We start from the raw sequence: 70,487 nt of genomic DNA, 5'->3' as shown, positions 1-70,487 counted from the left end.
TTCCTTTTGAGAAATAATTTTTTATCCTTATAATTTTATAAAATTTTATTTTTAGTTTATATAATTTTTTCAGTATTTTTAACCAGCGATTTAAAACATTAAAAAAAAACTAAAACTATAAGGACCTGAAAAATAAATGTCATCCAATTTTTCTTAAATTATAGGGATTAAAAACTTTATAAAAAAAACTACAAGGATTAAAAGCCAAACCCAATAAAATTATAGGGATCAATGATTATATTTTTCCTTTCCTTTTAAAAAAAAATAAAAAGTGGTTTATAGCCTCCATATATTAAATATTAATATTTAAATAAATACAATTATTAGAGAAAAGTGCCATAAAATATTTCACTATCAAAATAATTACTAAAAATAACTTAAGAGAGATTTAGCATTGAAAACCTTTGCTGTCACTAATTATTGAGGGTTAAATCACAAAAATGTCCTTGTTGATTAAAAAAAAAAGGTGGAACGAGGTCTTTTGCTTTTAATATTTCACACAAGGTCCTTTGCTGTCAATATGTTACAAAGTCTTTTGTTATCAATAATTTCATGTCGACACTTAATACAAGATCTTTTAGTGTCAATATGTCAATTTGGAATAGTAGAAGCAAGGGTCTTCAATCATATGTAATAATTCTTTTGCTATATGCATTTAAACTTCAATTATATGCAAGTAAACTTTCATTTATTTGAATAACAACTTTTGATATTATAAAAATTCTTAACTTAGAAGCATTCTTGAATACTAAAAACAGGAGTCTTTAGTCATATATAATTATTGTTTTATTATACGCATTTAAAATTTAATTGAATGTAAGAAAACTTTATTTATTCTAAAAAATTTTAGCTTAGAAGTATTCTATAATATTAGAAGCAAAGGTTTTTGGTCATACATAGCAATTCAATAATATGCAGTGATTCTTCCACTATGTATTTAAAATTCAATTATACATGAGAAAACGTCTTTTTATTTAAATAATAACTTTTGATATTCTAGAAATTCTTAACCTAGAAGCATTTTAAAATATTAAAAGCACAAATCTTTAGTCATATGCAGCAATTTTTCCACTATATGTATATGAATTTCAATTATATACAAGAAAACTTTCATTTATTTGAATAACATCTTTTGATATTTTAAAAATTGTTAACTTAGATGAATATCACATGTTGTTCTTCGAATATCACAAATGCATATTCTAAAAATTTTCTCTTTTTTTCCATAAAAACACGTAAGGATGTTTTGAAAATGCAAATAATTATTCTAAAAATTTATCTATTTTTCATGAAAACACATATGGATATTTTGAAAAGGTAAATGATGATTCTAAAAATTTACTTATTTTTCATAAAAATACCTATTGATATTCTAAAAATGCAAATGGTTATTCTAAAAATTTTTTCACTTTTTCATGAAAACACCTATGAATATTTTAAAAAACATACATCCTTAAAAGATTAAGCATTAGAAAAATGTTGGGGAGGAATACAAGTTTGAAATTGATGAATAAGTTTATTGAAATTGAGTTAATATTAGCTTTTACATCTCACATGGATTTTTTAGCAATTACAATTTATTAGTCTCAACTCTCAAAACATAAAAGCAAAACATAAGTTGCTATCTAGTATGTAAATGGATATTTTGAAAAAGTAAAATGAAAATGTTGAAAAATTTTCAAATCTTTTCAAGAAAATGTAACATTCGAGAAAATTAAACCTAATTTAGCTAAGTCAAAATAAGGTCAACTAAATATGTTAATGTAATGTGTAGTTAGAGGGTTTCAACGAGTGCTTTTAGCCATAGTTTTAGCCTTAGAATTGGGTCCGAAATAAAGTTGGGACGTCTAGGCCTCAAAATTAGAGAAAAACAAGAGAAAGCATCTCTGTGCCATATATCATGGCATACACATCATAGGCCACAACGTGCGAGTCACTAAAGAGTAAAGCAAGGCTCTCTATACTACATGCCGCACCACTTGTAGTATGCAGATGCCTTTTCTTTTTGCAAAAGGATTTATTGTAAGGTCATTCTTGCTAATTCACATTTTTATCACAAACTCCTGGGTAACCATAAGATTAACCCTAGATGAATTTCCCAATTATGGTTGACAATTTTCACAATACTTATGAAATTGAGTCTATTTTCACAAATTAAGATCCCAAGTTTTCAAACTTATAAGAATATTCAAATATTATTTGATAATAAAAATCAAAGTAAAATGTAATTATGAAGTCATAGGATTCTAAAAAGGGTTCAAAATATGTGCATTTATATTGAAAATAGTAATTCAACATAAGAATAAGGGAATGAGCCACAACATCCTCCTCACTATGTCATGTGCTGCGGCGCATTGCATGGTTTGACAATTTATTAGAGTGAAATTTTGTTGCATATTATTTCTCCATCCAACATTGAAGTGAAGTGATTTATGTATCTATAAAAAACTCTTTTCATAATATATTTAATGTCACGTGTCTTACTTTCAAATAATTTCACACAAAAAAGTCAGACTCCCAAATATATTTTCTCAATATTTCACACTTTGTGCAATACATAGGTGTCCAAACCCAATATTCAAGCACTAAAAGTTACCACTAACACTTAAACCTAGGACTGTATAAAAGACTAGACGTCATTGCACTTCAGCCTAACCAGAAGTCTGGTCCCTTTTATAAAAAGGATTGGGTTAGGCAATCCGTAGTCAAGTCTTGTCTAGTAATAACTCAAAATTAACAGAACCAAACTTGATCTATACGATTAGGAGACTAGTCCTGTTAGTCGAATACTCATTTAATTATTTTTTTTTTCTCTATGAGAGATAATAATCTATTTCAATCTAATAAACTCAATTAAGATAATAAAAACACTTATCATAATAAATTCATAATAATTTTTAATAATAACAAAAATATTTCAATTACAATTCAAATGATTTAAATTTACAAGTTCAATAAAAACAATACTCAATGAATTTCAACAACAATATATTACAACAATAATTTATAAACAAACTCAACAAATCTTCATACAATCATTTCCTTAGCATCAATTACACTTAAAGCATTTTTCAAAAATAAATGAATTATAATTATATTTAATAAATTAATAAGATTAGACTGGACTGAGTGGTTTAAATGCTTAGTCTTATGTCTAGTCTAATTCAAAAAAATAGTCTGATCTTTTTAATCTTTTTAGTTTTAAAGGACTAGTGTTTATACGGATTGGATAGGACAAAACTATTGCAAGTCAAACTGGGTTGGACCAGAATGAAGGACATCTGCATAGCCCTACCTAGAGCACATTTAATAGGCGTAAGACGACATATGCAACATATTATATTAGCACTGGGCAAATGGGTCATAGATTGGCCCACACAGGCTAGCATTTTGGCAGGTTGGGTTAAGGCTAACCTGCCAGATAAACGAGTTAGTAAACTTAACCCAACCCATTGATTAGCGGGTTGGCCAGCCTATAGGCTAGCTCACAAAATGCACCAGTTTCCTTTCTTTAGAATCATTTAAAATTTATATAAGATATATACACTAAAATCAGATCACTACTCCCAGAAATCTTATTAGAGCACATCTTAAAGGCCACATGAAAGGACTCTACTATAACAATGAGCAAATTAAAAATCAAGTGAATTAAAAATTTTAGTTTTAAGTTTTAACTTCTACTATAATAATCTTTCAGTTTTTTAAAGAAAAGCATTAGAATCAAGTGAACAAAAAAGACAAATGTACCCCCATGCTTCACAGTCCAAGCAAGGGCCTTAAATAAAAAGTGATAATTGCAAGGAAAGCAACTAATAGAATTGTTAGTTTAATGTAAAGGAACCTAAAAGAATAGAGATACAATCTAAACACAAGAAGTATGGTGATATGGAGTATAAGTGTAAGATAGAGAAAAGTAGATCTATGAATAGGAGATTAAGGAAGAAACCTTAATTTAATAGCCGACTGCATATTGGAAGGACTTTCTTAAAGGGTCCAAGCTTCTAATGCTCTACTAGAAGCTCCAAAAAATATTGGCTGCAGAATAAGAAGTATTTTCTTTTGAATTGAAGGCATAAATCAGACTCAAAACTTAAATCCATGGAAATTTCAAGGCAAGGACCAAGTCTATATCTTTTCCTTTTCTCCCCAAGAATGTATGGTCACAAAGAGGCTTAGGTGAGGCGAAGATAATTTGCAAGAGCACAAGATTTCAAGTCTTTTAAAGGCACAAGCAAGATTGAGAGCGGAAGCTTCAATGATCTACAGCAGCACCGGTGACAATCTAGAGGAGAAGAGAAGATGAAGGTAGAGTTCTTAAGTTTTTAAGGAGTAAAGTTATTTCTTAAACATTTTTAAGCTTAGGGATTTCAAAGAATAAAGAAATATCATTATATCAAATTATCAATAAGTATAAAAAAGAGAATGGATAAGCTAGGTATATGTGACTGTGCGTGCATTTGTGAGATCAAGACAAAATAGGAAAGTAACTTCCAATTGGATTTGGATTTAAAAAAAATAAACAAATTATGAGATGGCCTATGGGTTAAGCGAGCTAGCCTATTTAGCTTGCTATTTTTGCTATTTGTGCCAACCTAACTAGTTTTTGAAAATGTCTAGCAAAAAAAAAACTAGTTTTTGAAAATGGGCTCCTTTTCTTAGCCTAAACCATTAAAATTGGTGAGCTAATGGGAGCCCGTCGAGTTAAACCTGTTTACTCGGCTCTACACCACATGCACTAAGTAAAGCCTAAATTTTATTTTCAACTCCCAATCCCCATTAACATCAAAACAGAAGGAGGAGATCTAGCATTGCAATTTATGACTATAAAATCATTTGCATGCATTAACATACCCATCTATAATGCTCTATTTGTACTAGTATTTTGGCCTTGTCAAGGCTATCCTCAATTTACACCACACAACACACAAGGCCTAAAATATAAATTGAAATGATAGGTATATGGTGAAATCAAATACATTCTTTTAAAATCACAATTCTAGTTGACAATATCATCATGAATTACACATTATAATATAAAGTGATTTACAATAGGAACAGGATTCCTAAACCTCCAAAACCTTTTCCTTTTTAATATCCAAGCTAAAGCTTGTAAAATGTTTAGAGATGGGTGAGTACAATCACTTAGTAAATAAAGTTTCTCTATCATATGCAATTGCATATTACTTGACATTTTCAAAACTTAATTGATATTTTTAGAATAAATTATATACAAGGCATACAATCACATATCTTTACAATTTCATAAGTATCTCATGTCATTTCATATAAACAATCATATTCTCATCTTTTCATAAATCAAATCACAAGACACATTACTACAATATTAACAATTATATGACAATAGCCAAATTAAATATACAATGCACATTGCCACAATAATAACAACTATGCAACAATGGCCAACTTATATATCACGGCTTGCCACACACTTAATAATCATCTGACACCTCGGATAATATGCATGATCAAACTAACCTTATACTTTATGACTGAACCAATAGGCTTTAAATCAAATAGGGCTTCGTCTATGTGAATAAACTACCCAAGCTTACCAACTATGAGTAATAACTTGGGTGAGGTCATTACTCTTACTCTCGGACCATGGTTTTTTCCATTCTCGAATCTTTGAGGTGTTGTAAACCTTAAGCTCATCGTAAACAAGTGAAGATAACTAGGTTTGAGTTCTTCAAAATAATGAGACAATCCCTTGACAAATATTGAGACAATGGCTACCTTTTAATTTCAACAGTTATTAGCCATGCTAGCTTTCAATTCCAAAAATAAGTAGCCAATACCATGTGTATTTCATCTCTACTCCTCTCCTTAGATAAACTCCCTCTAATACGATCATGCAATTACTTATGCTTATATATAGCATATTATTAACCACAACAATGTGCTTAATTATTTATTAGTATGTGAATTGCAATAATCATATACTTATTTATTATACATTTCTCAGGGCACACAAGCACAATCACATATTCCATTTCCCATCATTTTATTACCTTATATTCACGTCACATTGCTCACCATATCATATCAAATTGTCTTAACAATACATATAACCATTCATTTTTGTGTTACGATATCATCATCACATATTCCATAGATATCACAAACATTATCATCACTAAACATGTAATTTTAATATTTCACTTATCCTGTTATGATCAAGAGCTCATCATAACTTGTTTATGCTTTTAAAAAACATGATGCATAATATTATATATAAAATATCAATCATTCTTGCTAATCACTTATCATTTGAAAAAATATAAATCAATTAACATACAGCTACACAAGATAAATTCTCCCAATTACATCAAACTTTTAATTGGCCAAAAGTTTACCCCTCTACTATTGCCTCCAAAACTTAATCTCAAGCTTAAAACAGTGCATAAATGATCAATTTACAATTAACCATATCCATACTCATCAATATCACCATTTACACAATTCTAACTTCTTATTTCAATACCAAAAATACCCAAAACTTTTATTTCTAGTTTTAAGCTTACATATTAGGTTTATTAACTCTCTTTGGCTCACATTAACTTAAATAATTCTCAATATTTCATCCAACAATCTAAAATTAAACTTAAAGAGTCTAATGTCCATCCATTAATGAGAGTTCAAGCCTAAAAACACTGAGAATCATCAAACCTAGATTTAGATATATTAAACAACAACCATTAGCCTTATTTAGATTAATGAGTTCGGACCCATCATCATATAGGTCTAAAAATCACTTCCTACAATTAAACCCTAACAAAAATCTGTCAAGGGAGGTAAATGGAGGAAAAAAGAGACATAGGGAGCTTACCTTAAGTGATCAAAGGCCTTAGAATGCTTTAAATTAGTCTACATTATGAGCCTTAGTAGAATAAAACTCATGCTCTTCATTCCCTCTCTCAAACCTCTTTGCCTCCCTCTATTTTTTGAGTTGATTTATTCCTTTTTTACTTTTAGTTTTGGTCCATATGTCGAAGTGAATGTCATGTGCCACGGCATGTGACACAAAGAGGGTTTCTTCGTGTTTCTATACCTTGTGCACTATAGCATCCCGTGTATGCATCACGGTATACGGCACAGAGCCACTTTCCCTAGTTTTTCTCCAATTTTGACTAGACCATCATGTACCAAGTTAAGCCTAGATATCATTTTCAACTTCCAATCCTCATTAACATCAAAACAGAAAGAGGAGATCTAGTATTGTAATTCATGACTATAAAATCATTTACATGCATTGACATACCCATCTATAATGCTCCAAGGCTGAAAACCTAACTCAAAATACTTATTAGTCTTATTTGTCCCTATACCATACTAATCTCACTTAATTATCTTTAACTATTCCAATTAATATTTATCCTTTTTACGCCTTTATTTATGAAAAATGACATTTCTTCTTTGCAATATTGATCATGGTTTTTATATTTAATCTTTCAGTATGCCTTTTTACATGTAAGTTGTAATCTTGGTTATCCCTTGAATATTGACTTGAAGAATTTCTACTGCTCACAAGGTTTATCTAGAGTGGAAAGAACTAGTTAATAGATTTCTCTGAAAGAGATCTAAGACATATTTCTTTGTAAAGTGTTAATGGCCATGCACAGCTCTAGCTGTAACTCATCTGGTAATGAAGCAACGAACGTATACCTGAGATTAACATCATTGGAACCATTTAACATATGTAGTATTTTTCAAACATTCATTAAAAATGCATCTATAAATCTTTTCAATCTAATGAGTAACACTTCATTTCAAAGAATTCCTTTCTGGCTATATAAGGAATTCTTTATGGATCATTTTTAAGAATGATATTGCATTAGAAAGTCAAGTTTTTTGTATTTTATGGTACTCATTAAGATGTTCGAACCATTCTCTCAAATTTTTAGTCATTCTCTCAAATTTTTAGTCATTCTCGAGAGGAATTCTGATAGTACCAATTGAAGGGTTACATCTTGCCTAGCCATCCATAAATCTATGCAAGCTCTAAACTCATGAAATTTGTCCTATCATTTATGAGAAGGTAGATAATCAAAAGTAAACTATGGTCTAGAGGATGGATTAGAACTATGAGCACTAGTTCTTGCATAATTGTCTTCCATGAATCTTGGATCATCTTCAGGACCCTCTACAACTAGTTTAAGAGGAGGATTTTATACTATGAAAATTTTGATAATATCAATTAAATGTTGATCATCCTTAGATTTTGAGCTTTCAGATGAGAGTTCAGTTAAAACAACTAAATATAAATCTTCCTTAGTGTAGGCCTATTCAAAAATAGTTTTTTTAATAGAAGCAATGGTTATTGGTAGGTCTACTATGGCTTTCTCAAAGGATAGAGGTTTTCTTTATTTTGGTGGTGAAGGAGGAGATGTTGATATTTTTAAGGGCTTGATAGGATAAAATTTTAGAGGATTTGAATAGGATAGAAAAGGTTAGTGTTTTGAGGTTTAGTATGGAGAGGCTATTGAACTAGCTATGATTGTACTAGTTGTGATGGTAGCCTTATTGGTTTCTTTTAGGCTTATCTAAGAATAAGGTAAGACATTTTAAAAATCTTACCATAATCACTCTCTGCAGGATAAGTAGGGTTTTATAAAAGTATATGAAGGAAATCGTCTTAGTGGAATCACAACAGGATAGATGGGATAGGATTTATAAATTTCCCTAGATTGGTTTTTGGCTAGGTCAGCTTCTGTTCTGTGCAATTCTTTTTGAATTTTGAAAATTGCTCCTTTTTGTAAAATCAATGCCAAAATACCTCTCATCGATATATCTTCTAAGATCTGCATCCAATTATTATTCTTGCCAAGAAAGCCTTGTGTATAAGCTTTGACTAGTTCATCCATTTGATTAACTTGTAAATATAAGGTATCAGTTCTATTTATGAGATAGTCAAGTTAGAGTCAATCATATGTAAGACTTTGCTTTGACTAACAGTGAACAATGTAGTGAGATTACCAGTAATTGAGAATTTCTTTTGTTAGTTGGATAGGCTTGAAAGTTCCTTGATGAGTGACTTCAATAGCCATAATGAATGGCCTACTAGTCACCTTAGTTCTATCATCAGATTTACATTCCGAAAGGAGAGAAATCTTTCTTGTGTTATCTCATCATTGCTATATATGGTAAAGCTTGTATTTCAGCAGGTTAGAATGTTAGGATCATAGGGTCAAGTCTTTCTAGTGGAAGAAGATCTTCATAACCTAATTCTTTTAAAAGCTCAAAGAGAGAACTTCTTTCAGTGGAGGGATTTGAGAGTCCTATCTATTTTCTTCTAATTTGTTTAGGTCCATGGTTGTCATTATCATCAAAAGGAGGACATTTATATCAACAAGGAAACCCACATTGCTTAGGCCTTTCTAGTATTCCTCCATCTACCAACTCATTTATCATCATTGTCAAAATTATCACAAAATTCACAATCATATTCAGGTCCACACATTTTCTTTGTTTTTTTAATTGATAATAAGCTGCTAGTTAAAAGCTAGAAAGATAAAACATAAAGAAAGTAATCAGTTCGAGTAGGGTATGTTCTTACTTCTGTCATACAAAAGAAAAAGTTCACAACTTTTAGGAGCTGTGTGGAGTATCTTTTGAGAGCTTAGGATGAGTGTGCTATCTTGGCCAGGTAATATGTAACATCCCAATTTAAATTTTAATAGTTAATTTGGATTAATAGAAATTTTAAAAAAAAAGAAAGGAAGAAGAAGAAGAAAACGAATTTGCTTCGTCCGCCGCCTCAACAGTAACAATAATAAAATAATAATAAAAAAGAAGAAGAAGAAGAAGAGAGAAAATAATTAAAAAAATGTGGGACCCACTGAATTTTTATAAAAACTCATATGTTCCTTCATTTCTTCATTCCTTCTTTCGTGCGTGAGCTTCAGCAGAGAGAGCATCTGTGAGCCAAATTCACCGGTGCAGGGTTTTAAGGTAAGAGTTTTTAATAGGATATTTAGGATGTGATTTTAAACTTTTCAAGACTAAGTGTTCTAAAATTTTTTCTTAGTCATCCTTTTTCTTTTGTTTCTGAGTTTGTAGTGGTAGAAAATTTAAGATCTGGAAGAGGGATGAATTTATGTTGAATAAATATGGTTTTTGAGGTTGTTAGTAGTATAATAAATATTCTAGAGTATAAATTTATTGGTGATCTTTGAATTTGTGGCTTATGGATCAAATTCTAGACTAGATCTGAAAATATATGTTGATTTATTGAGGTTTAGATGATTATTTGAGATGAGAAATGAATTATTATGGCTATAGGATTATGATTCTAAGCTAGAGACTTAATTTTTAATTTTTGAGTATTTTAGGTACGAATTTATGAAATAAAAAGAAAATTTTAATAATAGAAATTAGTTTAGAAGTTGATTTTTAGATTATTAATGTTTATTGATAATTAAAAGAGGAGTTAAAAATTATACTTAATAGTATTAACTATAGATTTGTATTAAGATTGAGATTAGGAATTATGTTATATTTTTAATTCTATTATTAGAATTATTTTATTAGTTTCAAAAATTGAAACTAATATTTATAAATAATATGTTATTTGTAGATTGTATTACTGGTGAAGATTGTGGTGAGAGAGAAATTTTAAGGAATAATTTATTGAAAAAGCCACAAGGTAACCATGCTTTTAATTTGTGATTTGTGTTACTTCATGTTAATTGGGTGATTATTAAGAAAATTATAAATTTTGTAATATTATATAATTGTGCAATATTATTATGAATTTATTTGATTATTGTGGGAGGTGTTGGGAGACTTGTTATTGTTGTTATATTTATGTGCCACGTGGTACGCTCCTATTGGAGCTCAATAGGTGGTTTGTAAGGACTCGGGCTAATCTACCTTTGGCCGGGTAATTTAGTACCGAGTGAGGGCTACGGCTCGAGGTTAATGGAGGGATATAAGGATGGTTGTTTGTGTGTATTGTAATATTTCTTATATTTGTTGGAATTATATTATTTTTAATTCTCACTTAGTAAGCACACACTTAACTGTTTGTATACACTATCATAAATTGGCTTTGGTTACTGGGACTTTTGAGTCTCATTATGTGGTTAACAATTTTCAGGAGAAGAGCCACGAGTGACACGTGGAGGAGTCCCAGAGGCTTAGTGGTATAGATCCACTGTCTCTTTTGGGTATTTAATTTATGATTTATAATGTATTATATTGCCAATATTAGGGCTTTTTGTTTATTGTCAATTATATGAATATATAAATGTAATCATGCCTTTCAAACTATTTCTATTTTTAGTACAATTTGGATGACTGTAATTTTAATATTTGGTTTACTTTGGATTGGTTAAAATGGCATGATTATAAGGTCAAATAACTGGCTTGTGTTGAAAATTTGTTAAATTGCTTATTTTACTTGTTGGGAGTATAAGGATGGACAAATGTGATTTAGTTTACTTGTTGGGAGTATAAGGATGGACAAATGTGATTTAGCCTAATGGCATGTGGGAGGTAAAAATTTATCTGAAATGTTAATTATAAAATATTTTATATTGAAATTATTGATATAAAAATGTGTTGGGTGGCTGTAACCCAACTATGGTTGAGTTAAATTATTTAAAAAAAAAATTTGGTGGTGTGTTACATAATATGCATAGCAATTTATCTCACAAGACATAAAGATGAGTTTGATATCTTGATAAGTCTATAAAAGGGCTTGTGACTAAAATCTCATCATAAAAAGGATGGTCAAGAGCAATTCCTCTATAGATGATATTTATGGCATTAATTCAAGTACATTTATACCGTTCCACTCAATTATTTCTATATAGGTCAATGCCACATTTTATGGCTTAAATTTTAGTAATAGTAATTGGGATATTGCCTAAATTCTTTTGAAAACCTCTAACCATTCACTTGTTGAATTTCTTGCTAGTCCCCCGTAAGCAGCATTATTGTGCATGTTCCTAAAAGCATCCACATCCACTCATATGACTCCTAGTAGTGGTACAGACTACTTAAGATCATGGGTGTGCTCCTTGACTTGTTGTGAGGAGTTAAGTTATAATAAATCACGTTCTTCCATCAAGTATCTTTTACACCTTAAAATAAGTCCATATCTAGAATATTAGGTACCTTCAAAAATTACTTTACATCTTGTCATTCATAGAAGCTAGCATATATTGGTGAACACCTTTATCTATTGCTAGTATTTAAAAGAGTTTTTAGCAGGTTTATGTGCTGAGTTTCATAAAATCCAATCCTATAAATCACAAGAAAAGAAAAAGTCATAATAAACAGGTTTAATCACTCTCTCCTAAAGCTATTTTGCTCTCACACATTCTCTCAAGATATGAAGGACACTTTCCTCACAGTCACACTCAAACGGGCAGTTAGGATCAGTTGTAAGTCCTTTCTAGGCACAGATAAGGTTACTAGGAAGTCTCTCATATAAGATTTTCCATAGGAAGTATTTTAATTTTTTGGTAACAACCACTTCTATAAACGCTTTCACATCTAATTGGAATCAACCAGCAGTCTATCTTCAAGAAAAAAATAAGCAGATCAGATTGAAAATTTGCCATTGTTAGATGATCTCCACTAAAAGATGTCATTTGATCCAGTAATTATAGGTTTACTAGTTGTAATCCTCTCAATGATGTTATTAAGGAAGTGACATTTTAACTTTTGCCATTTTTGAAGACTTGAATGAAGGAAGATATCACAAACTTTAGCTCCAGAATTAATGGGCTAATCGAACTTGGCCACATACTTAATGAGAGTTTGATCTAATGGAGCCCATTAGTCCTACCAAAAGCCAATAGTGTCATTATTTATGACTCTCTTGTTAATCCCTCAAGTGAACTTTTCCCAAATATTAGAGATACTATGCCAAATATGAGAGGCATTCCTCTTTCTAGTTATAATTGGCATTTCCTCTTGCCCACATTTGTATTTGGCTCTAAGGCATTTGACCTAAAGGGCATTCTAATTGTTCAGGAGGCCCTAACAAAATTTTAAGAGGAATGCCTTATTCTGGAGTTCAAGATCTTTTATCCCAAGTCTCCCGCATTGCTTCTGTCCTTTAATGATATCCTAAGAGATTAAATACATTTTCTTCTGATCTTGTCAATTAGTCTATAAAATTTTTTAACTAAGCTTCTCTATCTCCTTTAACACTTCAATTGGGATAAGCATTGTTTGCATGAAGTATGAAGGGAGGGAAGAGATTATTGATTTTATAAGGACAATCCTCCTTGCCATAATAAGGAAGCTACTTTTCCACAAGGATAACTTTAGCTTGAGTTTTTGAACAAGAGGTAGGAACATTCCCTTATTGATTTTCTGGTGAATGAAGGGAATGCTTAGATATTTCTTAAGGTTAGTGGTGAGTCCAACTCCCAAATTCTAATTCAATTGTAGGGCATGTTGAAAGCAAACACTTTTAGAACAAAGGAGCTTCATTTTGTTGAGATTCATTCTATGCCTTAAAGCTTTACAAAATTTTGACATAACCTTCTTAACTAATGCAACTTGCTCTAAAGAAGCTTCAAAGAACAAAATGAGATCACCAGCAAAAAAAAGATGAAAGATTAGTGGGCCTCTATTTAAGAGCTTCAAGGGCTTCCATTTCTTCTTCTCACAAAGGTTGTGTATCATCATTCCAAGTCTCTCTACACATAGGATAAAGATGTAAGGACTTAATGGGCTTCCTTGACAAATTCCTCGAGAGGGTTTGAATTCATGAGATTCCTCCCCATTCCAAAGTACCCTCATAAAAACTGTGTTGATACATGCCATAATGAGTCAAGCAAAAGGTCTTTCCAACCCAAGACCTTTTAGTGTGTTGTTGATGAACTCCCAATCAAGTCACACATTTTCAAAGCACAATTCTAGATAAAATGACTATTAACACATGATACATAAACCGGCTTAGCTTTCTCTATAAAAAAATTCAATAAGAAAATCACACTTGTACTAAGTATAGGCTAATATTATAGTCAGGATCCGGCTGAACGTTTGTTTCCGACTGAAAATCTGAAGGTCGTTTTTTTACTAAAAATGTGTTACCATACGAAACTAATTAAAAAGTTGTTTAACTTTTCTTTTTTGGTCAAAAAAGTTATTTAACTTTTCAGTAGGCCTTTTGTAAACAAAATGCAACTTCTCTTTAATACTTGATACACATAATATAAAAAACATTTTTTTAATATCAAATATTTTGTAAATAAAATGCAGGAGTTTTTGAAGCTTTGTTTTTATTTTAAAAATACTTGATTTTTGCGGTACACAAGTCCTCTACCGTCTGCATAATTAGAAATTTTTTTTAATTATTTTTTATAAAAAGCGGAACTCCACAAACCACATAAAAATCCGAACTCCGTCTTGCCTTTTCCCTCGCGCCGTCACCAATGGGTAGCTGTTGTGATGAAGGCAACGACGACGTTCTCAAACATCTGATGAATTTTCACTTGTCGCGCTCGTCTTCGTCGTCCGAAGAGAGCCTAAGCCGTTCTTCACCCTCCTTTGGCTGTTCTACTATAATTTCACCGGTGGATTCTGTTTTTCCAGCGCTTGCGTGCGGGGACATCCTCCGAACTATATTCGAGAAACTTCCAATTTCGGCGCTCTTCCGGGTGAGATGCGTCTGCCGAGTTTGGAACTCGGTGGCCTCCGAAAGGGATATTGTAATCAGAGCTTTCATGTCACCTTGGAAATTGAAGGGTGTGGTCGGAAATCCCTTGTCGGGAAGCTTTTGGAGAGACAATGGTTTGGCAAAGTTCGCGATTTCTCATCGGATTGTGCGTGGTGATACCGTTACCAGTCTTGCTGTCAGATACTCGGTTCAGGTATGTATGAATCGTGATTTTGCGGCATCTAGCTGTAAGCCCGTAATAGCTACTATATAATATCTATGGATGCAAATGAAGAAATGTATTTTGGTGCTTAATGAAATTCATATAAAGTGGTATTATGCTCTCTCCACAAACTTATCCCGGCTCACAATGCTTTCTTCTGTTTATTTTTGAGAACTTAGTCAACAATCGACGACAAATTTATTGAGTTCCAATCAGCGCTTTTATCAGTTTTCAAAGGCAGAATATATCAATGGTTAAATATGTAAAACATCAGCACTCGATGGGGTTTATCAGTTCATTAAGTTTTGATTTCAGGGAACTGAAATAAAAAATGGAGTATCTCGTTGTATTAATTGGTATGTTTGTTGCTATAGATTGGCCAAAGAAGCTCCGAAGTAGCTCGTAACTCTGACAGCCTCTTATAATGTAAATAGCTGTATTTGGTTATTTACTGTTGGTCTACTGCGGATTTAATAAATAGCTATTGTAATTCTACATAGTGTTGCTCTTCTTCCATCACCCCCTATTATGATTCTACATATTGAAGATTTTTGCATGATAGAGACAGAAAGCTCCCTGAATGCCAGCTTCCTTTCTGTTGGGTCCATCTCCGAGTGACAAATAATTTTAATGCAACTTTTAAATTGTATGAGTGATCGATTTCTAGAATGGGAAAGACAGCTGTTGTATATAGCCAAGAGGAAGTGAGCTATTAGGGTCAAATCATACTAAAATGCATTGAATGCTGTTGATGCCGTTTTTCTTGTACACTTCTTGATTAACTCAACGCCATCGTTCAGTTATGCCTTAGTGTACTGATACTTGCAGTATTATAATTTTCTTACTATTTTGCTGTAGCTTTCTTATCCGGGGTATGTGCTTTCCTGGTTGACGGCAATTTTGTTTTAATTGATGAACTGTATCGAAGTTTTCTTTTTTGGCAAGGCTAATTTTCATATTTTGATAGGTCATGGACATAAAACGTCTGAACAACATGATGAGTGATCATGGAGTATACTCGAGGGAGAGGCTATTAATTCCTATAAGTAACCCTGACATTCTTATTAACAGAACATGCTACATTGAGATGGATGACTGTGCAAAAAGAGAAGTAGCAGTAATATATCCAGAGGATGTACCAGACGATAGCTGCAGATATCTATCGGATAGAATGCCCTTGGAAGAAGGAAACAGAATATCCATGGTCAAAGGCAAGAGAAGGGTAATTGATTCCTTGAGGAGAAGCATGCAAGTTGACGGTGAAACTGCTCGATATTACTGGTCTATTTCAAATGGTGATCCTCGAGCTGCGCTTTCTGAGTTTTCTGCGGACCTACAGTGGGAGAGGCAAGCTGGACTTTCCTAATCCTTCCTTGGAATATAAATTGACATTATTCTGCCCGAGTTTGGAGTGCTTAATATGTAATTAATAATAAATTAATTAGTATATCATGCTGGATGGGCAAATGTTTGCTTTAATAGCTTTCCTTCTCTTCAGCGTATCTCTTTCTGATTATTGAGGAGAGCTCACATTGTTGATTAACATCGACCATATTTGTTCTTTAATTTAATGAAGATCTGAGTGACTCATTTCCAGTTCTTGTAACATTTTAAGTGTGTGTATATTTTGAGGACAATCACGAAGAGAACTGGTTGAAAGTCTTGGCTTTCACCAATGGCGATGGTGTGGATCAATATTAACCATCAATATGAAAATAAAATTTATAATAAAGTATACCTTTTTTGCAGGTCATGAATGGGGTTCAAACTTCATATGATAAATCGGTGGGTTGCATAATTTCCTCTGTAAGAAAGTATATTAGTAACCACATTAGCATACGAGTGAAATTATTATGTTAGTGATCACGTTAGCATATGAGTGAAATTTTATACCATTTGGGTATATTCGTGTCATGTAGGGTGCAAAAGTTAGGGGCGAGCAAAGCCAATCTAAAACTAAAAATCAAATTGAATTTTTGTTATTTGATTTAGTCTATCTAATTTTCTAGTTTGATTTATTTATTTTTAAATATTTTGATTGATGAGTTTGATTTATTTAGTAAGATTTAAAATTAAATGGATTGAACCAGCCAAGTTATCATGCATATATAATTTATAAATTATATTTAATTTATTAATTATTTTATTTTATTTTATTTTTTTAATTTTATAATTAAATAAAAGTAAATATATAATTTGATAAGTTGAAACCCTAACTCCTCATTAAAATTGATTACTATCACTTTACCACCCCAATTTTATATATAAGTCTCATTTATTTTAATAAAAAAAATTGGCTCAAGTCGAAATAGTAAGATATGAAGCTGTTTGATTAAACTGGAATGTCAAATTTTAATTTGGTCCTCATTGAGTTCGATTACTTTGTCTAGTTCGATTTGGTTCATATTTTTAATGTTGTTCGATCAATTAATTTTACACATTTTGGTATCAAACCAATTGATACTCACCTCTAGCAAAAGCTCTTCTCCAAGTAAACAGTAATCGTAGATCTTATCGTTCTACTTGTTAAAATCATGTCAGAAATGATGGTTTGTATTTTCAACTTGAAACAGTCCATATCTAATCTCGTAGTTTATAGTTTATGCCATCAATCAAAGATGATCTCGCAGCTAAGGAATGCATTGGTTGTCTTAGTACACTAGATCTATTCTAGTGTTCACAATGTTTTTTTTTTTTTGGTTACGTAATACACAGAATGATACTCTTGGAAGGTAATGTTAGGCCTCATTTGGCATGCAAAAATTCTACACATGCTAACAGAATTTGATATAAAATTTGGATTTCAGCGGGTTAAGTACAGTAGCATTTGCCATTTGGATTCTCAAGAATTTTAATTCCAACAAAAAAATTGGATTCCATCACAAGCTTGATGGAATTGACTTATTTCACATGGCATCATCTCTTTGACACGTTGATCCTCATAGCCACTGTCATTAGGGATGAGCAAAATCAAATTGAAATTAAAAATCAAATTGAATTTTTATTATTTGATTCTATTTATTAAGTTTCTTTTCTAGATATTTTGGTTAATTGGTTCAATTTGGTTAGTAATATTTAAAAATGAACAGACCAAACTAACCAAATTATCACAAATATATTACTTATTAATTTATAAATTATATTTAGTTTATTAGTTACTTTATTTTATTTTATTCTGTTTAATTTTATACTTAAATGAAAGTAAATATATAATCTAATAAGTTGAAACCCTAATCCTTCATTGAAATGGGCTACTGTCACTTTACAAGCTTGATTTTATATATAAACCTTGTCTCAAGTCCGAGCGGCCTAACATAAAATATAAAATCAAATTAACCAATCAACTTGAATTGTCAAATTTTAATTTGATTTGATTCAATTCAATTTATATTTTTAGTATTCTTCATCTAATCAATTTTACACATTTTAGCACTGAACTGAATTGAACTGACCAATGCTCATCCCTAATTGTTATCACATTTGCCTTCACACACCTAACTTCATCCCCACCACTAACATCTCCTCCATAAATATAACTTCCTCGGCTTCAAGCTTATAGAGCTGTGACACCAAAGGAGGAGTTGTCATCTTTCATCAACGATAGTGATTTTGGTGGTTGTAAATTTGATTGTTAGCCAACTTGTTGCTTGTGTCAGCAGGGAGTAAGCAGACGATTGAAGTCAATTCCCCCTACCTAGCAATGTCGTGACTTCGATTCTCCTCCACCTCTTCAACCTCGTATCCTCCTCTAATCTCTACCTTCGGTGGACAACATCCTTGCTTTGAAAATTTCCTAAATGATATTTTGTTCCTTGTTCTTGTTCTTGCTTTAAAGTCCCAGACTCCATGTGCTTTTTGGTCCGCTATAGGTTATTGTTCTTTGTTCAAACCATGTTATGTTTTTTCATTTAACATTATGGCTGATTTTATTCTTAATTAAAGGATCATTTGGTATGAAAAGGATTAACAAAATGTCAAATCAATAACATTTTTTATTCTATCATGTGAGCTTGCATGGACCATATTCAATTGACACTCCACTGGTTGATTCCTTGAATGATTTACACACACACGCACGCACGCACACAAAAATTCCTTGAATGATTTTGCTTTTAGTGGATCTTAGGAAGTTTGAATTAAGCTGCAGATTGGGTTGCCAACGTTTGGATTGGGCTGGGCTCCCATTCCAGGTGGCTCGCCTCCGAGACCTTTCTCCTCTGGGTTCTAGGGATTTGACTCTTAGAATCTTCTATTGCTATCCTTGAACTTTTCGTTTTCTGTTGTTTTTTATTTCTGTTTGGTCCTTTTGCTTTTTGGTGCTGGCTGTTCTTGCTGTTAAACTTCAGTTATCGTGTTTCTTGGTTTTTATGACTAGTATTAACTAGTATTAATATTTAAACTACAATACTGAATTAAGTTATCACCTTAAAAAAATTTAAAGACAAAAAATAATTGACTCTTTTTTTAAAGGAAAAACTCGGGTTGATTAATAAATTAATTGATTGAAAACACAAACGTATAGAAAATGAAACTTAGTTGACTATTATCGACTTCTTACCTTTAATCTATATATGTAATAGAAGAATAAGAAGCATATTTCTATAGACAACAAGTGTCATTTTCTTCAAATACTATGATATCAAAAAGCCATGTAAGATTTCATTTATAAAATTAGTTTTAATTCATGAATATAATTTATTTTTATTCCTTTGTTTTAATAACTTCTTAATCTATGATCTAATAATTTTTTAATCCTACAATTTCTCTTTTAGATATGGTTAGTTATTCAGTATTATATTATTTTAATAAATTCCTTGCTTTACAATTAATTTTTTTATTTTTTTAATTCATGCATATAATTAAATTTAAATATGGATAATTATTTAAATTATTCATTGTGGTAACTTCTTAACCAATGATTTAATAATTTTCTAAACCCATGATTTCTCTTTTAGACATGGCTAGCTATTTAGTATTCTATCATTCTAATAACCTTCTTACTCAATGATTTTAATTTGTGATTTTTTTAATTCATGCATATAATTAAATTTAACTATGGATAGTTATTTATATTATTTTATCATTCTAATAACTTCTTAGATCTATGATTTACATAAAATTTAATGAGAATATATATATATATATATATATATAATAGATAAATAAGAAATATTTTTTCAAGTTTGACACGTATGAGTTTTTTTTAATGTTACAATTCTATGCTATTTACATTATTATTAATTTTTAAAAATATTTTTTCTAATTTATAAGATTGTAATTTAAAAATATAATTTCTCTTCCATGATCTCAAAATCTCAAATATAATTTCTCAACTAATTCATAATTTAAAATTTTATTTTTAAAAATTTTATTTTTAACATTTTCTCTCATGATCTCAAATATAACTTCTTGAATATTGTCATTTTGTGAATAATTTTAAATTGGTATGATAATTTTATGAATAATAATTTAAATAATTTTTTACAAATTAAATCATAAAAATAAACAAATAAAAACTGAATGATAAATGCATGAATTAATAAAATGTTTATAAGTTATCCATGTCAACATTAATTTCTAAAAATAATTTTTTAACATAATACCAAAATTTTTTTATAGATGATAACAATATTATCTTAAATTATAGAAATAACTTCCTTTTACCCCTAAATTTTCTCTCCCATGATTTTATCTATTATCATAACTTCCCAACTTCTTCACCATCTAAAATATATAATTTCAGCAATGCACGTTAGATATTCTATTAAATCTTCTTAAATACTAAAAAAGTATTATATTTAAAATTAAATGAGTTATTTTAATTCTTATTTTTTCTCATTTCTCTCCCACTCTCCTATCATCACAACTTCCCGTAATTTTTTCTTCTTATTTTTAGCTTTAAAATTCTAATTACACAAATACACGATCACATTGAACAATTATAAAGCATACAAGATTTTTTTTCAATCCTAATATCATTCAATTGCTCCATTCCCTCATCAAGACAAGCAGAATCACAAAACTATCATCATCTCTGGCTTCTCCCTTCATCATCAATGTCCTTTCACCCCTTGTATTATCTTTTATGATAATTTTTCATTCTTAGTCAATGGTGTGATGAGGTTGTTATATGCTTGTAAATATCAAAAGAGCAATTCAATTTTTGATATATTTCATATTCATAGTAGATACCAGGTAATTGCACATAAGCATGCATTTTATAATTTTTTTTACCGAATTTTCCTCCATCATTCTAAATCTGTCTTTCATAAGTAATAGAATCGAAAAAACTTACTGTAATATATTTTTGTGAAGTTATGATTTCATAGAATTTAATTTTTAGTTTTTGGAATATTTATTGTAAATTGTATGATGATTTGTTAATTATTTTACAACTCTGTAAGTATATTAAAATTGAATGAAGAGGAAGAGATACATTGACATGATTCTTTACATCAACGCAAAATAATTATTGTTTCACTTTTCATATATCTTGGCTCTTGGGCATCTCTTTATAAATCTTTTTTCGAAAAGCATACTCATAATAATTTACTCATAATGATTCAAATTTCTTAATTTCAAATGATATTTTAATGATCTATGTTTAATTTTAACTTTTATTTGAATTATAAATGTTAAATGAATTAATCAAATTTTAAAATTTAAAATTATATATAATTTGTATTTGAAGAAAATGACTTAACCATCAAATTTATGTTTTGATCTTGATGATATTTTATATTGTAATATCTCAATTACAAAATTTGAAAATATTAATGTTTGCATTGAAAATTAAATTTTTAATATATATCAATATTTATTTGTTGATATTTATAAATCATAAAAATTATAGTACTTTAAAAAAATTTCTACCCTCACATGATTTAATAGAAAAGATGGAGCGATGCAATTTTTATATTTACCTTATAATCTTAATTTTTCATCGATTATATGTGAAAAAAACATTATCTACTATCTAATTATTATATAAACCTATAAATGATAAAAAAAATACAAAATCACAATATCAACACAATAAAAATAATAAAATATATTGTGATTTACAAAAAAATATTTCAATGCGGTAGCTTTTCTACTAGAGTAAAAACAAAATAAAGTAAAAAAAATTGATAGATAACTCAAAAAAAAGAGACGAATGGTATGGAGATAGAGGCCATTATAATTTTGGGCATTTGAGGATTTATGATAAATTATTTAATTTTTATTTTTATAATTCTACACTCATTTTATTAGTTAATATTATAATTTATTTTATGTAAACTTTTTTCATTTATATTGATTAATATTTTAAAATAAAATTATTTGAAGTTACAAAAATACATCATATATTGCATGGGTATCATACTAGTGATTTTAAAAGTTTATTTTATGGCTCGTGCGAATGTGAGAAATAGCTTCTCTATCTCCTTTCAAGCTAAAGTAAGTTCTTCCCAGTTTTTACAATGAAACATTTTTAAATTGATTGATGGTGCACGATTCATTGACTGACTTTAAGTTAATTGTTGGCTTTATAATCTAACTGTTCAAGATTCACTGACAAACTCGCAATAATTGATTAAGAGAAATTATATTTGTCTTGCGTTTCGAGTAATAAGAATTTCAAATCAAAATCTATTTTTTATTATATTTATTTATAGTTTCAATATTTTTATATTATAATCATTTGATATCTTATTCATTTCAAAACTCTCATTCCTTTCATGCTTTTATTGTTGATGTCTTTATAATTTTCAATTCTTTTTACATTTTCGTCTCTCATTAATTAAAAAATATAAATAAATTTATTATTTTTAATTTTTTATTTTCATTTCAAATCTCAACATATCTTTTTTTTATTTAAAAATTTTTAAATGATGCACTTACTTTAATTCATTTAACAATTTATGAATGGGAGAAGCAGTCTCTCGCTCTCGTTTCCAAGTTAGAAATTATAGGGAGAATTACCGTAAAATCTCATAAAAGCTACCTAATTAGTCTAAAATTCTAGAAAATGCACAAATAACCTTGAGGTTCTTAAGGCCCCATTTGATAGCTTGGAATTATGAAAAAAGAAATAGAATTGGACATGGAATCTGTTAACATGTGTGTTTGGTATGCAATAATTATGATTCTTTGGAATCAGGATTCAAGGAAATTTGGCAGAATCCAATTCCATCACATGCATCATGGAATCTAATTCCATGGTTGCCTTTCTCCAGTTTGCCCCTTCTCTCTCCTCCAATATAATTTTTTTTTAATTTTAAAAAGGACACTTTAGTCTTTTCTTATTTTAAATACTTATATTTTATTAAAATTATATCAGGATTTCATCATCATACCAAACACACTTTTAAATCTAATTATATTCCAATTTCAATTCCAATTTCGATTACGATTCCATTAAAAACTCTTCTATCATACCAAACATGGCCTAAGTTCTTTGTTGTAAATAATTTTTATTGTCGAATTATTGAGTTGCCCTTGACTTGGAAAAAAATGAAGCTTAAGATTCTCTTGTTTTACGTCAATGATCGAGACCAAATCATTTTAAATCTTCTTTGTTGTCTTCTTCTCCCATTAATGTTGATTGCCTTAATTTGATTCTCTTCAGGTTAATAAGCATCTTCATTTGATCCAACTCTCTGCTACATGACCATTCAGATTATACCAATAGAAGTAAACTAGAATACATATTCCTCTTTGTAATCTAACATGATAAGTTGGCAAGCCATGTGCTTGAGAAGAAGTTAACAAACTAATACATTAGAAACACAGAAACATAAAGTAGTAAAATCATGAATCCTACTGCATTCCCCTGGCCGCGTTGAGAATAGGAATCCATTCATCTTTCTACCCCGAGATGAAAATCGGAATCTAAAATAAACATTTGTTTTCGTTTTCCATGGCTATTCCCCCAATCTTATATTGAGAAAACTCTGACTTCAAACGCACTTATAAAAGAACTTACAAAAAAAAATTGTTATTGAGATGAAGCGTCCAACAGCCATTATAGCAACAGTAGAGAGAGTGGCATAGAAATCAAAGGTCAATAAGATGGGAGATTCGCGGGTCGATAAGAGAAATTCAACTAGTTCAAGGGAAGCATGGAATAAAGTGTATCAAGAAGCGAGATCTGAACTGGGCAACCGAGAGATAGAAGAGGAGAAGAAAATTGCTTAGCTATTTTGGATTTGGACGAGGTTGAAGCATTGAGAAGTGGGAGGGCAGTGAGAGATCCCATCGGATTGCAAGAAATCAACGAAGAAGGTTGAGTACAGAGGTTGGGATTGAACGGGATGGACGAGAGTTCGCAAAGATGGAAGAAGGATAAGCTGGAGCCCGGGAATTTTTTTCTTTTCTCCCAATAAAGGGTAATTTGGTAATTGGACAACAAAATTATTTACTGCAAAGGATCGAGGGACTCCAAGATTGTTTATACATTTCATGAGATTTTAGAGTGATTAAACAGTTTTTAAAGGATTTTACAGCAAGTCTCCTTAATGTCCTGTTTGATTGAAAAGAAGACACAGAAAAAAAAATATGGGAGGAAAACATAAAAGTAAAGAACTTTTTTTTTTTCTGTTTGGATAAGAGAGAAAAAGTGAGAGGAAAGAAAATAGGGTGCAGAGATTTTTTTTTTCCTACATTTTTTTTAACTTTTCTCTTTAAAAATAAAGAAATTTTGAGAGTAAAATTTCATTTTACCATCTACCCTCCCTCTTCCTCTTATCAGTTTTGGCGCCCAGACACTCATCTATTTTATTTTTTATACGTAGCAGTGCTCAAGGCTCCCATCTTTAATCAACCCAGGCAGCATCTTGGTCTTCATCGATGGCTTCGTCTTTTCCAGTGTATTCCTCACTGCAATTCCTTCATTCGTGGTCTTCATCTTTGAACAGAAAGTAAAAGTGCTCATTTTTATTTTTAAAATATGAAAATAACATATTTTTACTAAATTATTTAATTTTAAAATTTAATATAAAAATGCATTTTTAACTACTAATTTCATTTTAAAGTAATTTAATTATGTTAATTTTAATATAATTTTTACTTTTAATTTATTTTCACACCTATAATTACAGAAAACATGATATATTTTCATATAAAGACATTATAATTATTATGATATCTGTTTATTTTTTTTATCTATTCAAATAGAATAAGTGATAATATTTTTTTTTATTTTCTCTTCTTTTTATTTTTTAATTTTTCTTCCATGCAAAGGAAGGTAATTTATAATTTGGCCATTCAACACTTTTCATGGTTTAGACCAATGGGAGAACTCGCTTCTCCCTTAGGCTTCCAAGCTAATTTATAACCCAGCCGTTCAAAATTAACTGACAGTTTGACTCTAATTAATAGAGAGAAATTACATTTAATTGATGATTTAGCGGTTCACATGCTTCTGACAAATGGGAGAAATAGCTTCTCCCTCACGCTTTCAACGTAATTTCTTGCCAGATTTTATTATGTAACAGAAAATTTGTAAATTGATTGATGATTGGGATTGATTGATTAAATTTAATTTCGTAGTCTTCATCACAATCTAACTGTCCAATTCTTCCCCCATTAAATTCCTAGCCATAGAAGGGCCAAATTTTAACTGCCGTCAATGTCCCTCGAGCCTCACCGCATTCGGACGAATTCGGTGACCAGACGCGGAGCCCGTAATCTTTTCCGTCGCGCGTCGTCATGAGAGAGGGAATCTCCACAGCTTTGTCGAAGAGTTATACACGTGACTCATCGTCCTCCATGTTCTTCATTACTTTTTCATTCCTCCCTTCCTCATTCTTCGACCAGTCTTAACTTCCTCCAATCTCTGGTGGGGTTTCAATTTTCTCGTTGTCTCGTGCGGGTTTTTTTGGTGTAGCATCTGAGGGTCGAATGACACCATAAGTTGATTCTTCCAGAGAGGATGGCTTTGTTTTAGAACGTTCGTGGTTTCTCACGTATATTTGAATTTCTTTATTGCCTGTAAGTTAGCCGTTTGCTATTCAAAGGCTAGGAGTTGAGAAGTGATTCGCAGCACAGAGCTGCAATGTCAAACAATTGCTAGATGCCATCTCTTCTCAGCGTTAGAAAATGGTTGTATTCGACCTTACCTGCCTCTTGAAGCTCTTCCCGCCAACGGATACTCCAAAACAAGCTCTAAGAAATGTGTTAAGTTTAATCTGGAAAATGGAAGGCCGTGATCGAGTTTGAACGGGCGGTGCATTTGCAATTTTAATATCCTGGTGACGTGGCGTTTTGTGAACTTTTCGATTAGTTGGACGGATGGATTCATGGCCGCGCTGGATTTGCCCGCGCCGAGGAGCCGAACGCTTCCAAGCTAAACTTCTTCACAGTTCCCTTGCTACCTATAATTTTGACTCCTTCGTGTTGGTGATTTGGCGAAGGTTCAGAAAAACCGATGGCAGACTCACAGTGTAATTCGAAAATGTTCAGTATACGGATTGTGTCTATCGACTACTACATGGCACAGCCGATTCCAGGCCTGGATATCTGTTACAGTAGTTTCCATGGTACGATATTCGATTCATTTACTTTTAACAGAGAGTCAGAGATGTATTTGTCAGTTCAAGTGACACTCATTTGTAACCTAGTTCCATGCAATTAGCTTATGAACTAGAATTTGGGCTTCCGAAGGCACGCTTAAGCGAAATGAATGGCGCGGCTTAGGCAATAAGTAATGTCGGTCACGATGTTGAACAGTTGAAGAACATTTTCCTTTTGGGTTTATATCTTGAACTGAAAGCTATATGGTTTTTTCTGTTATTCTATAATTTCATGTCATGAATAAGTGAAAGTATTTCAAAGTTTCGGTTAGTTCAGAGGCGATGAAACTTATGTCTTGAGATTATGTTTTCTCACTCATACTTCCTATACCATCCTTTTTTTTTTAATGATTTAAGGTGGGAAAGTGAATGAGGTTCCCGTTATAAGAATATATGGTTCTACTCCAGCTGGGCAGAAAACTTGTTTGCATATACATCGGGTAAGATGTCACTATCTGAGGTTGTAACATTTGGTGATTAACAATAGGTACAAGTGGTAGCAAACATTGTTATTATCATAAATACATTATTAGATCTATATTCCTTGACGCTCTTTTTTGGTTTAAAATTATTCAATCATTCAATGTCGTTAAATTTACTTTATGTTTTCTTATTTAATGTTATGGCTGAAATATCCATATTATGCTCTGCAGGCTTTGCCCTACATATATGTGCCATGCGCTGATATACCTCTTCAGTCAGATCAAGAAGGTAAGATAAAGTTTAGAATTAGTTTTTTATTAAATTAATTTTTAGGGGCATTTCTTATTCTTTTTTTGGTAGAATTTTAGGGGCATTTCTTAAGTTATGCAGGACTTGTGTTTTCAAGCACTTCTTGGCATCTTAATTTTAAACTCAATTTATTTCATCCTTGTTAATTTCTCATAAATGAGAGTGTGTTCTGTTCATACCTGATGTGATAATGTCCATTAGCGGGAGTGCTTAACAATTTCAAATATTCCTGATGATGTTTTTGATTTGTTAAATTCTCAGAAGTATTCATGCTTCAGAAATATTTTACATTTTGTTTCGCAGCTTAATAACTTGAATGGGTTTTTCTTGATATTGAACAGGAGATGTGTACACATATAAGGTATCTGCATCTCTTGAGAAAGCCTTGAAGGTATCTTTGATCACGTAGATGAGTTTGACCTCTCTATCGCAATCTATTTTGCCGCCCTAGTTGTAGCTGTAATATTACAAATGGGGATTTAGTAAGCTTTTCTTCAACTTGCCCAGCTAAAAGGCAGCAGCGGTTTGACAAGACAACATGTTCATGGCTGCAGCCTTGTAAAAGCAAGGAGATTTTATGGTTATCATTCATCAGAGGAATTATTTGTGAAGATATATCTGTATCCTGATGCTTTATATTTGTTCTGTCCTTTGTTCTTGTTAATAAGTCATCACATGTGCGGTAAAAGCTGATGGCATGATGACCTGTAAAAGCTAAACTGATAACATGCTCTAATTATTGGAAGCCTTCACAAATTTTTCAAGATATTATCCACAAGATGTCTCCCGTGCTGCTAATCTACTATTGGTACAGTTTGATTAGAGTAAATTCTTTCATGAGAAAAATGGTCTTTAGTTTGATATGATGCAGTGAAGATTAAGCCTTCATAATGACACACCATTTTTAGGTCGGTGCTGTTCTTGGCAAAAGCTTACAGCCCTATGAATCACATATTCCCTTCATTCTTCAGTTTCTGGTACGTATCTCCACATGAACTATTCAAACTGCATTATTTTGCAGTGAGGTAAGTGAACATGATGAAGCGTTTTTCTAATTTAATTAGTTATATTTTCTGACTTAGGTAGACATAAGCATCTGGTCATAATTACCTGCTTAATTGAGTTGATCCAATATTATGTTTTCTTTTCTTTATTCATATGGTGGGAATAGCTTGGGTGAGTCTGTAATGTACAGAAACTGTCTTCTGAGCTTTGTGCTTGGATGTTGTTATTAGATATTCTTATGCTAATGTATCCTCATGCATGGGTTTGTTCTTATGGTATCACTATCTCTAATACGTAAACTTTAACTTTAAAATTAGAAAGATATTTTTAGAGGGTTGTTACTTAAATTTTAAAATTTAAAACTATTATCAATCTCCCTTTACTAATTAAAATAAGATTAAATGGGTTTGTCAAGATATGAGCTTTATTTGTTTGCCAGGTTGACTATAACTTGTATGGCATGGGTCTCCTGCACTTGTTAAAGTTGAAGTTCCGCCATCCTATGCCAGATTCTTCTCACAAGAAATTGATTTTCAATAATCAACAGACAGGGGTGAGTTGACTTGTGTGTCATAAAATTTCACAATCGCCCAAGACTTTTTCACTGTTTAACCTACCAATTTTATATCTAATTATGTCCCTCATGGACATTTATGATTCAGTTACATAATATTTTTAGGCTGATATGGATGGTGATGCGTGTTTAGGGCCAGCAGTGTGGGCCTTATCAATGGTCTCATCTGATTGGATGTGGCAACTTCCAAGTGAATTGGATGCTTCATCAAATCATGAGGCTCATTGCCCTAAACGTCAAAGCACATGTGAACTGGAGGGCGATGCTTCTGTAGATGGTTATATTATACTAACCCAAACATATTTACTTGAATAATAAGTTTATCTTATGACTGTTTTTTTTTTTTGGGCTGAAGTTATTGAAATAATTTGGTTTGTCAGAGATTCTTAATCAGCAGTTTAAAATGTATTCATCCCTCTCACAAACCCGATCAGATGTGCAAAAGGTTCAGTCTCTTGTGCCGATTTGGAAGGTAACATAGCCATCTGTCTTTATAAGACTTGCTTTACAAATTATACTGTCTGAGAAGTGAGAATGAACTAATTTAATTGCTCTGTGTTGTTTCAGGAGCAGCAAGAAAGGACTGGGATTTATGAGGATACTATAACTCCTGATACTGGGAAGCCACTGCCAGAAGTTGTTATGAGAAGTCTTTCTGGTGGTCTTGACTTTGAGAAAAAATTTGTTGAAATGTGCTGTGAAGCTGAAACCTGTGCATCTTTTATTTCATCTGAAGAGTTGAGGTTTGTATGAAGCCATTTTTACCATACAGTTATATAGTTCTCTTATATGTTTCAACTAGCAACACTAGTGGACAAATTTTATATTATTGCAGAGAAACAGACATAATAGGTTCAGCATCACCACCGGCTTCACTATGCAAAGATGCCAAATTGCATGAAGAAGGGACTGAGGCAAATCTCAGATTGTTGACTGTTGATGAAATGCAATCATCTGAGATTATTGGAACACAGGGCAAAAAGGCAATATTTTCTTTCCAATTTTTTAATGGATACCAAATGAAGATTCTTACCCTTGAATCTCTGAACATGTGAATAGATGATTGAATTATATGTTTGACATTCCTAAATGAATTTGATGAAAGTTACTTCAACAATTTGTTTAATGATAGGAACATCCTTGGACTAGCACTCATTCATGGCTCATGATACCTTGTTATAGTTTTATTTTATATCTGATATAGATGGGGTTTATTCAGAAGTGAACTGTTTCTGAAAGTACCTCATTTATATCTGTATTTCCATGTCTTTCAGGATGCAGATAAGGAAGCATTGAATCTCCTAAAGTGGCTTGCAACTTCTCAAGCTGCAGAGGATATTAACTCTGATGATGAACTTATTCGTGAAACCATTTTGAGTCCCTTGTTACCTGCTACAACAATTGATAAGGTGCTGGAGAAAGCTAATATGGATTACGAAAGTGAGTCCCAAAAGGAGTGTCAAGATATTCTTGATTCCATTGACGATCAACTTCAGTTGGAGTCATCAAAGAGAAAGCCACCTTTTTCCTCAAATTTTAATTGTCCTGTTGAGTCTTCATCAAACAATATGATTCCCCAAGTTGATGGTTCTGCCGATGATGAGTTTGCAAGCCCAAGTTCTGGTTCAGAGGGAATTTCATTTGCACTGGACAAAAAAGGTGAATCCAAGAGGTCTTCCAAACACTGTATACTGCAAAATACCAGAACAAATACTTATGGCAAAGATAACAGGAATAAAGTATGGGGCACTTTGCCATTGTCAATGACCCATAACAATTTTGATCATGCTAGTTTACATTGTGGCCATACATCTGAAAAGGAAACTGTAGAATCTGTTGACTCAGATTGTTTGGCCAGAAATGAGATGGAGAATAATGGCATAAAGAATGGGGATGAAGGTGTTTCAGACATAAAAGGAGTACAAACACTGGATAATTGCTCTGTGCGGGACTTGATGAGGAGAAAGAGATGCTATCGAGTTGAACAAGCTGACAGTGAATCTGAAATAACTAAAAAACTACATTTAGATGGGGATGAGAAACTGAAAACTGATGGAGAAACAGAAGTCCAGAAGAGCTGTGTTCTGAAAATGACCAATCATGATTTAGTGCGTAAGAAAGCACCCTTGTAGCTGGCAGTCAAACCGGACTGAGTCTCTGTGGACCGAAGAAGTTTCACTCTACTAGTTCTTCTGATTACTCAGAGGTTTCCAGTGGTAAAAAGTTTAAGGTTGACTCAACATATGTACAAACTGACAACTGTCCACAAATTGACATGGCAGCCTTAGGTAGTGTGCAAAGCTCTTCGATTGAGAATATACGGTCTGTCAGAGATAATTTCATGTATAAATGTCCTTATGGAAGCAAATCTTCTGAGCAACACGGTCAGATGAGGTCATGTGATATTGTGGTGGGTGCGAATACTGCAACTGACATTCAAGTATTGCAATGTGTAAAAAGTGATGGCAAAAGACCTAGAGAGAATTTGGGTTTTTATGAGACTAGTGGCATAGAACCTTCGATCAATGACATTATGCGTGATCACATGAGATTAACCTCTACAAGGGCATCTGCCATGGCAGGTAGGAATCCCTGATGTAATGTGTTCTTGTCAACCATGTCTGGTTCCATATGCCTGTGATATCTGTGTAGTGTGTCTTTTCTGTCAAAGTTGGAATGCAATCTCACTGTGCTAATTCATTTGCCCTTCTTTATACGTTTGTGGGGGCATAGAGCCTGCCATTCTGAGGGTGCTTGGTATTTAGCACTTCCATAGGAAACATTGAAAGGGCTATGTGAATTATCTACCTTTATGCGGAAATTGGATTATTGTTGCTGATATTTGATAGCAACTCATAGGGTAGCAAAAGTGTGCAGCTTCTATCTTTTTTGCTCATGGTCTAATCTTGGTTCTGGAGACATATGTTTCAAATGCTTGTTTGTTATTGTCCATAAAGTGTTGATGATCTAACGGAATCTCACCCCCCCCCCAACAAAAAAAAAAAAAAACTCCTGAACCTGGAAGTGACTAACTGTAAGTCTGTAACCCTAATTTATTTTCTAAACTCAGCTTTTTAAAACCGAACACTTTTCTTACTTTGTTCATTTTCTTTGTTCTTCAGCCTGATGATGCTGCCTGATTGATGAAACGTAGTAACTGACTATTACATTTGTCTGTTTATTGAAGTGAAACCTCTGGATGATGTTATTCCTGCTTTGCTGTTGTGTAGTTACCAAAATGAGATGGAAACTTGGAACCAATCATGTCGCCAATAATCCCCGGATCTAAGGGGAAAAGGGTCTTGGGTGTTGCCAGATACTATCAGAATGCTGGCTCTCATCTATGCCTATTGAAACCCAAAATTTTGCCTCCTTCTGAGGGTAATGTCGGAGATGGCTACTTTGCGACGAGAGAGGTATTACTTAAATCATGTAATCATGGACAAATTAAAGGATTTAGATCTTGTTTGGGAATAAATTAAAAGTATAAAAAATTCTTGCTGGCCTTTGCGTCTGAAAGGTATATTGTGTCTTATTAGAAAAAATTTCACGTTGCAAAAATTTTTTAGGATTATTAAAACTATCTGAAAAATCATTATTTAGCATATTTTTGGTTGATCCTGGCCTCTGCTTTCCAGATCAAATGTTTCAACAATCTGATGCAAAGGAGAAGCATATGCCTAAATGGAATACAAGACCTTGTTCTTTGTCTAAACATGTCCAAGATGTTGATTCTGAAAAAGAGTCTCCATGCATCAGCAGTGGGAGAAATGAATATAATCAAAACAAGCTTGGACGGCTCACAAGATACTTCTCAGATATCAGGCCCTGATGTGAAATCAACGCCTACTCCTCTTAGTCAAATTGGATTTTGTGACCCTGCAAGAATTGGCTGTGGACAGCAATTGACGTTGCTCAGTATTGATATGTAGATATATAGATGGGGTTTATTCAGAAGTAAACTGTTTCTGAAAGTACCTCATGTATATCTGTATTTCCATGTCTTTCAGGCTGCAGATAAGGAAGCATTGAATCTCCTAAAGTGGCTTGCAACTTCTCAAGCTGCAGAGGATATTAACTCTGATGATGAACTTATTCGTGAAACCATTTTGAGTCCCTTGTTACCTGCTACAACAATTGATAAGGTGCTGGAGAAAGCTAATATGGATTACGAAAGTGAGTCCCAAAAGGAGTGTCAAGATATTCTTGATTCCATTGACGATCAACTTCAGCTGGAGTCATCAAAGAGAAAGCCACCTTTTTCCTCAAATTTTAATTGTCCTGTTGAGTCTTCATCAAACAATATGATTCCCAAAGTTGATGGTTCTGCCGATGATGAGTTTGCAAGCCCAAGTTCTGGTTCAGAGGGAATTTCATTTGCACTGGACCAAAAAGGTGAATCCAAGAGGTCTTCCAAACACTGTATACTGCAAAATACCAGAACAAATACTTATAGCAAAGATAACAGGAATAAAGTATGGGCACTTTGCCATTGTCAATGACCCTAACAATTTTGATCATGCTAGTTTACATTGTGGCCATACTTCTGAAAAGGAAACTGTAGAATCTGTTGACTCAGATTGTTTGGCCAGAAATGAGATAGAGGAATAATGGCATAAAGAATGGGGATGAAGGTGTTTTCAGACATAAAAGGAGTACAAACACTGGATAATTGCTCTGTGCGGGACTTGACTTGAGGAGAAAAGAGATGCTATCGAGTTGAACAAGCTGACAGTGAATCTGAAATAACTAAAAAACTACATTTAGATGGGGATGAGAAACTCAAAACTGATGGAGAAACAGAAGTCCAGAAGAGCTGTGTCCTGAAAATGACCAATCATGATTTAGTGTGTAGGAAAGCACCCCTTGTAGCTGGCAGTCAAACCGGACTGAGTCTCTGTGGACCGAAGAAGTTTCACTCTACTAGTTCTTCTGATTACTCAGAGGTTTCCAGTGGTAAAAAGTTTAAGGTTGACTCAACACATGTACAAACTGACAACTGTCCACAAATTGACATGGCAGCCTTAGGTAGTGTGCAAAGCTCTTCGATTGAGAATATACAGTCTGTCAGAGATAATTGCATGTATAAATGTCCTTATGGAAGCAAATCTTATGAGCAACACGGTCAGATGAGGTCATGTGATATTGTTGTGGGTGCGAATACTGCAACTGACATTCAAGTATTGCAATGTGTAAGAAGTGATGGCAAAAGACCTAGAGAGAATTTGGGTTTTATGAGACTAGTGGCATAGAACCTTCGATCAATGACATTATGGGTGATCACATGAGATTAACCTCTACAAGGGCATCTGCCATGGCAGGTAGGAATCCCTGATGTAATGTGTTTCTTGCCAACCATGCCTGGTTCCATATGCCTGTGATATCTGTGTAGTGTGCCTTTTCTGTCAAAGTTGGAATGCAATCTCACTGTGCTAATTCATTTGCCTTCTTTATACTTTTGTGGGGCATAGAGCCTGCCATTCTGAGGGTGCTTGGTATTTAGCCTTCCATAGGAAACATTGAAAGGGCTATGTGGAATTATCTACCTTTATGTGGAAATAGGATTATTGTTGCTAATATTTGGTTGCAACTCAGGGTAGCAAAAGTATGCAGCTTCTATCTTTTTTGCTCATGGTCTAATCTTGGTTCTGGATACATATGTTTCAAATGCTTGTTTGTTATTGTCCATAAAGTGTTGATGAACTAACGGAATCTCAGCACCCCCCCCCCCAGGCCAAAAAAAAAAAAACCTCCTGAACCTGGAAGTGACTAACTGTAAGTCTGTAACCATAATTTATTTTCTAAACTTCAGCTTTTTATAACAGAACACTTTTCTTAGTTTGTTCATTTTCTTTGTGTTCTTCAGCCTGATGATGCTGCCTGATCGATGAAACGTAGTAACTGACTATTACATTTGTCTGTTTGTTGAAGTGAAACCTCTGGATGATGTTTATTCCTGCTTCTGCTGGTAGTTACCAGAATGAGATGGAAACTTGGAACAAGCATGTCGCCGATAATGCCCCGCCCCGGATTCTAAGGGGAAAAGGGTCTTGGGTGTTGCCAAATACTATCAGAATGATGGCTCTCATCTATGCCTATTGAAACCCAAATTTTTGCCTCCTTCTGAGGGTAATGTTCGGAGATGGCTACTTTGTGACGAGAGAGGTATTGCTTAAATCATGTATTCATAACAAATTAAAGGATTTAGATCTTGTTTGGAAATACATTAAAAGTATAAAAAGTTCTTGCTGGCCTTCACATCTGAAAGGTATATTGTGTTCTTATTAGAGCAAAATTTCACGTTGCAAATTTTTTTAGGATTATTAAAACTATCTGAAAAATCATTTAGCATATTTTTGGTTGATCCTGGCTTCCGCTTTCCAGATCAAATGTTTCAACAATCTGATGCAAAGGAGAAGCATATGCCTAAATGGAATACAAGACCTTGTCTTATGTCTAAACATGTCCAAGATGTTGATTCTGAAAGAAGTCTCCATGCATCAGCAGTGGAGAAATGAATATAATCAAAACAAGCTTGGACGGCTCGCAGATACTTCTCAGATATCAGGCCCTGATGGGAAATCAACGCCTACTCCTCTTAGTCAAATTGGATTTTGTGACCCTGCAAGAATTGGCTGTGGACAGCAATTGACGGTACTCAGTATTGAGGTATTAGAAATCAAGCTTTTTCTTAATATTGGTGTATTTGCAAATTTTTTTGTAGTTGTTAGACGTCTTTTGAATTTTCATGTTAGGCATTTGGAGTCAAGTTTTAGTTGATTATCAAGGAAGGATAAGAGAGGGTAGAAGAGATAATGCTCTCTTACATTTCCGATGGGAATATTCATGCTTACGTGAATGTTTACTTGAGAGAATCAAGGAGAGGAATTATGCCTACAATCTGTTCCTAATCTCAGCAGAATCAAAAGAATCAAAACTAATGCTAATTGCATTAATTACAAATATTCATGGAATATAGTCTATTTATTCTTTGGCAGTGAGATACAAAAACTCCCACTGGAGCGTCAAATGACCACTCCTATTACTGATTGTGCCTATTTGATGGTGGTGATAACTCAATAATCAGCCATAATATCTGTTTCATTCTTTGGATGATTACGTGGTTATAGTTTTTCAGTTTATCACATATCTATTGTATCAGTGCCTTTTCCAATATATTGTTCTATACTTTTGAATAATATTTATTAAAAAACTAATATTTATTAAAAAAACTATGTATTTCTTGGTCCATTCGATTTATACATGTATGAAAAGATCAAAATCTTTTGCTCAAGTGTGGGTTTCCTATTTTGATCCCTTAAAAAAGTGTGGATTCTATTTCGTAACTGTTGCTTGATTTAAAAAGTTCAGAAGGTAAGTTTAAAAAAAAGTGTGGATTTTTTTGTCCTTTAACTATCTTTTGGAACTACATTTTCTATTTAGTTAGTTTTCCAATGAACCTCTGTCAGCTTTGTTACATAGGTCTGACTTGCTCGCAAAACTGGCAGGTTCTTGCAGAATCAAGAGGAGAACTTTTACCTGATCCCCAGTTTGATGCCATCAACATTGTAGCTCTTGGTTTTCAAAATGATAGTGACACTGTTGTTGATGTTCTCGTCCTTTTGCATTGTAAACTAGAACCTTGTCAAAGGTAGGGTGAAAGTGGTATGACTTTGCATTTGTCAACTAGTCGTTTTATGACTGACTCATTTTTTGTGGTTTCACACCTTTATGCCTCAATTAGAAATTATATCTCTCTTCTAAGTTCCAAACTTAGAATGTGTTTGTGAAATTGATATCCATGCTAATTTGTTTGCAGAAATTTTGTGAGTCTATCAGGCTGCAAGGTGTTGGTTTTCACAGATGAAAAGCACTTGCTAAAAAATTTATTAATATTGTATCTTCGTATGATCCAGATATTCTGATGGGTTGGGATATCCAAGGCGGTTCTCTTGGTTTTTTAGCAGAAAGGGCTTTGCATCTTGGATTAGGGTTACTTAATAGTTTATCTCGTACTCCATCTGACTCTTGGATTACTTCTGGTGATACTGAAACTTCTGAAAAGACATATCAGCAACTGCCGTTCCTGATATATCTAGTGCAGATGATGTACAAGAAAGTTCGATAATTGAGGATGAATGGGGACGAACACATTCCAGTGGAGTTCATGTTGGTGGCAGAATTGTGCTTAATGTGTGGCGACTTATCCGTGGAGAAGTTAAGCTCAATTTATACTCAGTTGAAGCTGTAGCTGAAGCTGTATTGAGGAGGAAAGTTCCTTCAATTCACAACAAGGTCCTAACCAAATGGTTTTCTGGTGGTCCTGGAGGAGCAAGGTATCAGTGTGTCAAATATATTACTGAGAGAGCAAAGCTGAATCTTGAGATATTAAGCCAACTTGATATGGTATGATAGCATGACTCGATAGCCCAAATTTTCTTTTATGGGTCTTTAGTGCACATAGTTTTGATAGCCTTTTTTGTGATATTCTCTTACAGGAGCCTTTTTAATGTTTGTCTTGTTGCATTGGAATATAAATGTGTTTACACTTTATTATAGCTCATTTTTCTAGCTAGTTATACGAGCTAATTTGTGGCTCATTCGATTCCTTAATTTGCTTCATAAAAGCTAACTTATTAATCTGAAATAAGTTAAAATTTCATTTTTGTTCATTTTTATTTTTGTTTCGTTCTTTTTATACTTTTGATTTTGATGTTTGTGATTCCTAATCATCTTTATTTCCTGGTGGGTTGTGCTGATTCTTTTTTCTTTTGTAGGTTAATCGAACATCAGAACTTGCTCGTATTTTTGGTATAGATTTTTTTTTCTGTTCTCTCCAGAGGTTCACAATACCGTGTCGAATCGATGTTTCTGAGGTTGGCACATACACAAAACTATCTCGCCATCTCTCCTGGGAATCAACAGGTTTGCATGATATTTTCCCTTCACAACTTATCTATCTGCGAAATGAGATACATGTGAATACATATCAGTGCTTTGATGTAAAATGTCCGTATGTTCCTATTGTAAACCGCATTCTTCTACACTGTTTTTTAAAAAAATCGGAGCTCTTCGGAATATGAGCAAGAATCTTAAACTCACATGCTAATAAAGCCAGGGAAGATCTCCAAATTACAATAAGAATTCAATCCTAAGCTGATTCTTGCAGTACATCATACTCATACGCCTATCTATAATGCAAAGAAAAATAAAAACTAACTAGAAAGCATAACTGACTACTGACACATCCCTAAGCCTAAGATACATTACCAACAATGAATTATCATAACAGATACACTCGCCTAAAAGGTCCTTAATATGCTACCGCCTAAAATCCTGAATTAAAGGCAAAGTGGTTGGTTTAATTAATAAGTCTCCTTTGAATGGCCAAGTCAGACCTCTACCCCCTTTCCCCACTTTTTCCGTTAGTATGTGTTTCACATGGTACCCATCACTGAAAAATTTTGACTTTATCCTACACTGTCATATGCTGGTCCAGTTCTTACTCTTGCCTAACATGATGTAATTTTTGAATTCAACCGTTGCAGTTTTCATCTTGTCTAGTTATGTGGTATTGCGTGTATATATGTTATAAGAAATCCTCATAATAACAGAACACGGCAGCAAACACAATGAAATGATTGGTCCTTGGATGAAGTTTATATAAGAAAAATTATTGTTTACACAATCATTTTATCGAGAGACAAAAATTGTTTAATTATCATGCAATGTTTGCTTTCTTCACTTGACTCATCATTGCCTCATTTAAGGTTGCTTCTCAACCTGCCATGGAGTGCCTGCCTCTTGTGATGGAACCAGAGTCAGGATTTTATTCAGATCCGGTTATTGTATTTGACTTTCAGTCATATATCCATCCATGATAATTGCATACAACCTTTGCTTTTGTACGTGCCTTGGCAAAGTTGTGGCATCAAAAGAAAACACGCTTGGGGTTAGTTCATTTTCACCAGAGCAACATGTTCTGCGGGATCTAAAAGATCAGATTTTGCTTACTCCAAACGGTGTTATGTTTGTTCCTTCGAAGGTGATTTTGTCAAATCTTTGATACTCTGCTGACTATTAACCGGTGTTGAATGGCTGTCTGCCATCTGAATTATATTTTATTTTATGTTTTGACCTGAATGAATACCATAGGTTTGACAGAACTGTTTTTTTTCCCTTATAAATATCAGGCTAGTTTGTATTTCAGCTGATCGTCATCCTGAAGTCATGCAATTATTTCTTTGTCAAGCCTCTTTTCAACTGTCATGCATGTGAACTTTTATTGTAAATGCGATCAGCAAGTCTTTTATTTGTATCCTTTAAACTTGTGACAGCAATCTTATGGTATAAGTGTTTCATACAGGTTCGTCGAGGTATACTGCCACACTTGTTGGAAGAAATTTTATCAACTAGGGTAATGGTGAAACAAGCAATGAAAAAGTTGGCTCCTTCACAGCAAGTCCTTCAGCGGGTGTGGATGTGAATTTGATTTTAACATTAGCTTTAATCTTAAGAACTTTTATTTGTGCCAGTACATGTCAATATGTTATACATTTCATAGATTTGATTCACTTGCCATGGGAGAGTTTGTGATAGATCTCTTTCTCAATTTATTGAAGAATATGAAAGGCTTATGCCTGTAGAGGAAAAATGGAGGGGGACACCTAGAGGGATAGTTATGATATAGGTTTGCATTGCATTTTTTGAGTAGTTGGACATAATTTTTTGGTTTAGAACCTTCATTCCAGAGAGGGGGATATCAAGATCTGTGCTTGAGAAAGTGGTGTTAGGAGAGTACTACTTGCCCTCAAAAGCCCGCTTCAGTGCCCTTATCACGTTGCATTCTACATTTTGTGTTGAGCTTTATGTTAATATTGTTGCGAGCACTAGTTAGGGAGCTTCACTGGTTCGTAACAGTTTGTAAGTGGTTCTTGTATGTGCACCATATGGACGTAACTTGAAAGTACTACAATCTCTGTTTCAGATATTTAATGCAAGACAGCTTGCTTTGAAGCTTATATCAAATGTGACATATGGCTACACTGCTGCTGGATTTAGTGGTCGTATGCCTTGTGCAGAGCTTGCAGACAGTATTGTTCAATGCGGCCGTTGCACGCTGGAAAGGGCTATATCATTTGTAAATCAGCATGATAAGTGGAACGCAAAAGTCATTTATGGAGATACTGATAGGTATTGCTGCAGTATTTCTAACTTGTGGTTTGTGTGCTGTACAGGTTAAAATACATCGATAGAAATAATAATTTTGTTAAAGATAAGTAAGCAGTACAAAGAAATGAGGAGTAAAGGGGGGCTCTAAAGAGCCTTCCAATCCCTCTGTAAAAATCCATAAGGAAACCACCTATTCTCAAAAAAAAAAAAAAAAAAAAAGATCATTTGCTGAAACTCGGAGGCCAAAAAAGCAACTCCGTCCACAGCAGATAAGAAGGCAGAACTTTTTCATTAGACACTCGCATTCCTTTCTAACCAATAACGCCCATATTAAGCCAAGATAGCAAACTGTGAAATAGCTTTACGCTCTTTCCAACCAAAGCTAGCGAACAGTTTAGATATAACTTGAATGGTCTAGAGTTTGTTTTTGATTTAATTAATTATTATTTTTTGAAGTTGGTAATTGAAACTTATTTTTGTTGTGTTGTTCCATTTCCTTTAAAACGGGGGAAAAAGCCAACATGAAAAGAGATCTTAAAGTCATAAGAATCTGATTGATGAGGTCATTGGTCAAAAAGCCAGCAGATTTTCTGGATGCACCTGTTGCTCCCGAAAATACCAATGACCTACCTTAAATCTACCCGGTGACTGCAACTGCAAAATCACATTACATGTACGGGAGGAGAAAAAGATCTAAATTTAGACAAATGATCAGTATTTATTATTTTAAGTGATATTAAATATTGACCTCACTCCTATCTCTTTTATGGCTGTCCTTATGTTTTTTCCCCCCGAGAAATAATGTCATAAAGTGGCTGTTCTCATGCAGCATGTTTGTTCTTCTCAAAGGACGCACTATTAAAGAATGTTTCCAAATAGGGAGTGAGATTGCTTCTGCTGTCACCGCTATGAATCCTAGTCCTGTCACCCTGAAGTTGGAGAAAGTTTATCAGCCTTGTTTCCTCCTTACTAAGAAGCGGTATGTTGGTTACAGTTATGAAAGCCCTGATCAAGGTGAGCCAGTTTTTGATGCTAAAGGTATTGAGACAGTTCGTAGAGACACGTGTGGTGCAGTTGCAAAGATAATGGAACAGTCTTTGAGGCTCTTTTTTGAAAATAAGGATTTATCGGAGGTAGAAATGCTTGCTGATTTATTTTGTTATCTTTTTCGTGGGACTTAGTGAATAGTTCCTTTGTCATGTATTTTTATTTTGCTATACTTTGGGCAGAAACTATTGTTTCGATATTGTAATCACACTTTCTAGAGTTTGCTCGGTTTTCTTGATGGAAATGATCTCCGCTTTTCTATACCTTCCAATCCTCCCCTCTTTTTTTTTGTTAAAAAATTCTTAGGATTTTTGTTAGGTGAAAATAAATACTTAAAAAAAGAAGATTTCAGGTAATTGTTCTGAAAAAGTAACAATATTAGTTTTGCCTGGATTGCTGTCATTCACCTTGTTTTCCTCTGAATGCAGGTGAGAAGTTATTTGCAACGTCAGTGGAAGAAAATTCTTTCGAGCAAAGTCTCCATTAAAGATTTTGTCTTTGCTAAGGAGGTTCGTTTAGGTAGCTATAGTGCAAGGACATCATCTTTACCTCCAGCTGCAATTGTTGCCACCAAGGCAATGAGATTTGACCCTAGGGCAGAACCGCGTTATGCTGAGAGAGTACCTTATGTTGTAATCCACGGAGAGCCTGGAGCCCGCCTGGTTGACGTGGTTGTGGATCCATTGGAAGTTTTGGCACTTAATTCCCCACTCAGAAATAAATGACTTGTATTACATCAATAAACAAGTAATACCTGCTTTGCAGCGGGTGTTTGGGCTTGTTGGTGCTGACCTGAACCAATGGTTCTTAGAGATGCCCCGTCCTTTAAAGGATGCACGTGTAAAGCATCTCATTGCTCCAAATTCACATCGAACGAGAATTGACTCGTATTATCTGTCAAAACATTGTATACTGTGTGGCGGGTTGGTTCAGGCGTCTGCACACATATGCATTCAGTGCTCTGAAAATGGAGTGGCCGCTGCAACGGCTGTGATTAGTAAAACATCAAAGTTGGAGCAAGAGATGCAGCATCTTGTTGCTGTAAGTAATTGTTTACTTTTTTTTAATTTAATCATTTGTTTCAAGGAATCAAGAAATATTTCACACGTCCCTCTTCCAGGCTGCTATTTTAGGTTCATTGTTGTTCTTGGGCTATTTTTATTGGAAACCTCATGTCTTGGACTCTTTATCATAGCAATATTGCTATTAAAGTAATTAAATTGTAATAATATCGCTCCTGACATTAAATGGATAAACAATGACTGTTAATTTTGCTGATTCAAAAATAAGTTTGACTCAAATCGTAGCAATATTGTCCTTGATGATAAGTCTGAGTTAGTGAAGTTAATGGTCAAGTTGCCCATTTATCGTTATGAGCAACTTTTCTATAGTTTAATTACTTTAAGTGCAATATTATTATAATAAAGAGTTTGGATATTGGGTGCTTTCTTCGAAAATAGTTCAAAAACAAAAATGAATTTTAACTCTTCTTTTTCCACTTCATTCATGCATGTGGAAAATCGACCCACTTAATGGGATGAGTCTTATTGTTTTTGTTGTTGTTGTTATTGTTCATGCATGAGGAAAAACAAACATGAACGTCCTGTGTAGTGCTGAAGTTACATGTAGTGACCATCTCAGTCAATTATCTGCTTCTCTTTATTTTCCTTTCCATGAATGCCATTTATCACTTAGCCCCCATGCGTGTCATTTATTGCGTTGATGTTCGTGTGTCGGTATGCTCTTGTAGATATGTGACCACTGTGGAGGTGGAGGCAGGTTTCTGGAAAGTGATGTAAAGTGCACATCAATTTCATGCTCGGTGTTTTATGAGAGACGAAAAGTTCAGAAAGAACTACTAGCGATGAACCATGTTGCTGCTGGTGCAGGCTTCTATCCGAAGTGCATGGTCGAGTGGTTCTGAGCAGTCAACTGTTGCGTTTGAGCCTCTGATATGTATGTATTTATTTGTGTATACGATTAGATTTTAGGAGGTTTGCCATATTTGGTTTTCCCCCTTATTCACAAAAATTCATGTTTCCGCATCTTTCTCAGCTACAAATATTCTTATATTAAGAAAAAAAAAAAAGAAGCAAATCTCTCTGCTTCATACGTGCGAAAATTATATAAAAAAAAAAAATACTCATTGTTTCAAATTATATAGTACTTTTGAAGGAGTTTTTCCGTTTCAAAATATAAAAAATTTTGGGTAAATTAAGGTTTCATTAAATGCAACAATTTTAATATTATCCTTTCTCTCTCTATGAGTAATTTATGTCCCTTTTTTTAATATGTTAAATGATGTGTATTTTTAAAAATTTATATTTTTGTTTTGAAAAGATAAAGTCATTAAGTGTATTTAATGGGGTTTATTGGTATGTGAAATTTTGTCTAAAAGTATTTTATAATTTAAAACGAAGGGAGTATTATTTTTAGCTTTGTTTGGGATGGGAGTAGAGTCGGGAATAAGGGTTGACTCTGGAGGGCTGGGCTTGGAGGTCCTGTTTAAATAAGGGTTTGAATTTTGAAAATGATTTTTTTTTTAAGTAATAAGGCTTGAGGGCTTGGCTCTGATAAGCTTTGTTAAAATAGGGTTCGAGCTCGGGCTGCCCTTCAAGTTTTTTTATATTATTTTTTTTGTGAAACATGTGTTTGAAGTCAATGACTTGCTCACATGATCTTATACGTATTATATTATTATTATTTTAATTTATTCTAACATTAATTTAATATATTTAATAAATATCAGTGTATAGTATAAAATTTTTAATATTTTTTATTTTTTTATAATTATTATATTTGTGTATTTTATAAAATAAATTATTTTTTAACCAAAATTTAAATTTTATTACTAGACTTTTATATGTGTGTTGTTTAATTTTAAAAAATTATGAAAATTTTGATTTTTTTAATTTTAAAATATTTTAATTAATTTATAATGTTTAATTTTATTTTATTTTTTAAAACAAGGTTTATAGGCCTAACCCCGAGTCCTTCACATAAAGGTTGGGTTTGAAAAATGAGGTTAAAAATGAGAAATCGAATTTTAGAGCTCAGACCATTTACAGTCGTGCCTGCCCGTTTGTCCAACTCTAAGATGGGAGTGGGTCTAGTTAATCCTAAATACTAATACTATCTACAGAAAGTGGCAAAAAAATTTCTTTAAAATATGCAAATGATAATCAAGTTCTGCAAAATGTAATAATTACGTTTAAGCCTCTTAAAATTTTTTTGACATTAATATCTTTTATAAAATGATTATAATGCTCCCAATTTAAAATAAGAGAAAAAAGGAGAACTTGTTATTTGTTATTCTGTTTTAGTCTTTACTAGATAAAAATAATTTTTATTTAAATTAAAGTAATCATTAATATTTACAATACTTGAATTTAAGTGATTCAATTTTTGCAAATGAGAAGTTCTAATTGCTTATCTCATTTTAATTATTGTATGGAAAAGTAATCATTAATAATACTTAAATTTTAGTTATTAAAAAGTTTGTAAAATAAAACTTGTCACTTGCTATCCTATTTTAATTTTATCAAAAAACAAAGTTGTTATTACTCAAATTAAAGTATTACTTGTGTGTGCATTTCTTTTTATATTTTAAATCAGAGGCATTATATTTATTTCATAAATGACATTAATGTCTGATAGGTTTGAAAAGCATTGAGAAGAATTATCATATTTTAAATGATCTTATTATCATTTACATATCTCAATAGGATTTGTGTCAAACTACCTACGAAGTAGAGCTGGTAATATGAGCCTGCAGGTTAGCCCATTGTGAGTTGTGGGTTATGCGGTGCGGGTCGGCTAACTAGCATCTTGACGGGTTGTGTTTTTGCCCAACTATTGCTCCTGACATTAAATAGGTAAACAATGACTATTAATTTTGTTGATTCAAAAATAAGTTTGACTCAAACCGTAGCAAATATTGTTCTTAAAGTAATTAAATCATAGCATATTGTCCTTGATGTTAAGTCTGAGTTAGTGAAGTTATGTCAAGTTTGCCCATTTATCGTTATGAGCAACTTTGCTATGATTTAATTACTTTAAGGTGCAATATTGCTATAACAAAGAGTTTAGGACATTGGGTGTTCCTACGAAAATAGTTCAAAGACAAAAATGAATTTTAATTCTTTTCTTTTTCCACTTCATTCATGCATGTGGAAAGACGACCCCACTTAGTGGGATGAGTCTTATTGTTTTTGTTGTTGTTGTTCATGCATGAGGAAAACAAACATGAACGTCCTGGGTAGTGCTGAAGTTACATTAGTGACCATGACCATCTCAGTCAATTCTCTGCTTCTTTTATTTTTTTCCTTTCCATGAATGCCATTTATCACTTAGCCCCCATGCGTGTCATTTCTTGCGTTGATGTTTGTGTGTCGGTATGCTCTTGTAGATATGTGACCATTGTGGAGGTGGAGGCAGGCTTCTGGAAAGTGATGTAAAGTGCACATCAATTTCATGCTCGGTGTTTTATGAGAGACGAAAAGTTCAGAAAGAACTACTAGCGATGAACCATGTTGCTGCTGGTGAAGGCTTCTATCCGAAATGCATGGTCGAGTGGTTCTGAGCAGTTAACTGTTGCGTTCAGCCTCTGATATGTATGCATTTATTTGTGTATACGATTAGATTTTAGGGGGTTTGCTATATTTGGTTTTCGCCCTTATTCACAAAATTCATATTTCCCCATCTTTCTTAGCTACAAATATTCGTATATTAAAACAAAAAAAAAAGCAAATCTCTCCACTCTATACGAGCGAAATTATACAAAAAAATATACTCCATCCAGCTCAAATTATAAGGTATTTTTTAAAGAGTTTTTTTATTTCAAAATATAAGAGATTTTGAGTAGATAAAGGTTTCATTAAATGTAACAATTTTAATATTATCCTTTTTTTCTCTATGATTAATTTATGTCTTTTTTTAATATGTTAAATGATGTGTATTTTTGAAGATTTATATTTTTATTTTGGAAAGATAAGGTCATTAAGTATATTTAATGAGGTTTATTAATATGTAAGATTTTATCTAAAAATATCTTATAATTGGAACGAAGGGAGTATTATTTTTAGAGCTTTGGTTGGGATGGGAGAAGAGTGAGAATAAGATTGTTGGACCGTGGAGGGTCGGTTTAGAGGGCTTGTTTAAATAAGGATTTGGGTTTTGAAAATAATTTTTTTAAAAGTAATAGGATTTGAGGGCTTGATCCAGATAAGCTCTATAAAATAGCACTTGGGTTTGGGCTATCTTTCAAGCTCTATTATACTATTATTATTTTTTGTAGAACACATGTTTGAAGCGAATGACTTGCTCACCTAATCTTATACGCATTATATGATTAATTTAATTTATTCTAACATTAATTTAATAAATATCAGTATATAGTATAAAATTTTTAATATTTTTTATTTTTCTATAATTACTATGTTTATGTATTTATAAAAAATGAATTATTTTTAATCAAAATTTAAATTTTATTATTGAACTTTTAAATGTGTGTTGTTTAATTTCTAAAAAATTATGAGAATTTTGATTTTCTTAATTTTAAAATATTTTAATTAATTTATAATGCTTAATTTTATTTTATTTTTTAAAATAGGGCTTGCAAGCCTGACCCTAACCCTTTTCACATAAGAGTTGGGTTAAAAATGAGATTAAAAATGAGAAACTAAATTTTAGGGCTCAAGCCTTTTAGAGCCGTGCTGCCCGTTTGCCTAGCTCTAGATGGGAGTGGTTCTTGTTAATCCTAAATACCAATACTATCTAGGGAAAATGATAAAAAAAACTTTAAAAAATATGCAAATGATAATCAAGTTCTGCAACATGTAATAATTACTTTTAAGCCTCTTAAAATTTTTCTGACATTAATATCTTTTATAAAATGATTATAATGCTCCCAATTTAAAGTAAGAGAAGAGACAAGAACTTGTTATTTGTTATTCTATTTTTAGTCTTTACTAGAATAAAATAATAATTATTTAAATTAAAGTAATCATTAATATTTACAATACTTGAATTTAAGTGGTTAAATTTTTGTGAATGAAAATTCTAATTGCTTATCTCATTTAGTTATTGTATGTAAAAGTAATCATTAATAATACTTAAATTTTAGTGATTAAAAATCTTGTAGAATAAAACTTGTCACTTGCTATCCTATTTTAATTATTATCAAAAAAAAAAGTTGTTATTACTCAAATTAAAGTATTACTTTTTGTGCATTTCTTTATATATTTAAAATTAGAGGCATTATATTCATTTCACAAATGACATTAATGTTTCAAAGGTTTGAAAAGCATTGAGAAGAATTATCACATTTTAAATGATCTTATTATCATTTACCTATCTCAAGAGGATTTTTGTGCCATATTACCTACTAAGTAGAGCTGGTAATATGAGCTAACGTAGCACGCGGGTTGTGTTTCTGCCTAACCCGCGAACCCCCAGTGATATTAAAAATTATAAATTCACCTCTTTTTTATTTTTTGTAGTAAAAAAATTATGTTTTCTTCCTAAAAATAATTATCCAAATAATAATAAAATTCCTTCTAAATCATTAAATTTACAATCCAAAACTTGAAAATTTTTCTCAATCAATAATAATATTAAAAGCTTTGTCAAAAGTTGTAATAATATTAATTTGAGCTGATTTCTCTAAAGCTTTAAGTTATATTAATTATTTTTCATAATTAGTACTGGTCCCAAAATTATTACCAAGTACTGATATGTTCACTCTTTGGGACACGAGTGAGACAAAACTTGAAAAAAGAATAACAAGTTAATAACTAATTATCATTCAAAAGTGTAGAATATTATATATATATATATATATATATATATGAGCTGCTCTTTGCATGCCAACTTGTTAGCACTTTTAGACTATCATGTGACTCTGCCAAATAAGAAGGAGAAAACAATATAGTTAAAAAAAAAGGCTACAATAGGGAAGCTTATTTATTTAAATTAATTCATGGATTTGCATGGCAAGAGGATATAGGCTAGAGCTGAGGGCCTAAGTAACTTCAAAAGGAGGAGGATTGAGGTTGCTGGTCACCAGAGTTTGGACTGTGAGTTGCGATGGCAATGAGACGACACTAACAGCGACAATGATTACTCATAGTAAGGACTAAGAAAGAATGGAGGCAACTCTAAAGATGAAGAGTGAAACTAAACGAGGAGGCAAGGGTTTTGTTTTGTGTCACAAAGGTTTAAGAAGAGTCAAATTAAAAAAAACTTGCAAGCTAACCTACTAATTCGCGAATTAACCCGTTGCGAGTTTAAATTATGCGAGGTGGGTCAAAACCCAACTTGCATATAAGTGAACCTACTTTTGCTAACCCGCCCTTCTACTATTTAGCAGATTGGCAGGTTGAGCCTGCAGGTTCAATCTATATTACCACATTTACTATTAAATATGCTTGCATAAAAATATATTAAAAAAATAGAAAAAGTTATTGTTCACTTTAGGTTCAAATTTGAGAAATTCAAGACAGCAGTTTGAACTAAATTGACTAGTTTAAATGTCTAAAATCAAATTTTATTAGTCCTTGATATGCTTTTAATAATTTGGTTTTGTGTGATTAGTTTAATTTGGATTTTGCACAACTTCACATGTATGTTTGATTTCATGTTAAAAATTATTTAAAATATATTTTTTAATAAAGTAATAAGGGTTAAAGGACAATTTGTCTCATCAACTATAAACTCAATAGTGATTTAAACCCTAAACTCATCTTTTTATGTAATATTTTTTCCTCAACTTTTAAAGATGGTGTAATGTAATTTTTACTGTTAATGAAAGTTAACTTTAATCATCAAAACATAACAAAAAATAACAAAAAAATTACAAGAAATGATAACAAAAATTACAAAAAAGAATCCAAAAATTACAATGATCCAGTCTTTTTCTATTATTTTTTTGTTGTTGTCAAAGTTAACTTTTGTTAGCAGTAAAGATTATGTTACACAATTTTTAAAAATTGAGAAGGAACATTATATAAAAATAAGTTTAAAATTATTGACATTCTTGAACATATAATTTAAAAATAAAATTGTCACTTGTATACTACGGAATTGCAAACCAATGTGAGTTTCTATATATTATATAAAATATGACATGGTAAATAAATTATAAACACAAATAATATAATTTATCATCAATCAATCTCAAGTGCAAATTGTCGATGAGCAGTAGATTAACAGTGCGATTCCAAAAATGCTCTCCAGTTTTTGTCCCTTTTTAAGACCATGTAAATGACTAGAATAGTAAAATACCAAAACTGCTCTCCACTTATCAATGTTTTTCTTCTTCCCAGGCCTTCATTTTCCTCGTCATCAATGTTTCGTGTGGTGCCACGGCAGTTCTGGTCTTCTTTCATTAGCACGAGTCCCACCCCTTCAATTCACTTTACTTATGACTGTCTCACCCTCTCGTGTCTAGCTTTCTGTCCCCATTGGTGTGAGTTTCTATCTCCATGGATTACTTCCCTCATTATCTACCTCCTCACGTCTTCTTCACTGCTTCGTGCCATGCGACGAGCACTGTTGGTTTCTTGGGCCATACTTCAAGTTTGCCTCCCTCATTTTCCTTTGTCTGCTAACAAGATTTTCCTAGCCCTCCGGGACTTCTTCCTTGCATTGTCCCATTTGGCATACCTCCTATCCAATTTAAGACAATGTTTGGCAGTTTCTCTTAAGACGAAATGAAATGAAGTGGGATGACTAAAAATGTTATATCATTATTTGAAAGAAATTTTTTTAAAAGGAGTAGAGTGACTTGGGGACTGGGGTGGCATTTCAAGCCTGCATTTGCCATCCTACACCCATTTATCAAGGATGGAATGGTACGATATATGTAAAATTGTTACAAAATTACCCCATCCTTCTTACCTCCTCTCACTTTCTTACATCCTCTTACCCTAACACTGAAAAACATAACTATATCTAATTTAAATATATCATTTTATAATTATTCTTAAATAATTATCAAATAAAGACAATTTATTTCTCTAATAAACTTATAAACATTGAATTATTTCATTCCCTTTCATTCAAGCTCACTCTACTTACATTGAGAACAAGGTAAATTACCGTTCTCACAACATAGAATTCAGTCCTTAAACAAACTTCTTTTATACTTTGGGAAGTTATGCACAACATATCACTTCCTTCCACCATTTGTTTGGATAGAAAGACTTGATCTTTTTTCTTTAGATTTTGTATGGGTATTGATTTAGAGATAATATTTTACTTTATTTAGATGATTTTGGAGAAGAAAAGAATCAAATGTACGACCATAAATATGAAAGCATGTTGGGGATGCAATCATGTTGAATGATGTTCATTTTCTATGTGCAAGTGTATGCAAGTATTACTGTCATTCCAACCAATATTGCTAGATTCCTCTTTCTCTACTCCTACATTGTATTTGAGAAATTTACTACTATACTAATATGATACCATTAGAAAAAAGGATTATGTGGAAATTTGCTTCAAAAGGAAAACTTATCAGTGTTCATGGTCCTTGAGAAGAAATCAATATAATGATTGCAAGTTAGAGTAAACAATAATACTTTTTAATAAGATTTGGTTTGTTGCTTTATTTCTCTTGCCTTTGCTTACCTTTGTCATGAATCAATTCATTTTTTCCTTAAAGTTTGTTATGGAGGTCAAATTGATTCATTTTGATAACATGCTGGCTACGCAAAATGTATCTATTAAAAGCATAATTAAGATGGTTATTATAAATCAATTATCAACCATAAATTCTTTAGTAAATCCATATTACATTTTGATCTATCCTTCTTCAACTTCCCATTTTTGAGGGGAAATCTCTCTCCCTCCCTCCCTCCCTCTCTCTCTGTGGTTAATATTCATTCTTATATATGTAATAGCACAAATGGATTTGAAATTAACTTCATTTTTATGCATTAATAGCACATGGGATTTTTTTCGAAGGTGGTGATTTGTCTTTTTAATAGTCATATTCTGATTCTCTCCATGTTCTCCGATATACTTTTGATGTTTTAGAGCCATTGATTGTATTTTTGATCCATTATCAGGTAAGAACAATATATTGCCAATTTATTTAATGCTGTAACTTGAAGTGCAAGTCTAGTATGTTATTAGAAACCATATCAATCTTGTACAGTGAGCATGTTTTGATCTATGTGCTTGGACAGGGAACACTCCCTTTATGTCTCTGCTGCAGCCTCTCTTTTTAACCAGCAATGTGAAAATGATGCTTCTCTGATGAACTTTGGCTAGCATAAGAGGATCACTCTAATGAAAGCAATGCTATGCTCTTTGATCTCTCAATGAAGTTTGGTTTATGCAATAGAATGTAATGGTCACTTTGTTGAGAGAAAAGAAATTATCATTTCAATCGATCGAGGTACAGCAGCAGGGCTTCTGGCGCTCTTCATTGAAAATATTTTCTTATATTTTGTTTTAGTTTTGATGTAGACCTTTGCATGCTTTTTGTAGGAATAATTTGGACTGGATGCAACCTTCTTTCCTAATGTTGATAAAACTCTTGTAAATATTACTTAACCTGAATCTTGTAATCTTGGAGAACATGTTAGAATCTAACTCTAAGACGGTTTGATAGTGATAAATTGATGTCATGAGCAGAAGAAAATTTCAATTCTTTAAACATTTTCACTTCATGATTGCACCTTTCGTCAAAGTTCATCAAACTAAGCTGTTATTTAGTTATTATATTCGATATCTACATATAATGACAATTAAATTCCAGGCTTTGGTATTTTCAGTTTATGTCAAATTGCATTTTAAATTCCAATCTGTTCCTTTTTAATGAAAGCTTATTATTTATTTTAAATTCCATTTTCTTTCTTTGTTTTCTTTTATTTTCTGCTTTTCAACTATTCAATTTATTTGTCAGTTGCATTTCTTTTTATGTACCAACCCAACATGATCTTCTCTGATAACCATTAAGAGTAATTTGTGTTGTTTTATTTTACAAAGACGAATGATGTTCCCCAGTTACCAGTTATGTATGCATACTTGATTGTGAAGATGGACAGAGCAGAACTATCTATAAATCATTCAAAAGCCATGGAAGAGAAGAGCGATCACTTGTTGAAGTCTGGCATAAAGTTGAGGCCATGTTATTCAATTCTATATGAAATTGAAAGGTTATTTTAAGGAGCCCAAATTTTTTAGGAGGTTGCGGTTTTTGTACCTGTAGATAGAAATATCTAGTACAATTTTTGTAACTGGCAAGTTCTTGGTGGCTTTTAGCCTTTTACATTGTCCTATCAGATCCTGTCTGCTTTTTGTTTTTTGGAATTGTAGCATGGTTTTTTCTTTCTGTTTGGCAGCAAAAGGTGCTTCCCTTTAGTTGAATGCTTCATTTGTTAATGTTATTTGGTGCGATGGACAAAGGGGTCAAGGAATGGAAATGGGAGAGGGATTGACCAACTTGCATGTTTGGTACATGTCAAAAAGGCATTCCCACGGAGAGCTCCATTCCCTCATTCCTGGGAATCAGCAAACCCACCACTGACCACAGGAATGATCCTCAATCCTTGGGAATGAATTTTTGTTGACCAAACTTTCCTTATTTCACAAATTTTTTAGCCAAAATTATCCCTTGAATTTTCGTAGTTCCTCGACCACCTTCATCGTTGCCATTTGCCAACATCGTCAACCCATCTTCATTTCCCTCCCTCCTAGCACTGGCAACATCATCATTACTTGACCTGAGCCTGTTCATTCACTAATTTAGTAACCCATTACTGTGTTTTGGGGCGTGTTGAATACGGCCATCAATCCCGTATAAGGCAAAATTGTTGAGAGAAAAAAAAAATTGAAGAATCCACTCACCCATGGAAAAAAAATGGCCAGAAAATGGAAGCAAACTACTGCAGATTAAAGATACTAGACCAACAGTCAAAAAGATCTCAACTCCATTTTCACCCTAAAAGAAGAGAATGTGGTAGCATGTAAAGAAAGCATAGAAGCAAAAATCAAAAAAAGTAACGGACCCTAATAGCTACAGTTAGTGAAAATCCAAAAATATCTCCACTCCATTTTGATCGTTGTCACTAGTCGAAGTCGCTTCCCATCCCGCTGCCACCGTCATTGTTCCTTCTTCCTTTTCTCCGTCACTTCAGACTTGCACATCATCTTTTAGGTTCATAGCAGAGATAGGCTTTGAGGAGGAGACTGTTTTTCAGATTTGCACATCGTTATTTAGGCATGTCGTTATTGCTTCTTCCCTCCGCCTTTCTTAAGGGTTCAATCTCTTTGTGAAATACTAAAATATTTTCAGCAGATTCTCTTTTTTTGCGCCAAAATTTTCAACAGATTCAAATAACTTTTTTTTTTATAAAGTAATGGGTGTTATGGTACTTTAATATTATAATGATATATATTAAATAAAATTTATATCACCATTCCATGTATCAAATATCTTTTAAAAACTTATTCTCATTCGTTATTACATTCCCATTCTCATTCATGTTCCCATTCCATCAAAAATAATTCCACCACACCAAACAGGGCTTTAGTTAATTGAAGTGTACAAATTCTTCTTTGTATCTCTGGCATAGGCTATAAAAAATGAAATGGAGTTAGAAGAGATAAGAAATTCCCATTTAAGATTACTGTATATTTTTCTCTGCTGATAATAAATGTTAGTATTTTTGCCAATTGATATTTGGTTTCCATGCTTGGCTGATCTTCTAATATTCAATATTGTCATATAGATCACTTAAAGATATATTGACCTTTTTGATCCCCGCTGCCTCCCACTATTAATCCCTATGTTTAAATTTTCTTCACTTTTGTCTTCTAGTTGAAGAAAAGAAAAAACGAGGTTGGGATGTCAGTGATGCTACTGCGGAACATTGATCAATCCGCTGGCTCGTGCGATGGTATGGAATTGGTGATTACACATTAGTCAGCATGCTATTCAAGCTCAAATTTTAAATGGTCCAAATAAGGATGATTTGATTTTAATTCATCGCATGGATATGAATTCATTGGACTTGAGGTTACCATTTAAATTACAGTGATAACAATTCTTTTTAATATACTCTTCCTCTAATCTTATTTATAAGACATATTTTAAAAATAATTTTTGATCCAAAATAAAAGAGCCTTTGACCACTTTTTTAAATTTTATCCCTTATTGATTAACATAAAGGTATTTAATGTAGTTATATTATTATTTAAAGTTAAAAATAAAAATGAGGGTACATATTACTTTTTATAATACTGAGAAAAAAATTAACTTTTCTTAATATGCATGAAACAGTTAAAAATATCATATAATAAAGACTTAAAGGAGTATTCATTTGCTATGATCATAAATAAAAGTCAAGGTCATTCATTAAAAATTGTAAGTAATTACTTGCATAGCCCAATCTCCAGTCCTGTACAAATTATGTGTTGGTTTAACTTGGGAAGAGCAAAGAACACGGAATGAGTGTAAGAACTTGTCCATGGGCTTCATTTTCAATCGTTGTCACGTACGAGCAATGTTCTTTATGAAGAGGTTTTGATAATATTCACAACGATCAATTTATCGTCATATTCAATATATACGAACTAAGGGCTGATTTATGAGCCATGCTCTATGTGTAATTATAAATTTTCCAATAAGTCAAAAGTGAGGATTTTACTAGCTAGGTTTTTCAATCTGATAGACTTTTAATTTTTTTGCTAAAAAAAAAAAGATAGACTTTTAATTTTGTATGATGATTAAGTGACATCATTTTACGTCTGCTTATATTTAGAGTCTACATCAATTTATCAATATGATCAATTTATCAACATTCGAGATTTATAAAAGCAAATTTTTGGGCTGGGCTTATTATGACATAGAAAACTTTCACATTAATTATTGCTTCTTTTATTTTAACTCAATTGTTTTCTCATCTCCCCTCCATTTTGAATTTTGAATGTCAACTTCAGAATTTTTATTACTGTTTATACTAATATATCTCAATTTGTATTAATTAATAATAATATATAATTTATTATTTACATATATTATTTCATATTGAAAAAATTAATACCCCAATCCTTCTTTATAGTTTTCTCTTGTTTTGATGTAGGTCCTTGAGTTTTTTTTTTATTAATTTCTGCTGTTTGGCCTGCTAGTCCTGTACACTTAAAACTGTTAAAAAAAAGAACTAATGGTGTTAAAAAAAAATCATTAATCATTGATGAGATGGCATATAGTTGTTAAAACTTGCCAAGGTGAACTGATTAGGAATGCTTGTGGAAAATTAAATCCACATCATATTTGAAAATAAATTATTTAACGATAAGGGTCATTTCTTGTTAAACATAGAAGGCTTTCTCTCTTTTTATTATGGGGATTTTGGTGTCAAGGGGGGGGGGGAGAGACGAGCTATTCGGGACGAATGAAGCAATCAAAGAGGATGATTGAGTGGCATTGAGGAATTGTTGAGGAGATGATACAGGAGAGGAGGAACCAACTTGAAGGAGAAGTGGTCTCTAAGAGAAAAGGAATAAAAGGTAAGTTCAAACAATTAAAGCGAGAGATGAATTGCGCAGCATAGTGATACAGCAATCCAAACCTAATCCCCATGAGTTAGCCGCTTGGCCTTTTCCCTCTTTCAAAGAGAAAGGCCAGAATATAATTTAATAATTAGGTAGCAACATCCCACAAAGTTTTGTACTAATAAGTTGACATCATTAGGATTTTAATAAAACAATAAAGTATAGGTTCACATGAGAAAACCAATAAAATTCATCAAATGATGCTGATTCTTCAATACCTTTAGTTTTGATTATCTCTCAACACCCTTCAATACTTCAATCCTTCCCTCCAATATCGAAGCAACATCAATCACGGTCGAAATCCTTCAATCCTACCCTTTGACATTAAAGATTTACGCTTAGTCTTCCTACTTTGCTTACGAAGAGGAATGAAGCTTACTTGATCTTCTCCCTCCTCGGCTTCTCTACATTCACAACAATGATCTTCCTTTCTCCCTTTTTGGGCATTCACAATGACAATTTCCTTTCCTCCCCTTCTCACTTGCGTTCACGATCCCCTTCTCTAGTTGGTTTAACTTTACCAAAATAATTTCTCTTTCAGACATGTCTTTAATTTCCCACATGTATTCCTAATCAAATTCACCTTGACAAGTTTTAGCAACTATATGCCATCTCATCAATGATTTTCTAAACACCGTTAGTCCTTGTTTTAATCGTTTTAAACATAAAAGGACTAACAGTCTAACAAAAAAAAATATAAAGAGGAAAACAAAAGCTCAAGAACCTAGTTTAAAATAAGAAGAAACTATAAGGACTGAGGTATTAATTTTTAGATAAATAATAATAAAATTTTCTTGAATTATATAAATGACAATCTGGTTTTCAGAAATGCAATAATTTCATTGAAGTTCTTAAAAACTTTTATGTCAATAAATTTTAAAGTAAAATAATTAGATTACCCTTGTTGAAAATAATAAGTCTTAATAACAACTTTTGTTTAAGAAATAACAACTTTTATTATGTGAATTATAAGAGTTGAATAAAAAATTATAACTTATTAAGTGTAATTTTTGTTATTAAAAAAAACCCAATCACAATTTTTATTTAAGAAATAACAACTTTTATTTTATAAATCACAAGATTTAAACAAAATTATAACTTGTCAAGTATAATTTCTGTTAATAAAAAATAAGTTCTTAAAATAAAAAACTCTAATGACAATTTTTATTTAAGAAATGATAACTTTTATTTAAAGAATCATAAAAATTGAACAAGAAATTAAAATTTATCAATAAGGATAAAACTATATTTTTAATTTAAAATTTATTGATACATAGTAAGCTCTTAAAAATTTCAGTGAAATTATAATATTTGAAGGATTAAATTATTATTTATATAATTTGGTGAGATTTTATTATTATTTTTCCTAATTTTTCCTTTCATGTATACAAAAAAAATTGAGTTTAACTACAGAAATCAAATTATTTTCTCACAATGTAATATTATATTTAATGCATTAAACAAGTATCTAGAAACCCTTGCAATCATCCTCGCGAGTCACGCACTATTATTTCCGCTTGGCGGAAAAATGTGAAGTAAATCATACCCATGCATCGCAAAAGGCAATATATTAGTTAAAGTTGAAAGGACTGTTTAAAATTATTTTTATTTTATTGTTTTAAAAATTAATGTATTTTAAAATAAAAAATAATAAAAATAAGTTTTTTGCTCATTTTTTTTGTTTTCTAAAATAATAATCTCAAAACACTTAAAAATTATTTTTATTTATATTACATAAATATGTAAACATAGATATTTTATTATTTAAAAAAGTTTGGATTTTTGATAGGTTAGTACTCTTTTGCAATCATTTTTATTTTATTAAAAAATAAACATAATTTAAATGAAACCAAAACAGTTATTTATTTCCTTCATGCATATATTCTTTTCAATTTTTAATTCTTTTAGCGGGCCAAAAGGTTATTTTTTATTAGAGATAATATAACAATATAATAAACTGTTTCTATACAATTATTTATCATGGATTATTTTTAGATATTTAGACTTTTTGAGTAGTATGAATAAGTTCAAACAATTTCAAAACAATGTGTGGGTTAGCCCAACGCCCCAGCCTTAGATTATTTCAAAAAATTAGTTAATCACCCATCCGTTGCATGGGATGTTATTTTTTATGCTTCTAATGGTTAGATAGTGAAAAATATTTACATATTAAGTAGTTAGATATCTAAAACAATAATAAGACATAATTAATACATAAATGATTGATATATAAGAATGAAAGTGAAAAAAATCATAGTAATGACACGTTAGATAAATTTTAAATGCTTATCTGATGACAGGTAATTTGTTAATGCACATTGTGTGTGAAAGAAACTACTTGTTACACCAAATAAAAAGTCAACAAATGAAAAAGTACAACATCTCAGTGAACATTATAGTAAATTGTCATTTGAAATGGTGATTTTTGTCTCCCCATCATTATTCTCCATAATTATTCTATCTCTTATAGAAATGATCCGTTATGCAAACCCATTAAACTTGTTATTCATATTGAAAGAATTTATTGACAATAGTCTCATGTTCTTAGTTAGAGTCATCAATCTACAATCCTTTCATATATAAGATGAGTTAATGAATGCAAAACCAATGTCATTTCGCCTACCTATAGGTATCACTATAAGTTTTTGATTGAAAACCCCACCAAAAACTATAACATTGCCACCTAATGGCATGTCAATGACATATAAGCATTTTAAAACTTTAAAAATATCCCTCAGTGTTTTGTCAGGAGCTTTAAAGCAATACGTGCTTGCCATTGACACCTCATCCTATATTATCAATGAGTGTGTGAACTATCAACTCTACAAGATGATTTCCTTGTTTTATGCTACAAACTAAATCTTCGTCAATTGCAAGAAGTATACAAGATTGAGAGTATGCAATTTTTCCACCAAGTAGCAATAGTGAGGCTATTCCATTTGATGCAACATTTGAAATAATCCTATAACTTGATCTTGGAGAGATTGACAAAGTATTCCAAGTATAGGTTCTACCAATGTCACCGTAATCATACAAAAAAAAACTAACATTCACAATGTCAACCGAGCCCACAGCAACATCATATATATTATGTTGTTCAAGTGTCAGTGATTCCAATAACCTAGGTAGTTCATTAGTAAGCGCAACCTTATTATAGTTTAGTTGGTCACGAATCAACTTGTTACCTTACAACTCTACGCTTGAAATTTCAGGAAGTGGCATTAGACCGCAACAACTTCTTAATTTCTAAAAGGGCATGATTGTGTAGTTTAATAAATATGCTTATTTAATTAATGTGGCACTTCTTTATTTTTTATTAATATGCTTATTCAATTCTCCTAAAAGATTAGAGAAGAATATGGTAAAATAAATAATGTTCTTGAAAATCTTTGAATGATAACATAATAAATGGGTATAATTTGATAGTGGTCTATATTTACCATTGACATTTTTTCAAAGGTGAAATCATATTAATTTCAGGTGGCAATTAAATTTATTTGATGTGTATCCAAATTCATGCCACATTACAAATACAAGTTAACCCCTAGTATTAATTGACATTAATTACCTCTCAATTTATGAATATAGATTTATTTAGATTTTGGTTGAACATTTAGTTAAGGTACAAACTTTATTTTTTATTAATATTTTTATTTAATTCTCTTAAAAGATGAGAGGAGAATTTGGTAAAATAAATAATGTCTTTCAAAATATTTGAGTGATAACATGATACATGGATATAATTTGACAATAATATATATTTACCATTGGCATTGCATCAACTTAATTTTATGAATTATAGGAGGCAATTTATTTCAAAAGTCAAATAATGCCCTTAGAAATGACTTTTTGCATTCATGGGGTTGCTTGACAATTTTTTAGATGTTTACACTAATGAATTCATAGATGATTGAAAAACTAAACAACAAAAGCTGGCAAGACTAAATAGGCCTATAAAACAACTGTTTAATGTATTAATAACATAAAATACTAATAGAGCTTATATGAATGAATCACTAAACAAAACATCTGACCAAAATGTCATGAAATGAGATCTAAAAATATCCTGCAAAGAACTACTTCAATCGAGAGACATACAACGATGGTAAGATGATGCACTACTATTAGAACTATGTTTAAGTGCATATTTATGACGGCAAGCACACTTGAAGTAGTCTACATCAGGATGGTCAGAATTCTATAACACACGAGTTGCATTGTGGTAACTCCTAAAAACAACCATGCCTAAAAAGTAAAATAAATAATCAATACATGATTAGTTAAATTAATTAAATGGTGATTAAATTAGTCCAAACATCACATAGAAAATCACCTCTGGTCTTGTTAAGAAGAGCAAATTGCAAAAAAAATAATGACATGACTCTTGTCTTTGATAGACTTGTACTCATTAAACACCCACTATGCAGTAGACTCACAAAGGATGCAATCAAGTATTTGAGCAATCAAGTCAAATAACATATACACATATAAATATACTCCCTTTGATCCTATTTATAATATATCTTCTAGAAGTAATTTTTGGTCTAAAATACAGAACACTTTATAATAATTAAATCACTTTTTTAATTTTATCCTTTCTTGATTAACATGAATGTATTTAATATAGTTGTATTAATATTTAAAGTCAAGAGGAAAGATAAAAATACCTCTTACTTTTTTATGATATTAAGAAAAAAAACTAATTTTTCTTAATATGTGTGAAACGGTTAAAAGTATTCTATAATAAGAATCTGAGGAAGTACATAATTAATGCACAAATAATTTGACACATATAGACAAAAGATGAATTTGATTGATTGCCTTTGACTACTATCACCACAAACCCCCTACATCAGTGATTGTATTTCCATTAGTTTATGCATTTAAATTACCACAAATTAATCCCTCCATTAACGACCATATTTCCATTAGTCTCATGATATGAAATCAATAATTTGTTTTGTCCTGTCCCCGAGCCAAATTTGTTTGAGGTTTACATTGGAGGTGTCACGTGTCAGCATGGGAGAATTTTGTAGAGTTGATGTGGCTGCGTCATATGCTAGCAAGTGCACTTTGGGATCTTGATTTTATATATATACTAATTAATCACCTGTATGTTGCATGGGATGTTATTTTTGCAACTTCTTTTAATTGTTAGATGGTAATAAGACATTAAGTAGTTATATGCCAAAAGCAATAATAAGACATAACTACTTGATAAATGATTAAAATTTAAGAATGACAATAAAAAATTGTGGTGATAACATGATAGATAAATTTTAAACACCTATATGATGACGAACCTAACAACCTATTTATAGTAAATAAAGAAAAGTAGATAATTTGTAAAAATAAATTGAGGGTAAATGCAACCATTTGTTACACCAAATAAAGAGTTAAAAAAGTTAAACAAGACAAAAAGTAAAGTAAAGCACCTCAATAGATAGGTGTCTGACATACATTAGTTAGATTGCTGAAAATCTTTCTATAAACTACATTTTTGGTAACATTTTTAATAAATGATTAATATTAGTTAGATTGTCATACATTTGCATCAAAATTATTTTTTGATATGGAAAATCAAGTCAAAGGCCCCACAACAATTGCAATTACCTTAAAGTCACACCAATTATTAAAATTATTTTGTAGTCCTAAGATCCTAAGATATAAATAACTATTCAACAAAATTAACCCTTTTGCCTTTCTCTTAGTTCCAGGCTGCCACTATAATCTTTTTCCCTAATTTTCCAATTTTTCAATTTTCCTCGAGCTGAAGCTTCAAAGAATGACCTGTGGTGTGAGAATGTGAGATTTGATTTATGTTGAATAGGCATTTTGTTGAACACCTTCTTGGCAATATCACATTTTCCAAGTTTCATAATGCTTTCAATTATTAAATTCATTGAACAGATCAACAAATGAACATAAACCCAACCTATAACTTGATGGGTAATATGATTATATCGAGGCGAAGATGCGCATACATCAAAATTAAGGGTGCCACAAGAGATGAGTAGGTTCCATATTCAAGTATACTCTTGCGTGGGTTTTAGCTGCAGTTTTAAAATTCTTAAGAAATTCTACAAGTTTCAAGAACACAACAGAGAACCTTATGACCAAGAAGAAGATATATTTGAAGGGGATTTTTCTTTTAGAAATTTATAAGCCAGGACAAAACTTGAAGATTTCAGGAAATAAAAGGAGCAATGAAAAATACCAGTGAGGGAATCATGTGAGTCAGATGGGGATAAGAATCCTTCCAAAGACCCAACTTTGGCCAACTTGCAAGAGGTTTGAAGAAAATTTGCAATTGATTTATCAATGTGAGATTGGATTATATAAATAGCTCAATGTATATATATGGTAGGTATATTCATGAAGCTTCCAATTTCAGACACCGAGATTGTTCAAAAACATATTAATTTGGCGGACATTAAATGAACTCCTCAATTAACGGCAACTAGGTAACTTATTTTCCAAGTCTCATACAAAATCCACGTTGATATAAAAAATTATATGCAAAGAATTATTTGTATTGAAAATTACCGTGCATGTTATAATAGATAAAGAAATAAGTAGGTATGTCAATTACCACACCCAATATTTTTAATTTTTTTTTCCTGTTGGGTGACAATTTTTAACATTACAATCAATTAAAAAATATCCTCACAAAATGGATTCAGTAATCATGATCATAATTATGCTGCAATCAAATGGATCCATGCATTTAATATGCCCTCAAATTTATCCCATGATTATATAATTACCATAAAAGATGATTATCGAATCCAGAAATTAATTCATGATCATAATTATTATTGAGAAAATATTCAGCCCATACACGCGTATCAACACGAGAAAACATAGAAGCTAATGTGGGCATCATAATAAGTCGACAAGTGTGCTTGGACTCCTGGTTTTGTATATTTAGATGTTTAACTATGCGGTCAAGGAGTTGAAACCCTAGTCGCCACACTATTCCCCCACCGTCGACGCCGCTCTCTTCACGGCTAAGGGGTCCGCTGCCCACGCTGTTGCTCCGCCTCCTCTGGCCTCGCTGGCAGATCCCCATTTCCTTCCCAGTGCACTTGACTAATTCATTCCTCCGCCATTCCGCCTCCGCACATGCCGTCGACATTTGCCTTTCCTCGTGCGTCGTCGTGCTCAGTCATGTGCCGAGTCTGTGCGTTTTCTTCTTCTTCAATTTTTGTTTTTTTTTTGTTTTTTGATTTCTCTGACACTGAAGTCTAAAGCTGTGTCTTGCTCGTGTTCTTGTGAAATAATGCTGCTACTGTGGTAGATGATTGTCTTCTGTACTTGTTGTGGGGGTTTGTTTTCCTTATTCATCCTCTTTGAATTATTATTTTAGCCAAACGTCATTCAGGAAACTGATTTGTGTTCGGGCTTATTCAACCGACCAACCGTGTACCCGCGCGAATTTCCGGCTTTACCCCTTTATTTTCCGGGATCAATCCCACGGGTTCTCTTGAAATTTCAGGGTCAAAAGACAGAAAGAGTAATATTTGAAGAAGCGCAGGAAAACTGCAAATGCCTATATAAACTCGTTAACTACCGACAGCATTTCGCCTCCTGATTTCCTCTTGGCTTAGATCACTGAGTTCATCGATGTGTTCGGCGTTCCAGCTTTCGTTTCTTGGGTAAGCAATATAGCGAAAGCACCTGAGTGGCCATGGCTGATTTTCAAACTTCTACACACCGCGCCAAGTGGATTTTCTCTCCTCCTCAACTGGTGCTTTTCCATGCTCTCTTTAATTTGTCTTGATTTTTAGCTTACTTTTTGTGCAAAAGTTCAAGGGTTTCTGGTGCATATCATATGCATATTATTGCTGAAGCGTGTGTTTTTTCTTTTTAGGCTGACAAATATAAAGCTGCTAATCAGAGAGCAATACAAGTTTTAGAGAAGGTATGGATATTTCTTCTTCTGATATACCCACCCTCCACCCACACAAATAAAAAGGGTAGCAGCAGTGATGCTTACTAATTAAAAAAAAAAAAAGAAGGTACTAAAGGATAGTCTCTTGCCTATTTTATGTTGGTGGGGGTAATAACCTAGAATTTTGCAGTTCTAATCAAATAAAGTATAAGCACGCAAGTTAGGGAGGGATTAGAAGAAAACATGTACCTTGTTAAGTTTAGAGACATCTTCACTGGTTTCCAAGAAAATGGATTTGCTAGAAGTTTCTTCTTTATCTTAATCTCATTCAGATATTTTTTAAATCATGATATTATTTATAGTATGTTACAGTAAGTTGAACTTACATGTCACCTGTATATCATTAGAACTTCTCTCCCCCTCTTTTTTCAACTATATTGTCTTACTACAATGGAACTCCTTACAGAAGAATATTCTATGATATCATTTGGAACTTTATTATTTGGTCACTGATGACTACTGATTTTTTTGAAGTATGGAGCAACTCTTATGGAAGTAGATGTTGATGGGTCTCTGTCATATCCTTTACTCCAGAAGGATGATGGTAATTTCTGGAAAATCGGCTCATATCTTCTTACATTCTTGCAGTCAGTATGTCTTGCTTCAGAAGTACTTCATTAGATTCTTGTGCCTCCTGATACTTGTTTGAATTCATAACTGTTGACAAGGTTGCTATTCTTTATGTCAGCTGAAAAGCATTCTCGCCCTAAACCCCTTAGTATTGAAGAGGAACAATGTATCAGAGTATTTTACGAGAACAAATTACAAGAAGTGTGCAACAATTTTCACTTTCCTCATAAAATCCAGGTATGCATTATTGTAACTTAAGGAAAGACTATTAACAAGTTAGCTGTGACAATGTGTTCTATAATTAACCTTTGAAATGATTTATTTATGTGCAGGCTACAGCGCTCATTTATTTTAAAAGGTTCTATCTACAGTGGTCCGTGATGGAACATCATCCAAAAAATATAATGTAAGATTGGCTTAAATCAATGTGAGGGTTCTGAGCAGAGAGTGAATTATGCTCATTGTTTGCTATGATATTTTAAACTCTGCCTATGTTTATAGCCGGTCCCAAGCCCGGGTAAAGGAGGAGGGTTGTGTTAGGCCATCAACAGCCAATGTAAAAATTTGTTGAATCTATCATGAACATGAGTGGGATAAAGGCTTGTTGTTGTTGTTGTTGTTGTTGTTTGCTATGATATTTTAAGTTGAAATTGTAGTTCATAAAATCATATGTAGTTTATCTAAAAATGTTGGAGTGGAACTTGGTTGGGATATAAATCAGATCATGGATAGCTTTCAAGATGAGTTGATTAGTCAGTCAACTCTTTTATTCGTTTTTCCTCTTGTATCTTATCGGTACGTTACATAATCACATGTTTTAAATGTTTTCATGTGATTGGTTGTCTGGCATTATGATTAGACATTTATACTTATTCAAAATCAAAGTTGGATCTGTGTATTGTGAGAGTAACTAATTTAATCTTTTATGTTGGCTCAGGCTGACCTGCATATATGCTGCTTGTAAGATAGAAGAAAATCATGTATCTGCTGAGGAGCTTGGTAAGGGAATCTCACAGGATCACCAAATGATTCTCAATAATGAGATGATTGTTTATCAGGCATGGATATGCCTCACAGATCAATTTTATCCGTATCTTGTTTTTGTTTTAAATGTCCCTGACATGATTCCATGTTTTGCAGAGTTTAGAATTTGACCTTATTGTGTATGCTCCATATCGCTCAGTTGATGGTTTTGTAAACAATATGGAGGTTTGTGTGGTTGATCTATCAATGGCCCTTTCTACTTGTTAATTAGATTTTGCTACTCACAATACATAAATTTCTCTTTTGTTCTAATTTTAACTCGTCTGCTACTAATAATGCATTCTTTGAATTTTTGTTATTTCGTGCTGGACATTGACCATTGGCATTAACAGGAATTTTGCAAAGCTGGTGAAGAAGTGTTTCCAAGGTTGAAGGTATTTGTTATTCTTGCCAAACGAGATTATTTTCTAGGGTGCTTCGTGATCCCCGTCAATTCATAGAATTTTCTGTTTAGAAATCGTTTTGGTTACAAACTTATCCACATTACATCATGAGGAGTAGCTTAATTTTTTTCTTTTAATAATTTGTTCTTTTTTTTTTTCTTCAATTGCTTCCCCTGTTGTATTCCTTTTGGTAGCCATCATGCTTGCTAGTTTTTGTGTTGCGACTTGCGATTCAGGCAGCTTTCTGTCTCTTAATAATGGTGTTTCTTTCTTTTGATGTTCTTATACTTTGCAGGCCTTGCAAGACACTGCAAGATTGGATATTGATAAAATGATGCTTACAGATGCTCCACTTTTGTTTCCTCCTGGGCAGGTAATCTGAGTATGTTCTGTAAGTTCTGATACTTCCTAAAGCATTCTTACTTTTTTTATGACAAGAAGCCAAAAAGGTTCTTTTTGTTGCCTCATCATTCTGACTGTCTCTAATTAATGAACTCCATTTAATCAACCTAAAGTAAAGAATCCATCTTATGCCCTAGGCTGTATATTCCACATTACAAATTTGCATCAGTAGATTTTCTGATTCAAGATATAGGGCCTTTTTGTTTAATATTAAAAAATAAATGATTGTTAAATTGTTTAGACATTATCTAAAAAGAGATTTATTTTGTAGAGATTTTATAAAAAAAAGGTATTATTTTATGTTTGGTTACAATAATAAAAAAGTGATTATTAGTTATTTTTAAATTTATGATATCTTCCTTGATTCTGTTTTATAAAATTATTTATTATTCTATTATTTTAAAATTTTGTGATATCTTTGCATATCTCATCTATTTAAAACACTTTCTTGTCTACTGCATTAGATTATTTTCAAAAGCTAACCAAGGTAGCTTGTCAAAATAATTAGACGTCTACTTTTTTTTTTGAATTCTGATTATTTTCAAAAGTTTGAACACATATCATAAAAACTCACTATATTTTTTTCCCAAAAAAATGAGTTATTTTTTCATAAAATAAGTTGAAACAAATGAGCCCATAATTCAGTTTCGTTTAATCTATTCTGTTGCTTCAGAATCTTATTTTAACATTTCATTCGTCTTCTATTGGCAGTTAGCATTGGCTGCTTTGCGAAATTCAAATGCTCTTCATAAAGTTCTCGACTTTGACAGGTTCTTGTTATTTGTACCCCGTTTTCCTTGTTCGGTCTGGGAAGTCATCTTCTTGTATACTCTTTTGACCAAAACTGAGCCATCTGCTTGGAGTTTCATTTTTCTAGTGGCACTGATTGCAGTTACCTAAGAAGTATCATTTCCCACCAGAATTCTCCACATACTGTTTCTGAGCTCATTGGATCACTGAGTGCAATTGACTCGTTGGTAATGGTTTCACATTCCAGCTTTTGTTATTAAATCGAACGGCGGATGAGTAATTCGGAATTGACATGTTGCAATTTAGCATTAGTTGGATATGTAGGTGTCTTTCATCTACATCGAAGAAATAATCTTAACTGTTTGCAGGTAAAGAGATACAAATTTCCTTCAGAGAAGGAATTGAAGCATATTAATCGGAAATTGAAATCTTGTTGGGGTCTCAGCTCAAATGACGAGTATTTTCTGAGCCCTTATGTGTCCCGTGTTCTGCTATTTTTGGGAGTTGTACAAAAATTTTTTTTTTGTTCTGTAGGGGTAAAAAACGTGAGAAGAAATCAAAGCACAAGTCCAAAAAAGGCTCCAACGAATCTAAGCTTCTGTGATACGCCTTGCTCATCTAAATTGTGTCGAGGAAAGATGCTGCACCGCTCCACGGAGTGTTTCTCTTCATCTATGGTGCCGGAGATTGGTCGCTTTTTGTTATTCTGGTCGAACACTCCAGTTGTCGACTGCAAACAAAATTCCCTACACATCATATTAAGGACTGAAATTTTGTCGTGTAATTTCCAGAGGATAACAGCCGAGGAAATTGGACTGAATCTACGGTTTGAACTCAAAACATTATGCATTAGTCGTAGTTTTATTGTTTAATCTAAAATGTATTTCAAAAAAACGTTTAATCTTGAAAATTAGCTTTCACAAATTTCTTTCAGATTTTATGTAAACAGGGCATGTCTGCATGTAATGTGTATGGTGTATGAGTAATTAATATTATTGTCACGGCCACCAAATTAAGGTGTGTTGATATTGTTTTTATAAATTTTATTTTATTTATAACGGTCTATTATCATTTAAAAACACTTTGGTTAATTTATATTTTAAACATTAACAAAATAATTAATAATTTAATATCATTTATGTGAAATAAAATTTAGTGGGGGTTGTGTTGTATTCATTCATTCCATTGATTCGTGTAATATTACAAGCTTTTTTTGATTTTGTTTTATGCTTTCAAGATAATTTTGACAAAAAATTCAGAACTAAGTTTTGAAAATAAGAAATAATTTTTTTAAATTATTATTTTGAAAAATATATTTAAATTGGTAAAGAAATGGTGGAAGAATATTTTATTTTATTAATTTAATTGTCAGTAATAAAAGGATGATATGTTTTGTATTTTCTCTATTTTTACACAAAAAAAGTAACAAAACATTCAAAATATTATAAACATTATGTTATGGATAATTATAATTCATATCTCTTAGAATTTTTATATTATTAATATTTTAATGAATAAGTTAGAGGTAGTTTCTTATAATTAATATTCTACAACTTTTGAAAGTTATATAATGTATCATTATATATCTTTTTATGTATTTATAATACTAGAATAGAATTTTAATGGTTTGAGGCTTATAAATAGATATTATATTCAAACCATATGAATTTAAATAAATAAGAGGCTCTCTTTCATTGTTTTCTCTCTCATTTCTTATCTTGTTTTATTTTTTTTAATTTTAATATGAATTATATTTTATAACATATTATCAACATAAATTAACTCTAAAATAAAATATGATCTTTTAAATTAATATATTTTTGTATTGTATATAATTATTTTATATTACTAATCTATTAACATTCATAATTATATTGTTTATACATTTGCCAAGTTATATTTTATTGTTTTATTTTACTTTATTTTCCCTTTCTTTGTTACAAAGTGATTTTACGTTATGTTTCTATTAACATTCATAATTACACTCTATTTCATTCATTTAAAAATAATCATGTAGTTAGCGATTTAATTCAATATAGTCTTATCAATCATTCATTGCTTTATTTTTATTGTTTGTTGTTTTATATTTATATGAAGATTGGTATACTTATTATTCCTTCTTTACATATGATGTCATTTTTTTTTCAGTCCTCCATTAAATTAATACTATATATATATATATATGATTATGTGATTATATATATAGATATATATATTAGGATCCATTTATATTGTTAATATAATTTATTTTAATTTTTAATATCATATGAATTATTTACTTTATTGATTATTTTTTTTGCTTTACTGTGTTTCTTTATTTTTATAGTGCTTTATTTGTTTAGTATGTTTGTTTGTTTATATTTGTATTTGTTTTATATTTTGCTTCATTATGAATTACATTTTATAATTTATTTATTGTTTTAGTGTGTGTAGGATTCTTTTTATTACAATATTTATTTATTATGCTTTATTTATTAATTTTGTCATAATTTGAATTGTTATTATTATTTTAGCTTGAATTATAACAAATCTTACTATACTTGAATTTTTTAGCTCTTAATATTACAAGAAAGAATTATCTGCCTTAAATGCTAAGGGCTGAAATTTACTTAGATGTTAAAGGTTTAGGGGAAAAAAAAAATTACCTAGCAATGAATCAACTAGTCAAGAGAAGGCCAAAGTACTTATTTTCCTTCTCCATCATCTTCATGAAGGGTTAAAAACTAAATACTAAAAATAAAAGATCAACTAGAATTGTGGAATAATATGAAAGAAAGATATGACTACTTGAAAATGATAATTTTGAAAACTATAAGTAAATATAATTTAGTAGTTTTTAAAATAAGTTCTAAGTTAAAATTATGTGGTGAAAAAAAAGTAATGGTGATTTATTAGAGAAGATATTTTTAACTTTTCACGCTTCAAATGTACTCCTTCAGCAATAATATCGTAAAAAAGGTTTTAAAATGCATTTTGAATCAATATCATGTCTTCTTGTGATTGAATAAAATAAAGAGCTATTGATGAAAAATTATAAAATTCATCCTACTAGATCAACTCCATTCCTTGAAGCGAATGTGATAATACATGGTAATTATGAATGGTTAGGACCACAGTCGTGGTCACGACTACGACTGTGGACAAGGTTATGGCAGGGGATTATTAGTTATTGTTATCATGGTGGTGGTGGTACTAATTATAATCCTAATACCCATCAAAAGAAGAAAAATAATGAAGGGCAAAAAAGAAATAAGAGTGATCCTATAAAAATTATTGAAAATCAATGTTATCAATGTGTTATAAAAGGGTATCGGTAACGTACCTTTTATACACCTAAACATCTAGCAAAGTTTTATCAATCCTCCATAAAAAAGAATTCAAATAACATGGAAGCAAATTTCATTTTTCAAAATGATGATGTTGAGGCAAATTTTGCATATAAGAATGATGGTATCAATGAGTTGGATGATATTAAAGACCTTGATGCCACGGCATGCTTGGAGGTGACTGATTTATTTGAAAATCAAGATTATAAAGGTTTGATTGCGAAATGATTAGAACAATTTGAATTATGTTTTATTTATGTTTTCATTCAGCTTCCTTGTTTTCTTCTAATAAAAACATTATTGTTTGGAATAAATTTCATTTTATTAAATATTTATTTTTAATACTTTTTATTTCTTTTGTTGAAAAATATGAATATTTTTCTTTCTTTCATTAGACCCAATATGCGTTGTGGAAGAGCAATTAATTGATGGCTTTAAAAGAGCAACTATAATATTACTCGAAGGAACAAAAATTATTACAGATGACGTATTATATTCATTCAAGTCTCAAAAAAATTTGTTAAGTTTTAAAGATATCCAGCAAAAT

General features: G+C 31.9%; 3 protein-coding genes and 1 long non-coding RNA gene across 7 annotated transcripts; all 4 read left to right on the top strand.

The window, feature by feature from the left end:
- Positions 1–9,922: 9,922 nt before the first annotated feature.
- Positions 9,923–11,289, top strand: LOC129309971 (uncharacterized). Its single transcript, XR_008592981.1, has 2 exons — positions 9,923–9,969; positions 11,117–11,289. It is a non-coding gene; the product is annotated as an uncharacterized LOC129309971 (long non-coding RNA).
- A 3,098-nt stretch (positions 11,290–14,387) lies between these two features.
- LOC129287014 (F-box protein At1g55000-like) lies at positions 14,388–16,469 on the top strand. The gene is made up of 2 exons (XM_054923153.1): positions 14,388–14,852; positions 15,829–16,469. The coding sequence occupies exons 1-2, from the start codon at positions 14,415–14,417 to the stop codon at positions 16,225–16,227; spliced, it is 837 nt and encodes a 278-aa protein (XP_054779128.1). The 5' UTR covers positions 14,388–14,414; the 3' UTR covers positions 16,228–16,469.
- Positions 16,470–25,506: 9,037 nt separating this feature from the next.
- Positions 25,507–45,687, top strand: LOC129302906 (DNA polymerase zeta catalytic subunit-like). The gene is given in 35 exon segments (XM_054941812.1): positions 25,507–26,383; positions 26,774–26,856; positions 27,070–27,127; positions 27,490–27,539; positions 27,656–27,768; positions 27,914–27,956; positions 28,057–28,125; positions 28,593–28,706; positions 28,833–29,004; positions 29,108–29,199; positions 29,295–29,470; positions 29,563–29,710; positions 30,002–30,855; positions 30,915–31,309; positions 31,882–31,948; positions 32,044–32,143; positions 32,366–32,608; positions 32,738–33,122; positions 33,495–33,919; positions 34,766–34,892; positions 35,077–35,396; positions 36,236–36,378; positions 36,547–36,608; positions 36,611–36,786; positions 36,789–37,133; positions 37,505–37,546; positions 37,548–37,652; positions 38,498–38,591; positions 38,594–38,772; positions 39,094–39,201; positions 39,715–39,920; positions 40,729–41,032; positions 41,375–41,662; positions 41,664–41,987; positions 45,355–45,687. Coding segments are annotated over 35 exon segments (6,696 nt in total). The 5' UTR covers positions 25,507–26,271; the 3' UTR covers positions 45,529–45,687.
- Positions 45,688–62,424: 16,737 nt separating this feature from the next.
- On the top strand, positions 62,425–67,626 carry LOC129315478 (cyclin-H1-1). 4 transcript variants are annotated; one of them, XM_054959217.1, is made up of 14 exons: positions 62,425–62,694; positions 63,010–63,261; positions 63,385–63,435; positions 63,940–64,009; positions 64,154–64,272; positions 64,368–64,441; positions 64,973–65,093; positions 65,176–65,244; positions 65,412–65,453; positions 65,758–65,835; positions 66,576–66,634; positions 66,757–66,841; positions 66,983–67,071; positions 67,149–67,626. In XM_054959217.1, the coding sequence occupies exons 2-14, from the start codon at positions 63,202–63,204 to the stop codon at positions 67,216–67,218; spliced, it is 987 nt and encodes a 328-aa protein (XP_054815192.1). In that variant the 5' UTR covers positions 62,425–62,694; positions 63,010–63,201; the 3' UTR covers positions 67,219–67,626. The 4 variants fall into 4 exon arrangements, with proteins under 4 accessions (XP_054815192.1, XP_054815185.1, XP_054815176.1 ...); XM_054959210.1 differs by having other exon boundaries at positions 62,881–63,261; XM_054959201.1 differs by having other exon boundaries at positions 62,425–62,839.
- Positions 67,627–70,487: the final 2,861 nt, after the last annotated feature.

This window comes from Prosopis cineraria, unplaced genomic scaffold (genome assembly GCF_029017545.1).
Source record: "Prosopis cineraria cultivar Desert tree isolate PC_DT_omini unplaced genomic scaffold, ASM2901754v1 PC1, whole genome shotgun sequence".
Lineage (NCBI taxonomy): Eukaryota > Viridiplantae > Streptophyta > Magnoliopsida > Fabales > Fabaceae > Prosopis > Prosopis cineraria.
Note: the sequence above shows the minus strand (reverse complement) of the source record. Positions and strands in the feature narration are given on the sequence as shown.

Bases quoted from the DNA above. Each gene is read 5' to 3' on its own strand.
- LOC129287014 (XM_054923153.1), top strand. From the start codon at position 14,415: ATGGGTAGCTGTTGTGATGAAGGCAACGACGACGTTCTCAAACATCTG. The intron at 14,853-15,828 runs GTATGTATGAAT...ATATTTTGATAG, and splicing joins CTGTCAGATACTCGGTTCAG to GTCATGGACATAAAACGTCT.
- LOC129315478 (XM_054959217.1), top strand. From the start codon at position 63,202: ATGGCTGATTTTCAAACTTCTACACACCGCGCCAAGTGGATTTTCTCT. The intron at 65,454-65,757 runs GTATTTGTTATT...TATACTTTGCAG, and splicing joins AAGTGTTTCCAAGGTTGAAG to GCCTTGCAAGACACTGCAAG. The intron at 66,842-66,982 runs GTAATGGTTTCA...AACTGTTTGCAG, and splicing joins TGAGTGCAATTGACTCGTTG to GTAAAGAGATACAAATTTCC.